This window comes from Sus scrofa, chromosome 13, assembly GCF_000003025.6.
Source record: "Sus scrofa isolate TJ Tabasco breed Duroc chromosome 13, Sscrofa11.1, whole genome shotgun sequence".
In the NCBI taxonomy this organism is placed as follows: domain Eukaryota; kingdom Metazoa; phylum Chordata; class Mammalia; order Artiodactyla; family Suidae; genus Sus; species Sus scrofa.
In genome coordinates this window covers 3,312,044-3,376,990 of record NC_010455.5, presented here as the reverse complement: position 1 = coordinate 3,376,990, position 64,947 = coordinate 3,312,044, and the positions used below count along the sequence as shown (strand labels likewise).

The 64,947-nt window shown below is 46.8% G+C and overlaps 1 protein-coding gene across 3 annotated transcripts; it reads right to left on the bottom strand.

Annotated features, from left to right (window-relative positions):
• On the bottom strand, positions 5,897 to 47,167 carry GALNT15 (polypeptide N-acetylgalactosaminyltransferase 15). Of its 3 annotated transcripts, none has more exons than XM_021068276.1 (10): positions 45,857 to 47,152; positions 35,190 to 35,356; positions 33,570 to 33,774; positions 25,173 to 25,340; positions 19,350 to 19,467; positions 17,603 to 17,797; positions 16,535 to 16,666; positions 16,056 to 16,160; positions 11,692 to 11,835; positions 5,897 to 8,399 (listed from the first exon to the last, which is right to left on the bottom strand). In XM_021068276.1, the coding sequence occupies exons 3-10, from the start codon at positions 33,677 to 33,679 to the stop codon at positions 8,253 to 8,255; spliced, it is 1,119 nt and encodes a 372-aa protein (XP_020923935.1). In that variant the 5' UTR covers positions 33,680 to 33,774; positions 35,190 to 35,356; positions 45,857 to 47,152; the 3' UTR covers positions 5,897 to 8,252.

The following is a 64,947-nucleotide window of genomic DNA, read 5'->3' as shown; positions in this document are numbered from 1 at the left end:
TAAGCAAAGCTGAGTGAAAAGAATTATAAAACCCATTTTTAAAATCAATTCGTTTCAAACTGACTTATGGGGTAATGATCATTGTGTGGTATTTCAAAAGCGTGGAGAGTAAAGTGATGCAAAATAGAGATGGAGTCGGACAGCTCTGAACTGTCCATGAGTGTGTGGGGCGGGTACATTGGGCTGTTTGTTTTATTAGGAGCCAGTCTTGGATGTGCCAACCCTGACACTCAAGGGGCATGATAGACTGGGCAGCCCTGAACATAGATGATAGAATGGGTAAACAGCAAGAGCACAGAGAACTATGTTCAATATCCTGTGATCAACCGTAGTGGAAAATAACATGAAAAAGAATACATATATGTACATATATGTACAACTGAATCACTTTGCTGTACAGCAGAAATTAACACAACACTATGAATCAACTATACTTCAATAAAATAAAAACATATACACCCTATTATACATAAGACAAACAACAGGGTCCTACTGTATAGCGCAGGGAACAATGTTTAATATCCTGTGACAAACCATAATGGAAAAGAATATAAAAAAGGATATACGCGTGTGTGTGCGTATAACTGAGTCAGAGTTAATTTATAGCAGAAATTAACACCACTTTGTCAATCAACTATACTTCAATAAAATTAAAAGAAAAAATATACACACTACTACATATAAGACAGATAAATAACAAGGACCTACTCTATAGCATAGAGAATGAGAGTCAATATCTTATAAGCAACCATAATGGAAAATAATCTGAAAAAGAATCCATTTATGTATATACATGTAATTGAGTCACTTTGCTGTACAGCAGAAATTAACACCACATTGTAAATCAATTATACTTTAATTTAAAAAAATGTCTGACGGGCCTGTGTTGGCTTAGGAGCACAGAGAGTAAGGTTCATTGGCCTTGCATAGCTCTGCCTGGCCTCCAGCGCTTATGCTGGGAATGCCTTTACTTTGCTGGACCCCTCCTGTTTGTGTCTTGTTATTTTCCAGTTTGTGTCATTTTCCAGTAACTGGTACATGCGAGTATTAGAGGATGTTAGTTAGGAGTGGAGAGCAGGAGAGCTCTCCAGAAAAAAGTGAGAGAGGTTTAGATATGAAGTGGATATTGGGAAGGAGATGAGCCAAACAATATGGCGAAGATCCAAAGAGCAAGATGGTCAAAAAAAAAAAATTCTTAGAGGGGGTAGGAAGGGTTGCCAGAGGGGTTTTCAGACTTTGGTGTCTAGTCCTCAATCTAAAGTCCTTTGCCTTACTTCCATCACCCTAAACTTTCAGCCAAGCCTTCCATACTGACTGCATCCTGTGTTGGAGGACGGGAATCAAGGGACTGAGCTGAGCTTGATGTCTGGGACAGAGTAAGGAGAGAGCAGCCTTTGTCGGTCAGGTGGATCCGGTAAGACTGGGCCCTCAGGAAGAGGGTGACATTGGTATAGATAAAGTGGACACCCATTCTAGCCATTCCCCACCATATAGTGCCAATTAGAGAAATTCACTTAGATCATATAGTATTTTAAATTATATTTGAAGGAGTTCCCTGGTGGTTCAGCAGGGTTAAGGGTCCATTGTTGCCCCTGCTGTGTCATGGGTTTGATCCCTGGCCAGAGAATTTCTGCATGCCATCAGTGTGGCCAAGAAAAATTATATTTGACTGTGAACTAGAGCAGGGGTCAGCAAACTTCTATAAGGGGCTAGATAGCAAATATTTTATGGGGTTTTTTGGCCCCGTTGTCTCTGTTGCAGCTGTACAAATGTTGCCACTATAAAGGGACCGAGCCACGGCAGTCGGATTCTTAAGCCACTGTGCCACGTGGGAACTCCATAAAGGGCCTTTTTTTTTTTCTTTTTAATGCTGCACCTGCAGCATATGGAAGTTCCCAGCCACACCAGGTCTGAGCTGCGTCTACAACTTATGCCACCATAGCAACACTGGATCCTTAACCCACTGAGCTAGGCCAGGGATTAAACCCATATCCTCATGGACACTATGTTGGGTCCTTAACCAGCTGAGCCACAATGGGAACTCCTAAAGTGGCCTTCTTTATCTTTGGGAAAAACTCTCAAAGAAATGCTGCTGTTTACCTTTGAAAGTTCTTCAGAAACTCCTGCAGCTGTAAGACCAGCAGGAGGTGGGGTGGGCTGGATCACTCTGTGTCATCAGTACAGACTCTGGTGTTGGAGGGTGAATTTGTCATCTCTATCTTAGTTAATGGTGTTCTAACTTTACCCACAGGACTCAAGAATTGAGAGAATCAATCTTTTTTTTCTGTTTTATTTTATTTTCCATTTATTATTAGTATTAAAGTATAGTTCATTTACAATGTTTCATCAAGGAGTTCCCGTCGTGGCGCAGTGGTTAACGAATCCGACTAGGAACCATGAGGTTGCGGGTTCCGTCCCTGGTCTTGCTCAGTGGGTTAACGATCCGGCGTTGCCATGAGCTGTGGTGTCGGTTGCAGACGCGGCTCGGATCCCGCGTTGCTGTGGCTCTGGTGTAGGCTGGTGGCTACAGCTCCGATTGGACCCCTAGCCTGGGAACCTCCATATGCCTCGGGAGCGGCCCAAGAAATAGCAAAAAGACAAAAAAAAAAAAAAAAACAACAAAAACAAACAAAAAAAACCCCACAGTTTCCTCAAGTTCTGTTTTACAACAAAGTGACCCAATCACACACATTTCCCTGTGTTGTACAGTAGGATCCCATTGCCTATTCAGTTTACATCCCCCAAACTCCCAAAATGTCCATCCCTCTCACTCCCTCCCCTCCCTCCACCCCCCCAACCCCAAGTCTACTCCTCTTGGCCATACTCTGTTTCTATTGTTCGTTTGTTTGTTTGTTTGATAGAGAATCAATCTTACTTTGGCAGGATTGAGTCTCATGTTTGGCTGTTAGATGTGGCTATTTTCAGAGGCCATAGGTCCCGGACCGTCTTCTGAGGGTCCTTATAAAGCCTCTACATAGGTCCTCTCTATCGGGCTGCTTGCCTTCCCGGGCCTCAGCTTCCTCCTCAAGACAAGGTCTGTATACCCACTACTACCAGCAGCACCTCTGGTAGCCTATCATCCTATGTCCGTTGTGAATGGTATTTCTGTGCCTTTATACTATAGGTTCTTCCAGGAGAAAAGGCTGAGAATAGCTGAAAATTTGAGCAATTAATTGATTTGTTCGGTGTTCATAAATTCTTACATTATCTCTTAAGTCTCTGCTAGAGACACTAACTTCTTAGTCTCAGTAGCAAAATTATGGGTGAATGTGCTGATTGATCCAATTAGTCAAGTGTCCTCCCTAGAACAAATCAGGGGATGGAATGAAGGAATCCTGAGGAAGGAACAGGAGGTGCCCTTGGGGTCACATGGCCAGAGCTAAAGAATTGAGCTGGATGGACAATCCAATAGTTACCCATCTCCCATGCAACAGATACTCCATCTTCTGAACAGGGTCGCCACTGGTGCATCTGGACAGGTCAGGACTTTAAAAACAGATTCTCGGGCTCTCCTAGATCTTATTTAATTAAAACATTAAGTAATGCCAGCCTTGGTCTGTTTCTAAAGGAGAGGGGTCAGCAGTGCCTTCTGAGGGTCTCTCAATGAAGTAAAGATGGCCTACCCTCTGGTCACGTTTTGCTGTAAAGTTGGGAGGCTTTTGTAAGACTGAACTGCTGCTGAACCGGCTGTGTCCTCTTCTTGCAGCATTTGTCGTGGGTTCTGGACTATCAGTTGACTGTGCGTTAGCTGTACAGTTTAGGAATTCTTGGAAAACTTTAATTTTTGTTCCTTCTTTCTCTCTCTCTTTTTTTTTTTTTTTTGGTCTTTTTAGGGCCGCACTCACGACATATGGAGGTTCCCAGGGTAAGAGTCCAATGGGAGCTGCAGCCGCTGGCCTATGCCACAGCCACAGCAACGTGGGATCCAGTCACATCTGCAATCTACACCATAGCTCATGACAACACCAGATCCTTAACCCAGTGAGTGAGGCCAGGGATCAAACCCACATCCTCATGGATACTAGTCAGGTTTGTTAACCGCTGAACCATGACAGGAACTTGAAGAAACTTTAATTTTCAAACATGAATCTGATCTGTTTGGGCTGAGTTTGCCAACTCTAACCCTCAGAGAGAAATGACCATGGTGACTCTGTTTGAGAGCCAAGTCAGGCAGGCTGCTTATGTCATGATGGCACAGTGCATTGCTATGTAGAGACTTTATTAGTGATGAGAAAATATTGACATTCCAGTCCTGTGGAAAGAACTAAACCAGCAAAGATCCTTACAATATTAAGAAAAAAAAAGCCTTAGGACACACTTCCATACTTAAAAAGCACATTTCACAGAATAAGAGGTTGAAACTGCAAAGATATTGGAGACAGGAGGGACTGTTACTAGAAATAGCAGAGGAGGGAGTTCCCATTGTGGCACAACAGAAATGAATGCAACTAGTAACCATGAGATTTCAGGTTCGATCCCTGGCCTCGCCCAGTGGGTTAATTATTTGGCATTGCCATGAGCTGTGGTGTAGTTTGCAGATGCAGCTGGAATCCTGCGTGGCTGTGGCTGTGGCATAGGCCAGCAGCTGTAGCTCTGATTTGACCCTTAGCCTGGGAACCTCCATATGCCACAGGTGCGGCCCTAAAACGCAAAAAAAAAAAAAAAAAAAGGAAAGAAATAGCAGAGGATTCTCAAATCCTGAAAACATCACCTCTTTGGCTATTGCACTTAATATAATCATTTGGAATATGCCCAGGTCAATGTGTTTGAATAATTTGGGCAGGACTTAGGTGATTTGGGCTTTGGCCAGACAAGTTGCATTTAAATTTTTTTAGAATTTTAATACAATATTAAAGGTTACTTTCCATTTGTAGTTGTTACCAAGTATTGGCTCTATTCCCCATGTGTGCAATACATCCTTGAGCCTCTCTTACACCCGGTAGTCATTGTATTTTTTGGACTTCACATGTAAGCACCATCATACACTACTTATGTTTGTCTGACTTATTTCACTTAGCATGATGCCCTCCAAGTCATATTGCTGTAAATGGCAAAGTCCAAACAAGCTGCATTTTTAACAGAGCTAAAGAATAAGCATAAGCAATGGACATAATGTATGAAGTTGGGTCCATTAAGGCAATCCATGTCAACGTCCAGATCTGGTGACGCTTTTTCATGCCTCTCAGTGGAAAATGGAAGGCTCCCTTTGGGGTGGGTGCATGACCTGTAATGATGTCAGTTTCTTGCACAGTCATGCACCATCATTGTAGACCCAGGGGGGCCTTACTGATCTGTAGGAGCTGGGATTCTACGTTGGCCAGTGGGATCTATGGCATTGAGACCCAAGAGGAAATAGACCAGGGTCCCTCCAAGGATGACATCTGCTTTCATTGTGAAATAGCACAGACAGTGTTGGGCTCTTGACTGTGGGCTGAATACCTCTCTCTATCCAATCAGTGGGATACTTGATAATGATGGCGAAATTGGAGGCAATGATAGATTCAGTCCTAAACCCCAAAGGATAAAGGCCAATCATAAAACACAGGTGTACAAGTGAAACTCTTTATCTTCCAGCTGCCAGTTTTCTCTACTTTTTAAGTGATCGCTGTGGATAAAATCAGAACTGAACCCATAGAGAAGAGAATTTGAACACTCTGTTACTCTATGAGGAAGAGAAGCTTGGATTTCTTTTAGAACTAAATGGAGGCATCTGTTTAGCTTAAATTAAGGGTCTTTAAGTACCAGCCAGGGACTGAGTTGACAGCCATTTCTGTAATAAAGTAATAAATCATGGGGATGCTTAAGGAAGCAAGAAACACCACATTCTCGCTTTGTACAACCAATTAAGCAATAAGCCATCTGGGTCCTTTTGTTAATTACTGTCAAACACAACTTATACAATTGAATTCAGCCTTTTATTTAATTATATTAATTTATTCCAGCAACTTCAAATACAAACAATGCCAATAACAAAGTTCATTTGAAAAATAGAGGTCTTGGAGTTCCTGTCGTGGCTCAGTGGTTAGTGAACCTGACTAGCATCCATGAGGACACAGGTTCGATTCCTGGTCTCGCTCAGTGGGTTAAGGATCTGGCATTGCCCTGAGCTGTGGTGTAGGTCGCAGACTTGGCTCGAATCCCATTGCTGCTGTGGCTCTGGCACAGGCCAGTGGGTACAATTCCGATTGGACGCCTAGCCTGGGAATCTCCATATGCCTTGGGTGCAGCCCTAAAAAGACAAAAAGACCCCCCAAAAAAGAAAAGAAAAATAGAGGTCTTGTTTAATGTTTATTTTTCAACCATTAATACCCTTTACACGGTTGCCATCTGAGAACTTTTAGCTCTGTCTCAGCCTCAGGATGTTAGGGGAGTTCGTGTTTAATATAGACAAGTCTGAAGGAAGAAGACTGTGGTTGGATCTCTTCTCTCAATGGGGTGATAAATCTCTAGATCAGTGCTATCCAGGCAGCCTGTCCACACTGATGGAATGTTCTGTCATCTGTGCTGGCCAACACAGTGACTATTGAGTCCTTGAAATGTGACCATTACGACTGAGGAGCTGAATCTAAACTTTCTTTAATTTTAATGAATTTACGCATAGATAGCCCTGTGTGGCCAGGGCCCCTAGCCCAGGTCCAGAGTGTGTTCTGAGGAAGGAGAAATGCAGTTGGCCATTGACTTCAGCAGGTAGAGAAGGGATGCACAGTGATGACGTGTATTGTTTGGAAACCCTCACTTCCTACGCAGTGTTTCTTATTTGAGACAGCCAGAGGAGAGCAACGTCTTTGAGGAGAGAGTTCTAAGTTGACCATGTGGAGAGGGAGCTCCATTTGGAAGAGACATGGACAATGTCTTTTTTTTTTTTCCTTTTTACAGCCACACCCGCGGCATATGGAAGTTCCTAGGCCAGGGGTCTAATTGGAGCTGCAGCTGCCGGCCTACACCACAGCCACAGCAACACCAGATCTGAGCTACATCTGTGACTTATGCTGCAGCCTGCAGCGATGCCAGATCCTTAACCCACTGAGCGAGGCCAGGGATCAAACCTCCATCCTCATAGACACTATATTGTGTTCTTAATCCACTGAGCCACAGTGGGCACTCCAACAATGTCTTCTTAATTGCAGAACCAACCCCCAACTCTTATGGCCGAACCAGGTGGGCTGTAAGAGAGGCTTCCAGCTTTCACAAGCGTGGGCTCTGTATCTGCCATGGCTGAATGTTCAGAGGTGGGCATATCTGGGGGTCCCAGACATCTGGGACTCAGAGACAGCCCTGTCAGTTCTCATGGACATTAACACCCAACTCTAGTTCCCTCTCATAACAGTTCTGGCCCAGACGCTGGCATTTTGCTTTCAGTGAGGTTTGCCTCTTTGCAAAGGTGTCTCGTTCTGATCCAGTCAATGCAAAACCTGTTACAGGGCATCCGAAGAGTTTCTCAACTGTACACCCTTCTGGTAGTGGGAGTGTTCAGTCTAAGCTGACCCAACACCGATGACTAAAGAGAAGCATATTGCATGAAACCTGATTGTGGTTAATTAAGCTAGAGAGCGGCCAGGGCAGGGTGAATGGAGGTAGAAATTTCCAAGGAAGTTCTCATAAACAGGAAAACCTCTATTCCAGGTCTGCTGACTCTTTTCAGCTGCTAGGCTGAGCTAAAGAAGTGGGCCAATTCTCCCTCCCACCCTACTTTTCTCTTGGCAGCTTGTTTCCCTTCTCTCCTCTGAGCTATGGCTCAACCAATGTACATGTAATCTGACTCATAAGCCTGATCCAAAGGTTTTTGGATGTCAGGCCTTTGCACTCTCTTCACACTTTAATTTTCATGGTCAGCTACCCAGACAATTCAAGGTAAGACCATTTGAAATAAATTGAGGGATTGGAATTGTGTATCCTGAAGGTATCAACAGGCCTCTTTCCTTCATCAGAGAAAAAAGCAATTTTTAGTGCTCAATGGAAAAACAAAAAGCAATACAAGAATCTTCTGTACTATGCATTGGGCATCTCCTAGTGATGAAGACAATGAGACAACGGGTCCATGGTTTTGTTTTGTTTTGTCTTCCTCAACAGCCAGGGGTCCATGAAATAAGGGGCCAGAAGGAAAGACTTTCTATATTCATTTGAGGAGCTTTGGTCTCTGTTCTCACCACTGCACAGACACCATGGTCTGCTCCATGAAAGGCACAGGCTGCTGTGGTTCGCTGGGGTGGAACTGCAGCGGCCCCACTTCTCTCTCCCTTCTGACATGGCACTCATCGTTCATCCACAGTGCTGACGTTGTCAAAGTGCCACAGCTGGCTGGCCTTTCCATCGCACTCGCGCAAGTACAGGTCTTTATTGTTCTCCTGACCCACAGCTTCCATGCATCTCCCAGAAAGAATGTGAACAATCATTCCATTCTGAAAAGAGAGGGAAAAAATAAAGAAGAAAGAAAACTGGTCAGTCCCCTGCAGTCAGCAAACACCCATTTGTGCTAATCAATCATTAAGAGAATAGTTGAGGTGGTATGAACTGGTCTGGTAAGGGACTACCGTATTTTAGTTAATATATAATAGCTTAGGAGGCCCTAAAATTTAGAGATCATTCAGAGCCTTTGGGTCATTAATTCTATTATTACCGTGGTTGGGTAATTATGCTATTTCTTAGAGAGCTCTGGCTAGCAAAATGCCATTGTAAAGATCATGTTCAGTCTTTTTTTTTTTTTTTTTTTTTTTTTTTTTGAGATTTCTTGGGCCGCTCCCGCGGCATATGGAGGTTCCCAGGCTAGGGGTCGAATCGGAGCTGTAGCCTCCAGCCTACGCCAGAACCACAGCAACGCGGGATCCGAGCCGCGTCTGCAACCTACACCACAGCTCACGGCAACGCCGGATGGTTAACCCACTGAGCAAGGGCAGGGATCGAACCCGCAACCTCATGGTTCCTAGTCGGATTCGTTAACCACTGCGCCACGACGGGAACTCCATGTTCAGTCTTTATACTGTATTGTTGACCATGAAAATTAAAGTGTGAAGACAGTGCAAAGGCCTGATATCCAGAACACTATGGATCAAGAGATTGCATTGTTATCACTGTACTTGTACATTTATGCTTTCGAAAGGATTTAATTTCATCTCTACTGTTTGTTAATCTCCACAATTTAACAAGATTAAATTACAGTTGAGAGTAAGACTTTAAGGATACACCGAAGGCCTGTGGACAATTACAGCTGCTTCCTGCTCAAAATCTACCAAATTTAATACTGAATCTAGCCACCCCCTTTCAAGAAAAAAATCAGTTTCTTTATAAAAAATTAACCTTAACCAACAATGCTGATAATGTCTGTTTGTTTATTTATATATATAATTCACATGCCATAATAGTCACTCTTCTAAAGTATGCAACTCAGTGGATTTTTAGTATATTCACGAAATATTTGTGGCCATCACCACTTTCTAATTGCAAAACATCTCATCACTGTAAAAGGAAACTCATTATCCATTAGCAGTCACCTCCAATTCTTCCCTCCTTCTAACCCCTGGAAATCACTCATTTACTTTTTTTATTTATGGATTTGTCTCTTCTTGACATTTCATATAAATGAAATCATATAATATGTGGACTTCTGTGACTAGCTTCTTTCATTGGGCATAATATTTTCATCCATGTTGCAGCACAAAAGAATCTGATCTTTCTTTCTTTCTCTCTCTATTTTTTCCTTTCTTTATTTCTTCCTTTCTTTCTTTTTGTAGTGGTACAAATATACAACATAAAACTTTCCATCTTAACCATTTTTAAGTGTGAAATGTAGTACTGCTAAGTAGATTCACTTGCTGTGAAACAGATCTCCAGAACGGTTTCTTTCAAAACTGAAACTCTATCCCCATGAAACAACTTTCCTTCCCCTCCTACCCGTTGTACATGGTAACCACCATTCTATTTTTCATTTGTCTGAATCTATTTTGAATACATCAAGTAAGTGGAATCACATAGTATTTGTCTTTTTGTGACTAGCTTACTTCACTTAGCATCATGTCCTCAAGGTTTATACATGTTGAAGCAAATGACAGGATTTCCTTCTTTTTAAAGGCAAAATAATATTCCATGGTATGTATATAGCTTATTCTGTTTATTCATTCATCAATCATTGAACCCTTGGGTTGCTTCCACCTTTTGGCTATCGTGAATAGGGCTGCTATGAACAGCACCTCATTCCTTTTTATGGCTGAATGGGAATGCTTTTTTAAAGTCTTGTTTTTTATGCCTGAAAGATGCTGGGTATATCTTAGTCACTCATTTTTTACGCATTATTTTAAAATGCTGTTTCTAAACCTATTGTCCAGAGGACTTGCTTAGAATGATTCTTTATGATCATTCCTAAAGGGCCTTAACTTGGTTTCTAAGACTCCTGTGAGCATATGTGGGTGCCCTGGGTCCTGGGTTCACTTGTCACCAAAGCCCCCGAGAGTTTTGTTCTCAATTGTTAATTGTGAGTTCAGCTGAAGTTTTACATTGTATGATTTTCCTCTTTTAAGAGTACCAATACATGGGAGTCCCCATTGTGGCTCAGCGGGTTAAGAACCCAACTAGTATCCATGAAGATGCAAGTTTGATCCCTGGCCTTGCTCAGTGAGTTAAGTATCTGGTGTGGCCATGAACTGTGGTGTAGGTTGCAGGCATGGCTTGGATTCTGCACAACTGTGGCTGTGGCTGTGGCTGTGGCACAGGCCAGCAGCTGCAGCATCAATTCGACCCCTAGCCTGGGAACTTCCATATGCCTCACATGCTGCCCTAAAAAGCAAAAAAAAAAAAAAAAAAAAAAAAAAGGGAATACTGGTGCATGGAGTTCTGCTTAGTCATTTAATCCTTCCTTATTCTCAAGCAAAAGCTGAAAAAGAAAAGATATTTTTAAAAGACGTGTGTCTTTGTTTGTATAATTACACCCCAATTCATTTCAGAAGGGATTTGGAGTGAAGGAAAAATTAGGTATGGACACTTAGTGTTGATACTGTCACCTTCCAATCCTGCTCACTCTTCCTAAATACTTGCACTCCTCTTATTGATGCACAATCTCTGTAAAGGATCTAGAGCTTCTCTCTGGGGCAATGGGAATCCAAGTCTTACTAGAATAGTGAAATGCTCCGAGTAGATTTTGCAAAGGAAGAAAGTACCATCTGCATCCTCATCTGTTGGGTTGTGGAATCAGAGTGGGCCTTCCCATTGCTCCTAAAATCACACCACCAACAGGGTTGCCTACTCCTGTTAACATGCTCACACGATCCTACTTGTGAGATGAGCTGATAAACTTTATAAAGGGACTGTCTTGGGAGTTCCCTAGTGGCTCAGTGGGTTAAGGATTTGGTGTTGTCACTGCTGTGGTGTGGGTTTGGTGCCTGGCCTGAGAACTTCCAAATGCTGTGGGCATTGCAAAAAAAAAAAAAAAAAAAAAAAAAAAAAAAAAAGGAAGAAAGAAAGAAAAAGAAAAACGTCCCTTCTATGCCATGATCAAGATCAGAGCTATAGAGAAACCTGGCGAATTAGTACATTTCAAGATACCAGTGGATAACTTTGCTGCAAGATTGGTTTACCTACTCCTGAGGCCTTAGTGCCAAGTCATAAGTTCAACAACAGAAACACAGGTTTGTACAGTAATACTTGACTTCTTGGAAGTGCCAGGCAGGGGCACTGCCAAGCCCTTCCAGATGGATTCCTTACCTCCTGGTAGTCCCAGTGTTGCTGGTGGATGGCAGGGCCTTCCTTGGTGCAGTTCTGAAGAATCACCTGCTCCCGCCTGACATCAAAGCACAGGTGCTGCGGACTGCCATAGCGGATCTCCTTCCTGCCTGGGTGCTCCAGGTGCTGGGACAGAGGGAACAGCCATGAGCACAGCTAGGAGGAGACAGTCTCCAAAGCTGGAGAGGAGGGAAGGGGAGCTCACTGCAATAGGGGGCAATCTTCAGATTCTTCTGGGGTCTGCTTGACCCTGTAGCATAGTCAATCCACAAATACGATGCTGGATTAGCCCTGGCCTCTGAAATCTCCTCCTTCCAGCTACTTTAACATTCGTATGTACACATTCTGGCAAGATCCTCCATTATTACTGGGTCATAGCTGAGGCCGTAAAGGAATCCGTGTGTTTTGTGAAGGTACAGCCAGAAGGGCAGATGAGGAAACTGCTGAGGCCCAAGTTGATCTCTTTCTGGGGACATCTGGCTGGACCCTGCAAGTAACTTTCCTGCTTTCTGCTGTTTCTGCTGACTCTCACTCATGGTTTGTATTTTCTCCCCGGTTCCGTAGGAGTGGATCGTGCATGCTTTTGTAGATGGGCTTTAACTGTAGGAAGCCTGTGGGGCCTGATTGGAAACATATCCTGATAAAACCGTTTTTCCGTTTGCTCCTGCCAAGTACAGCCTGAACTAATTTTTACATTACTTTGTGGCTGAGGGATGCGGTTGGCTTCATGATCATGTGACCTGTGCAATGGCAGGGGGCCTCATGCTTACAAGGGTTTAATATTCTTGGTTTAATATACTCGGTTTAATACTGTTTGTGTCTTGAAATTCTCTCTCTCTCTTTTTTTTTCTTTTTAAGGCTGCACCTGCAGCATAGGGAAGTTCTTAGGCTAGGGACTGAATCAGAGCTGCAGTTGCCAGCATATACCACAGCCACAGCAATGCCAGATTTGAGCCACATCTGTGACTTATGCCGCAGCTTGTGGCAACACCAGATCCTTAACCCACTCAGCAAGGCCAGGGATTGAACCCACATAGGCTTAGCTAGTTCTCAATTTTGCTGGATGTGGAAGTCCCTACTCATCACCTCCTCCCTACCAAGGATCAAAAAAATGATAATAATAATAATCCGAAAGCCAATATTCTGTTTGCATAAGCAAGATTATTAGTCCTAGTTTCAGATGAGGAAACCAAGACTCAGAGAGGTTAAGAGGCCTGCCCGATGTCTCACAGCTAGAAGGCGAGCTGTTTCCACCATCACACTGCCTACTCACCTAGCACTTTCCACCCTCCTCCTGTGCAGATGTGAGTGCCTACAGGTATGTTCTGGAACACTGGTAAAAGGGCAAAACTGAAAGGGGACAAATAGATCCTGAGCAGCTGCTTCCCCCCAGGGTTCCAGGACCTCCCCAGTCCTGCCTGCAAGGCTGGACTCCAGACCCTCCAAGACATGCTTTGCCTTTCACCCCAGGCTCGCAGGGCTTCACCTGGCTTGTTTGATCAGTATCTCCAGGAATTTACACTTTGTTATTGGTTTTGTTTGTTTGTTTGGCCACACTCATGGCATGTGGAAATTCCCAGGCCAGGGATAGAACCCACACTATAGCAGCAACACAAGCCGCTGCAGTGACAATGCCAGGTCTTTAACCCACTGTGCCACAAGGGGACTCCTGTTGTTTGTTTTTATTCTATTTTATTTTTTTCACTTTTTAGACCTGCTCCCATGGCATGTGGAAGTTCCCAGGCTAGGGGATGAATGGGAACTGCAGCTACTGACCTACTACACTACAGCCACAGCAACACGGGATCTGAGCAACGTCTGTAACCTGTACCACAACTCACGGCAATGCTAGATCCCCAACCCACTGAGTGAGGCCAGGGACTGAACCTGCATTCTCATAGATAGTAGTTGGATTCGTTTCCACTGCACCACAAGGGGAAATCCCCTGTTGTTGGTTTTCAGTAAGGACTTTGGGATAGGATAATTTAACACAAAGGCCCCATCACAGGCTGAAAGGAAAGAGATTTGGGGACAGGTTAGACTTTCTGGGTTATCATCCAAGTTGTATAAAGAAGTGAACCCACCGACTCTCAGCCAATGTCACAGGGGCTTCTCACTACCTGGGCAGTTATTCCTGTGATGAAAATTTTGAAGAGAAGAAATACCCTAAGGTACAAGGAGACCTTTCTGATCACCAAGGGGCCTTCATGATGCTGGAAGGACCCTCTGCCTCTAGGTTGTTCCCCGGACTCAGCATTGATTTACTTGTCTCTCCAATCTGGCCATATATACCCATAAGCAGGACTTCTGGCTCAAAGATGGATACTCCCTGTAGGCAGAGGGCCTGTCAATCATGTTCAGTGTCTCTCTTTGGCTTCCCTTTGGGTCATAAGCTTTTGCTGTCATGGGGCAGCCCCTCCCTTCCTGGGTACTGAGGACTCCAGCCACACTGCAGAGCAGGGCCCCTGGGAATCCCTGAGCTGATCTCCAGTGCACCCCAGGGGAGCTCAAGTGCTATTCCCCTCCCTTCCCCCAGGGCATCTGTACCCTCTGCTTCCTTCTGACCATGGAACGAAGGCCTTTCTCCCTGAGGAAGGAGTGACACAAACCACATTGCTCTGTGCGTGGGAAACATTCTGAGTGAGGCCACAGCTCTGAGACCTGGAGCCATGACTCCTCCCTCTGTGTTTAAGTCCCCCTCTGGCAAGTGGGGCCATGAGGCTTGTCTGTTCAAATCCTGTCCCCTCTCCCCACTTCACACACACACACACACACACACACACACACACACACACACACACACACACACACACACACACACACACACCAGGCTCCCATGATGCCCTAAAGTCCCTCCTCTGGCCTATGTATTGGTCCCCATACATAGATCCCCATGTGTTGTGCCTGAAAGACACAACACATCTACAAGGGGCAGGACTCAGCAACAGGGCACTTAATCTTTTTTTTTTTTTTCTTTTTAGGGCCACATGTGTGGCATATGGAGGTTTCCAAGCTAAGGGTCGAATAGGAGCTACAGCTGTCTGCCTACACCACAGCCACAGCAATGCCAGATCCGAGCCATGTCTGCAAACTATACCACAGCTCATGGCAACGCCAGATGCTTAACCTACTGAGCAAGGCCAGGGATCGAACCCTCAACCTCATGGTTACTAGTTGGGTTCATTACCGCTGAGTCACAACGGGAACTCCAGGGCACTTGATTCTTAAGAATACAGTCACGAGTTCCGAGTTTGAGGCAGCACTTTATTTGGGGGACCCTCTCATTTTCTCAGTGCTCCCTCTTAGTGATCCACTTTTCCCGGTCTCTGGTCCTAGTTAGCTAAAGATCCACTGAGCTGGTCCAGGTGTTTCAAAAAGATGCCCTGGTGGAAATGTGCCTTCACACAGATTTTCTGTGACCTCTGATTATAGAATTTTAATTTAAACAGAAAGCTCTTCTGTTTTGTAAATAAGTTCACTTGCATCAGTTTTTTAAGATTCCACATATAAGTGACATCATATGATATCTGTCTCTCTCTGTCTGACTTACTTCATTGAGTACATTTACAAGACAGAAACAGAATCACAGACATAGTAAACAAACTTAGGGTCACCAAAGTGGGAAATGGGGGCAGGGAAAATCAGGAGTTTGGGATTAGGAGATACACCCTACCATATACGAACTACATAATGCACAAGGACCTACTGTATAGCACAGGGAGCTATATTCAATATCTTGTAATAAAGTATAATGGAAAAGAATCTGGAAAAGAATATACGTATGCATGTATGTATATGTATAACTGAATCACTCTGTCCACCTGAAACTAACACAACATTGTAAATCAGCCATACTTCAATCAAAAAAAAAAAGAAAATATAGGGATCTTTTCCATAAACTCTGGATTTCCAGTGTCTTTTAAATTTTTGGATGACCTCATAATACTGGTAGCTTTCATACAAAACAAAAGACATGGAGTCTGGCGCCGGCACAGCTGTCCTTTCAGATGGTGCTCCCCCCAGCTCACTGACCTCATTCCCTTCACCAGCCTGGACCCTGGAGACATCTGAGCTTGTGGCTCCTGGGCTAGTCACTCTCGAAGCCTCAGTTTCCTTATCTGTCAGATGAAAGCATTGGCTAAACAGCCTGGCCCTTTCCCTCAAGCTCAGATGCTCATATTCTCAGGGCTTGGGGCTGACAACAGGATGGGGATGGATCATCAGGGGCAGGTAGCAGGGGGGGGACCATGCACCTGGGTCAAGGGACACGGGATTGCTAAAAGGAGGGAAAGGGCACGGCCTCCCAGCAAAGACCCTCTGCAGGTCTGAGGCTGCTGGCCACCCACCTGCTGCGGCTGGCTGTCACTGCAAGGAGCCAGCATCATGGCACAGCCCAGGACGTCACCTTCCGCCAGGCAGTCCGCACAGAAGCCGAGTCCGGTGTTGTGGAGCTGCAAGGGGACATCCACACAGAAGTGAATCCCGCCCTCTGCTGCAAAGATGCCCCCTGGTGGCAGCATTTCTTTCCTCCGGTCTCTGCAGTACAGCTCAAGGTCCCATGTTCAGCCACAGAAATGAGTGAGGTGAAGCTGAAGCCACTGACTCTAGGGCCCCAGCCTCCTGAAAGAGGCTGCAGCACCTGTCCTGGTTAAGGGCCCTGGGACGGGTTATGAGGTAGCCCAGCCACCCCTCGCAGGGAGGCCTACTGAGCTGAGACTGGTTGGCCGGCATCACGGAAGAACATCTGAACTTCAGATCCTATCTCAGAAAGCTAACCAGCCCCTCCACTTCCCCTTTCTCTGCCCTTTGTCTTGATCATTCTTGCCTTTCCAGAGAACCTGGGCCTGCGTTCGGATGGATACAGTTCAGGATAGATGTTGGCCAGAAACCAGTGGAAGGTCCGACAGCCCAGCCTCCTCTGCAGCTGTTGGCGTTCTGTGCAGTCCGGCTTCCCAGCCTGGGGAGGACAGAAACACAGGCAGCAAGACGGAGGAAGTGGCTTCATATCAGAGTTCATGTGTTGGGAGAGAGCCAGAGGTGTATGGGAGGAAGCCTGAAGGATGGGGCCAGCAAACATCACTGTGAATCATGTCCCACCTTAAATAGCATTTGTGTGTCACACTGTCAGACCTGAGCTGAGGAGTAGCTGACCAGTTGAAAATGCACTGTTTGTAGGCATTTAATTAAATGTTTAAAATGTCTGTTTTTCTGGAGTTCCCGCTGTGGCTCAGTGGAAACAAATCCAAATAGTAGCCAAGAGGATGCAGGTTCAATCCCTGGCCTCGCTCAGTGGGTTAAGGATCTGGCGTTGCCATGAACTGTGGTGTAGGTCGCAGACATGGCTTGGATCCCACACGGCTGTGGCTCTGGAGTAGGCGGGCAGCTATAGCCCCGATTTGACCCCTAGCCTGGGACCTTTCATATGCTGTGAGTGAGGCCCTAAAAAAGACAAAAAAAAAAAAAGTGTATTTTTCTGTGCCTTTTTCTGGGGGGTGTCCTTTATGTTTATTTTTATACTTTCACTTGTTTCATGTCTTGGGTAATTTCACAGCCTTGAACCCGTTGTCCAGAATGACCTATTTCAGTGCTTACTTCCCCCCATCCCCTGCGGGTCTCTCCTCTGGCCACATGATGAAGGGCCACACTTCTTAGGTGCCTCCCACAGACATCAGGGGGTTCCGGGCTGAGACCAGCTGGGATGCCCCCTGGGAGATGCTGGGAGAGAGAGGACAACCCCACCAGGTAAAGGAGCCACTTGACAGGGCCCATTCACAGAAGCACAAGCCAGAAGGTTCTATTTTTCCTTCCAGGTGGGAGGGGAGGTGCCCCTGGCCCAGCCTCCACCCAGTGGCCCTGGTTAGGCACAGAAGCCCCTGCCCGGCTCTCCCCTTACCTTGCTCAAGGACAAGGCCTCTGGGTTGTGTCTGTAGAAGGTTTCCTTGAAGGCGCCCAGCCAGGTCTCAGCGATGCGGACCTTGCTCTGCAGAGCGGCCTCCTGCTCGAGGGGTGAGTGGGCATCCTGAGGTCCGTAGATGTGTCCCACCCGGGAGCAGGGAAGGATTTCAACGGAGCCTCCACAGAGCCAGGCCTGCCATGAAAGGACAAAATAAACCCTGCTGTGCTTCTGTCCGAGAGCCTGGGAAGCAAGGGGCCTGTGAGGGGCTGGCAAAATGCTCAGGGACTCCGGAACGAAAACTAGAAAGATGGTTCTGGTTCTCAGGGTGGAGTGGAGTTTTGAGATCTGAGAGCTCTGAGCAAGGGGGTGACAAGGCAGGGAGAATGAGGGCTGTTGTCCTGGAGCAGAACCTGCAGAGCGAGGGGCTACACCCGTGCAACTACCTGAACACGCCCTGCCCTGCCCCCACCTTGAAACACAAGCCCAGATGCAGCGCTTAGAGATGTGGTCAAGCTGTGGGCACCTGGATTCTCCCAAGGTGCTTCCTCAGGGAAGTGGGTGTTCTGGGCCGTCTGGCTTCCCTGCGCAGAACTGGGTGCAGGGAAAGGTATCCCTCATGGCCAGGGAGTTTCTAAAAACCTGTGAAGCCTCCTGCTGCCAAGGCACCAGAAGCCACTTGTGTGGAGAGCAAAGCAAAATTTCCTTAAGCAGAAGCCTTTTACACCACACTTGAGGATAAGGAGGAAAGTGAAAACATGTCTAGGATAGGCACCACAGGAACCAAAAAACACCAAGAACCAGAAAGACTGGAGGCCCAAACTGAGTGCCACAGTACCCGAAGGTGCCACAGCAAATTCAAAAGCACATGTGGGATATTTTCAGTGTTCAGAGAAACAGTAATATCTGTTGGGTGTTCTGCAGACTCTAAGCTCAGGGTAATACACGGTTTCTGCCCTGGAGGGCTGCCCTTTTCGTGATGTCTATCTTTGCTGGGTTGGGTTTCAGTGGTTGCTGTGATAAAAAAGCAGGTATCAGGCAAAAAATCAAGGTGGAAAGGAAATGAGGGTGCTGGGCCCCATCTGATGCCAAGGCTTGAGAAATTGTATGGCACCCAATAGGTGCCAAGCTCTTAGGACAAATTACTTATTATGCTGTTTGGACCAAACTGGTCAACCCACAGAACTGCTCGGTGTCTGTTTTGGCCCATGCGTGCTGTGAGATTATCAAGGTGCTACGGGGGCTGGTGTGGAGAATGCATGGGATGTTCTGTGCTCAGGTGGAGACAGCTAACTGATAACAGGCCCTTTCTTATAGGCAGGTCTGACAGATGAGTTCAGGAAGGAAGCCGAGGTGAAGTCAAGAGAGATGAAAAAGCAGGGAGGGTATTCCCGTCATGGCACAGTGGAAACGATTCCGACTAGGAACCATGAGGTTGCAGGTTTGATCCCTGGCCTCACTCAGTGGGTTAAGGATCAGGAATGGCTGTGACCTGTGGTGTAGGTCACAGATGTGGCTTGGATCCCGAGTTGGCTGTGGCTGTGGTGTAGACCAGCAGCTGTAACTCCAATTGGACCCCTAACCTGGGAACCTCCATATGCTGCAGGTGTGGCAAAAAAAAAAAAAAAAAAAAAAAGGCAGGGAGAAAGGAGGATTTGACACACCACATTTAATAACCTTGCAATTTGCCTTCCGCCTGACCTCCAAGCCATGACCGTACACTTGGCCCACCTGGCCCGGGACGTACCTTGAGAGACAGTTCGAGGTTTTCGCCACCCTGCAGTGACATGAGAGGATCATAGGCTCCAGTGTTTTGGAAGTAATGTCTGTCCATGGCCACAACCCCGCCGGGCACCACAGGGGTCCTGGGGAGAGAAGGGGGAACACTCTGCAGTTCAGAACCTGGAGCACCTCTGGAGTGGGGGCAGGGGGATAATGGCTGTGGGGGACAGGGGCTCCAGTAGCCCAGAGAGTGGACTCTGGAATCAGACAGATCTCAATGCTTTTAATTGCAAGACTGGAGCTAAGCAAGCCTGTCAGAAATCACAGGATTTCATGAAAAGAGAGCACGGGTTGCCTGGGCCTTTTATACTCCATCCTTGGGTACTGTTCCTTTAGAGGGGGCCTCTGCAAAGACCTTTGGGAAGAAGACCTTGGTTAAAATAAGATGCCTTAAGGCTGGCAGCCCCAGGCCTGGGCAGAGGGAACCTGTGGGCCTCTTCCCTCCCTCACCCCTGGCCTCACTTCTTATCTGCTTTATGAACATTCACCCCCTCCCCAACTCTAAGATGAGTCCACCAGGGACGCCGGAAGTAGACAGGACCTAACCTGCTCTGGGGGAAATGCACATAACTTAAAAACACGGAAAGCAGGAATCCCCAAGGGATGGAATTAAGATGACTTCATCCCCCAGAAGGGTTTAACAAGGGAGGGTAGAGCCCGAGGCTTGGATCAAGGAGCTCTTTACTCAGAAGCCAAAAAAAATTGGAGTTCCCCAGTGGCTGAACAGGTTAAGGGTCCAGTGTTGTCATTGCTGTGGCTTGAGTTACTGCTGTGGAGAGGGTTTAATCCCTGGCCCCAGAAATTCCAAGCTGTGTGTTTGGCCAAATAAATAAATAAATAAATAAGGAGAAAATATTTGAATGCAGTCAAACTCTGAGTATGCCTCAAGGAATATTTTTAATTAACATTTTTAATTAATAATTTTAATTACTAAGAAAACAGTTTTACCTTAGCAAAACTGCTGACCTTTAGGTGATTAAAAATACTAAGTTATACCACAATATTAAAAACAAGTATTGTAATTATTACTTCCTTGACACAACTTCTCATTCTGCCACTTACAATAGATAAGATCTCGAGTGAGAAAGATAACCTCTCTGGGCTCAGTTTCCTTACCTCTAATCAGGACAGTAACAGTGTTTCATAATGGGGTTGTGTGGGAACTAAAAGAAATGTCATATAAAGTACATGTGCCTGCCAAAATCCAAAGATCTCTGAAAACCAAATCCTTTTTCATGAGGCATTGGCAGCAAATGCTGCTGTGAACTGACATGGGTGTCTGCATAGTCTTTATGAATCTGTGGATGACAGACTGTGAGCTCATATTTGAAACACAGCAGAGCAGAGCAGTGAAGATCTTTGTGTCAGGAGGCTGGCCAATCAGGTTTTAATCCTCGATCTACCTTTAACAACTTTACGAAGCTGAGCAACCTCTGGGGTTTTAATCTGTAATTTAATCTCTATGTATTTCAGTTCTCACAAGTGGAAAATGGGATTGATAACAGGAATTACTAACAGTAACTGCTTCACACAATTATGGTAAGGGTTGAGCTAACACGGCACATATGTTCAATCATATTACTTAATACTAACATTTGCAAATGTACAAATGATGCTATCCTTTCTGGAATTTTCCTAGCATCTGTATATAGCCTGTACCCAACCTTGTCCTATTTCCTGCTCTCTCACCAGACAGATGAGAGAGGACATGAAGTCAGAGTATCTGGGGTGAGGGGAGACATGGGTAGAACCGTATGAACATATGTGAGGAAGGATCTGGGCCCTGGACGAGAGCCTGAGGCCTCCATGGTCACCCAGGGAGCAGCTGGGTCTCAGGGAAGGACCTGGGCCAGCACAAAGCTGGCCCAGCTCTCTCTGGCTAGAACAGGACAGGTGTTGACTTTGGCCAAACCAGGTAGGTCAACGTGACCTATAGTGACTTTGGGCATCAGAGAAGCCCTGAGGCCTAGAGGAAGTTCCCAGAGAAAGCTGATGCTTGGGGTCAGGGTGCCTTTGCCTCAGGCTGGTCAAAGGCCTCTGAGAAGTCTCTTCTCTTGAATAGAATCCCTTTGCTTCAGCCGGAGCAGAATAAATAGTTCCCTCCAGCGGGCACCTCTCTTAGCTTCCTGTGGACAAGTGTTGACTCGTTTATCACTTTCCCCACACCATTAGGGAGGTCTAGGAAACTCCCTTTCAATTCTTTGTGTCAGAGTGTCTGGCACTTAGCAGATGCTCAAAAGATGCTGATGGGCCAGTAAAAGAATGACAGAGCATCCAAACAAAGCTCTCTGTGCTTTCAGGAATACATACCTATGATGGAAGGAGGTGGCAGACATCCAGCTCTGCACCGCCCCCCTCATATCTGCATCTCAACACCATGAACCTTCCCTGCTCGGAATATGAGGCCCCAGGCTGATGTTGCCTGTTGCAGACTGAGTATTTCTGTTCCTCCGAAACTCACAGGTCAAAGTCCTAACCCCCAGTGTATTGTGTTTAGAGATGGGGCCTCTAAGGGAATAATTATGGATAAATGAGGTCATAGGGTGACCCCATAGACCTGGTGCCCTTAGAAGAAGGGCCTCATGTCTGGCTTTACACCTTCAGAGTTAATTCCTGGAGGAGGTGGATCCTATGCTTGTCTGGGGATCTGAGTGCAGAGGGTACTTTGCCCGCCTCCAGTCTGGCTGCCTTGAGAGCTCAGGAACCCCTACTGCCCTCAGCCCCAGGAGATCCAGTCCAGGCAGCATCCTGGGGATCCAGGCAGAAGGTGACGGGTGCCACTCCATGGAGGCCCCCAAACCATCAGCACACCAGCGCGAGCTGTGCCATGGGGCCAGGAGAGAATGTGACACTTTGGCAGATGCAATGTGGAGGCTTCTGGCACCCCGACAGACAACACCGCTGGCGAAGACGCATCATGGCAAATATGACACAGGACAGCTGAAGCCCGAGGCGCAGCACTCCCTCTCCACCCAGCTCCCCCACTAAAGTCTGGAGCCCAAAGTCAACCCCAGGGTGACGGGAGGGTGGACATGTGCTCAGATGACAGATTTAAAGATGAGATTTTTTTTTTTTTTTCGATTTTTAGGGCCACACCCGCAGCATATGGAGGTTCCCAGGCTAGGGGTCCAATCAGAGCTACAGCTACTGGCCTACACCACAGTCCCAGCAATGCAGGATCCGAGCCACATCAGTGACAGCCCATGGCAACACCAGATCCTTAATCCATTAAGCATGGCCAGGGATCCAACCTGTGTCCTAATGGATGCTAGTCAGATTCGTTAACTGCTGAGCCATGACGGGAACTTCTAAAGATGAGATGATTAAGCTATCAATGAATTTGTCTCATTTGTCTGGAAGTTTTCTGCCATTAGGAAATGGAGGTCAGGATAGAAATTACCTAAATCCAGTTATTAGGAAATAAAGAGAAATAAAAAGGATATTAAAATAAGAATATATATATATATATATATATCACTTTGCTATAGAGCAGAAATTAACACAACATTGGCAATCAACTATACTTCAATTTTAAAAAAAGGAAAGAAAGAGAAATAGTTTTTGCATAGCTAAGCTTGTGGCTTATCATGCCCCAGCTGTTAGGGTTCAATGCCCTCGGACAGACCCTTGGAAGGCCTGTTTGTGCCTAATGCCTTCACTTTGTGTCCCTGGACTAGGCTCTCAGAAACCACTTGCGTAATTGCTTGGTTTTGAGTAAGTTGATTGGCTGAAGGTGGACACCCACAGACCCCTTGTCCCATAGGCTTTCTTACAATGTGACATTAACATTGCTCCTTCTGAGAGGCAGGGTCCATGTCTCCTTCCCTTGAACCTGGGTGGGCTGCAACTATAGTGAGAGTGACCCCAGGTGACTTCTGAGACTTGGTTATCGAAGGGAATACATACTGTTCTAAAACATTTTTCTAAGTGAAAGAAGCCAGAACCAAAAGTCATGCCTTGTACAATTTCATTGATATGAACTATCCAGAATGGATAAATCCACAGAGACAGACAATAGATTGGGGGTTGCCAGGGGCAACTAGAGATACTAAGTAAAGGATTTTACACTGGAATAATAGAAATGTTTTGCAACTGACACAGGAGGTGGTGGCACAATATCGTGAATGTACTAACTGCTACTGAAGTGTTTACTTTTTCTGTGTTTTAACTTCTTTTTGGCGGTGTCTTGCAGCATGGAGAAGTTCCTCAGCCAGGGATTGAATCTGTGCCACAGCAGTGACAACGCCAGATCCTTAGTCCACTGAGCATACCAGGAGACTCCTGAATTATTCATTTTAAATGGTTCCTTTTATGCTATATGAATTTCACCTCAACAATTTTGTTTTTTTTTAAAAAAAGCAGAGAGGGGGATGGAGCTTGCTTTGCCTGGCTTTCTTGGAATACTTGCTCTTGGAACCCAGTGTGCCACAGTGTAACAAGCCCCAACTAGCCCGTGTGCAGTGACTTCACGGAGAGAAGGGGGAAGAAGCCCCCACTAGGTCCCAGAGACAGCCAGCATCAAACTCCAGGGGATTCCTGTGCCAGCTGTTGAGTCACTTCCAGCCAGTCTAGTCTAGTAAAGGACAGTCCTTCTGAGGCCCAGACACCATGGAGCAGAGACAGCCAATGCCAATGTGCCCTTTCAGAATTCATGACCCACAGTCCATGGTCTTGAGAAACAGTTATTTTATGCCATTAAGTTTGGATGGTTTTTATATATATATAAAACTGAGTCACTTTGCTATACAGTGGAAATTGACAGAACACTGTAAATCAACTATAATGGAAAAAATTTTTAAAATTCTTTAAAAAACCCCACAAAAACAAAAATAGCACAGGGAACTATATCTAGTCACTTGTGATGGAACATGATGGAGGCTAATGTGAGAAGAAGAATATATATATATGTGTATATATATATATCTCCAGCACTTTGTTGTACAGTAGAAATTGACAGAACACTGTCAATCAACTATAATGGAAAAAAAAATTTAATTCTTTAAAAAAAGTTTGGATGGTTTGATGACATCTATAGTTAGCATTGCTATAAGGTGTATTTGAAAGTTGCTAAGAGAGTAAATGCTACAAGTTCTTATTACAAGGAAAAAAACTTAACTATATGAGGGGATGCATATTAACTAAACTTATTGTGATAATTATTTTGCAACATATGAATGTCAATATATGTATACTATACACCTTAAACTACACAGTGTTGTATGTCAATGATATTTCAATAAAACTGAAAAAAATGATTTATTTCTGCCATTAAAAAAAGTTTGGATGGTTTGTTATGTAGCAAAAGAGATCTAGAACGTTGACTTAAATAGAGTACTTATCTAAAAACCAAACATGTGAGAAGAAAATCATAAAACTGGACTATTCTGAGATTTACAGTGTCTCAGCACTCACCTGGCTGAATTCTTCCTCACCTACCGAGAAAACATCTGAGACCAGGAAAATTCCAGTGTTACCTGGCGAGACAGAGCTGGGAGGAGATCCCAGGTCAGGTGCATTCACTTTCCACTTGCACCGTCTGGAAGTTTCTCTGGACTCTATTCATTTAACAGTGTAACAATAATAATGCCTATAGCTGAGTGCCTGGCATTCTCTACATGCTTTTCCTATACTGACTCAATCAATCTTCACAACAACCCTAGAAGGTAAGTACCATTATTACCTCCCCAGTTTACTGATTGAGTCACTTGCCAGGGGAAGCCCAGACAATCTGGCACTGAGTCCACCTGAAGGAAGCAAAGGCAAAGCAGGCTGAGTGTAGAAGCCTCACCTGATGGGGCTGATGGGGGATGGGAGGGCCTTCCTCTCGTGCTCTGGCAAAGGCTCCCAGTGGAAATCCAGCTTCCAGTCCAATACCCCACGCTGCAGGTCCTTGGAGGGGTAATACTGGAAAGTCTTCCAGTCAATCACGTCTAGGACTGGAGACACCACTCTGCTCCTGGAAAGAACCACAGAATCAAATAAGGGATCCCCCTACTGTCCAGCACAGGGAACTACATCCAGTCTCTTGGGATAGACCATGATGGAAGATAATATAAGAAAGGGAGTATATCTACGTACGAATGGGTCACTTTGCTATACAGCAGAAATTGGCACAACGTTGTAAATCGACTATACTCTAATAAAAATTAAGTTTAAAAAAGAAAATGTGGTACATATCTACAATGGAATACAACTCAGCCTTTAATAAAGAATGAAATGATGCCATTTGCAGCGATTGGACTTAGAGATTGTCACACTAAGTGAAGTAAGTCAGAAAGAGAAAGACAAATACCATATGATATCACTTACATGTGGAATCTAAAAATATGGCACAGATGAACCTATTACCAGAACAGAAACAGACTCACAGACATGGAGTCCAGATTTGTGGTTGCCAAGGGGGAGGGGGAATGGACTGGGATGGACTGGGAGTTCGGGGTTGGTAGATGCAAACTATTACATTTAGAATGGATAAGCCATGAGGTCCTACTGTCCAGCACAGGGAACAACATCCAGTCTCTTGGGATAGAACATGACGGAAGATAATATAAGAAAGGGAATGTATACATGACTTTGCTGTACAGCAGAAATTGGCACAACATTGCAAATCAACTATACTGTAATAAAACATTTTTAGAAAAGCAAAAAACAAGTAAGCTATCAACACCTTTCACTTGCTAGGGCACGGAAACACAATCCAGACACACTGCCCAATAGAGCAGCCACATGGCTACTGGGGACCTACTATACTATCTGTCCAAACTGAGATGAGGCATAAAATATGTGCTGGACTTAGAAAATTTAGTATGAAAACAAGATGTAAAAACCTTAGTAATTCTCATACTGATTACATGTTGAAATGATATTTTGGGCATATTGGGTTTTGTTTTGTTAAAATTAATTTCATCTGCTTCTTTTTGTTTTGTAATATGACTATTAGACCTGTTTAAGTTATATCTGGGGCTCATGTTCTGTTTCTACCGAACAGCATTGTTCTAGAAAATACGTTTTTTTCCCCCACAAAGAATGAGGGGCCTGTTTGGTTAAGAGCATGCCTACCTCTTTCTTTCTTTCAAGACTTCTCTGGACCCTTGCATCCCTGGGATAAATCCCACTTGATCATGACGTACAATCCTTTTAATGTATTGTTGGATGCAGTTTGCTAGTATTTTGTTGAGGATTTTTGCATCGATGTTCATCAGTGAAATTGGCCTATAATTTTCTTTTGCTTGTTCAATAAGTGGTGCTGGGAAAACTGGACAGCCACATGGCAAGAATGAAATTAGAACACTCCCTAACACCATACACAAAAAGAAACTCAAAATGGATGAAAGACCTAGATATAAGACCAGACACTAATCAAACTCCTAGAGGAAAACATAGGCCAAACACTCTCTGACATAAACAACAGCAACATCTTCTCAGATCCACCTCTTAGAGTATTGACAATAAAAACAAAAATAAACAAATGGGATCTAATCAAACTTCAAAGTTTCTGCACAGCAAAGGAAACCCTAAACAACACAAAAAGACAACCCACAGAATGGGAGAAAATCTTTGCAAGTGAATCGACTGACAAGGGATTAATCTCCAAAATTTATAAACAACTTCTGCAGCTCCATATCAAAAAAAACAAACAAGCCTATCAAAAAATGGGCAGAAGATCTAAACAGACAATTCTCCAAAGAAGACATACAGATGGCCAAGAAACACATGAAAAGATGTTTAATGTCATTCATTATTAGAGAGATGCAAATCAAAACCACTATGAGGTACACCTTACACCAGCCAGAATGGCCATCATCCAAAAGTCTACAAACAAGAAGTGCTAGAGAGGTTGTGAAGAAAAAGGAACCCTAGTACACTGTTGGTGGGATTGTAAATTGGTGCAACCACTGTGGAAAGCAGTATGGAGATTCCTCAGAAAACTAGACATAGAACTACCATTTGATCCAGCAATCCCACTCCTGGGCATCTACCCAGAGGAAACCACGACTTGCAAAGACACATGTACTCCAATGTTCATTGCAGCACTATTTACAACAGCTAAGATATGGAAACAACCTAAATGTCCATCGACAGAGGAGTGGATCCAGAAGATGTGGTACATATACACAATGGAATACTACTCAGCCATTAAAAAGAATGAAATACTGGCATTTTTAGCAATATGGATGGACCTAGAAACTATCATGCTGAGTGAAGTCAGCCATACAATGAGACACCAACATCAAATGCTTTCACTGACATGTGGAATCTGAGAAAAGGACAGACGGAACTTCTTTGCAGAACAGATGCTGACTCACAGACATTGAAAAACTTATGGTCTCTGGAGGAGACAGTTTGAGGGGTGGGGGGATGTGCTTGGGCTGTGGGATGGAAATCCTGTGAAATCAGATTGTTATGATCATTATACAACTACAGATGTGATAAATTAATTTGAGTAATAAAAAAAATGAAAAAAAAAAGACTTCTCTGGACAAAGCTAAGAGACAGGAGAATGGGGTCTTAGGCTCAGCTCTGACATTAATGCACTGTGTGACCTTGAAATGGCTGTTGCACCCCTCCGGGCTTTGGTTTCCTCATTTGTAAAAGGAGAGGTTGAACTACTTCCCACAAAGGTACAGAAAGCTCATCTGTAAAGACTGACTCTTGACTTCTTTGGGGGTCTTTAATCCCTTTAAGAATCAGGGGAAAACTATGGATGCTTCCTCAAAACATAACCATATGCACATTTACAAAATATTATGCACAATGGCAGAGGGTTCGTGAACCCTTGCTCTAGGGTCTAGTTCTTGTTCCTCCCTGCATCATACAACTTTTTTTTTTTTTTTTGTCTTTTTGCTATTTCTTGGACCGCTGCCGCAGCATATGGAGGTTCCCAGGCTAGTGGTCGAATCGGAGCTCTAGCCACCGGCCCACACCAGAGCCACAGCAACACGGGATCCGAGCCGCGTCTGCAACCTACACCACAGCTCACAGCAATGCTGGATCGTTAACCCACTGAGCAAGGGCAGGGACCGAACCCGAAACCTCATGGTTCCTAGTCAGATTCGTTAACCACTGCGCCACGACGGGAACTCCAGCATCATACAACTTGATTGGCTTGAGGAATCAGGATTGTCAAGCCCAGGAAAGGTCCTTGATGCTAAAGCATGTATATATAAGCACATGGTGTCTCCCAGCAAATCAAAGTCCTGAGTCTATGCTTTTTTGTTCATTTACTGTTGCTGTTGGTGATTGTATTTTATCCCAATTTGGGGGCACAGCTTGGGACTACGTGACCTCAGAGAGGGTGATGGGAAAATGGTACAAGTTGGAAACAGGTAACAAGCCATTCAGGTATCCCAGGAGCTGTAGGTGACCTGGTCAATATCTAAATCATATTTTTTTCCTGCCATCTCATGATAGTTCCTTTTAAAATCTGTACCACAAGGATTGAGGGGCCTATTTGGTTAAAGAGCATTGGATCAATCAGGCCTGAGCTCAGGGGTGATTGGAAGTTACCAGTCTAAGTAAGATTCCTGGAAAACAGATGTCAGCCATGCTGTTTACATTCCCATCAAGTTCCATCCATCTGGGAGACAGCCAAGGCTGGCAGCAGCCCAGCCCATGTGCAGAGGGCCAGGGTGGTCCTGGGACTCAATTATCTGCTTAAATCTGTGGCTTTAAGTGACTGGTCTTGGTGTAAAGAGTCATGGGAGTTATATTTAGAGCAAGGATCTTGATGTGCTTTTCCTGCCCTTTTCACGTTGTTCCCTCTGGAAGGTAAGAGGAACTTAATCCCTCTGGTGTCTGCCATTTTGGGGCACCTTGCATTGGCCTAAGAAAACTGAGAAGCAAAGGCAAGGAAGAAAGAAGGGCACTCTCCGAAGTCTCCACTTCCTGTAGGATGAGCTGAGCAGATAGGATTGATTTGGCTACTGGCAAAGCATTTTGTGGAATTTCAGCCTCAAGAGCCAAGGAAGCTGTGGGGTGGAAGTCTGAAGAACCCCATCAAGTCTTTACCACCTCCAGAATGGGAATAGGACCAGAATGGAGACCTAATTTGTCCCAGACCTTTGAGCTGTGTCCCTTCTTGGTAAAGGTGTATATTCTTTTTCATCAGAAAATGAGCACCCTAAAATTCACCAAATTTCTTTTGGCTCTGTCTTGCTGGAATTTCAGAGTCATAAGTAAAGCTCACTTCCTTACTTTTTTTTTTTTTCCCCTGTCGTGCGAAGCAGCTCGAATGGGATCTCAGTTCCCAGATCAGGGATTGAATCCGGGCTGCAGCAGCGAAAGTGCCGAGTCCCAACCACTAAAGCACCAGAGAACTCCTTGTAAAACTCACTTCTAATAACTGCATTACCCCTGATTTCCAACACTATCTTTTCCCTTCTGAAACCTCCTTTTCCTTCTCTTTTATCCAGATACATAAGTGATTCATCATAAGCCTCTTTGAGTACATTTTGGGTAGAGGTGAGGAATAAAATGTCAGTGAATGAAGTAAAAGATGTTTTCTGTTTTGGTTTTTATTCCCAAGGACCATAGTGGCTCCCTAACCAGGGCTGAATTAGGGAGTAACTACATTCTAGCGGCCCAAAGAAGGATGATTTAAAAGCGAAACAAACAACAACCAAAAAAACTGTCTTATATTCAGCTTTGTGTTTCAATCTACAGATGTATCTGTCATTCTTGGAATTCACTTTAAGCAAAATACCAAAGCTTCCCTGTCTGACTTGAAAGGAGCTAGGAGAGTGTTCACTCCATCATCCTGTCGCTGGTTAACTGAGACTTAACTCTCAGGTAGACATGAGGTCAATCCTCCCCTAAGCCTTTCTAAGCTCCAGGAGATCAGGTGTTTGGATTTCAATGGAGCTATCAACAAACACAGGCTAACTGAAATATGTGAGGTCAACTAAGGGACCACTGTCCAGAGAGCCAAAAGCTAACTGCAGCTCAAACTTATCAGCCAAACATTTTACCCTAAGGAAGAATCTACCCTAGTTTATTTCACCCCTCTTGATTTTTCCCGGGCTTGGTTGTTCCTCCAGGTCTACGATGTATACAGTCATTTTGGAAGTTAATGCAAATTCTTGGTGTTGGTGGGAAGCATCTTATACTGAGAAGGAAAAAGGTCTGACTTCTCTCTTCCCAGAGCTACTGCTGCTCACGTGCGACCCCCAAACTAGCTCTGGCCTTTCTAAGACTCTGCCATGCCAAGGGGTGTGGCATAGGATAGGGTCCTCTTGAGCCAAGAACACCCTTAAGAGAGTTTGGCCCTTTCCCCTTGGAAATTTTCCTTTTTCTCTGGCCATGACTCTTACTTCTTGGTTTGGGTACTAGATCTGGCAGCTGGGACAACAGCTACCCTTTATCTTCATCTTTGTTACTTTATGTAGAAACCAGTCACCAATCAGTACTGCCCTAAAAATAACCACTCTTGAAGAAATTTGGGGGCTGCTGTGTACAGTTGTGTGTGTTGTGCACTGCCCAATCCTAGAGAATGCCTCAAATATCAAAGACACTGTAAATGTGCACATTTATTTCTAAATGTTCTGGCAATTAGCATTAAAGTGCCCTGTTCTAACAAAATGAGTGTGTGATGACACATTTTCTGAGGGATGGGAGTAAAGGTCATGAGGGAGGGACTCCTTTGCCAGATTCATAAAAGTTGCCATATGGTTCTTGGCAGACCTGTTTCGTGGGCAGGGACAGGGAACTGGGGCCAGAAACCAAGACCAGAATTCTCTGACCAGGGCTTTGAAGAAGTTGTAACTCTTTGCAATAGTTGCTTTATCGTCTATTACACTGTTTACTCATTATTCCTCCTCTACCTTTTAAATGAAAGACCTTCAAGACCTCCTCTGTTCTGGGGGCAATGGGTCCTCACCTGGTAACTTAATGTGTCTTTCTTAAGGCTCAGAAGCACCTGGGTCCTTTCCTCTCTCAAAGAGCAGCAACTATAAGAAGCTGCACCCTTGGAATTTTTGTGGTGTCTCAGCAGTAGCGAACCTGACTGGTATCCATGAGAACTCAGGTTCAATCCCTGGCCTCACTCAGTGGGTTAGGGATCCGGTGTTTCCATGAGCTGTGGTGTAGGTCACAGACATGACTCGGATGCCACATTGCCATGGCTGTGGCATAGGCTGGTGGCTACAGCTCCAATTCCACTCCTAGCCTGGGAACTTCCATATGCTGTGGGTGCAGCCCTAAAAAGCAAAAAAAAAAAAAAAAAAAAAAAAAAAAAAAAAAAAAAAAAAGCTGGGCCCAGTGGTTTCTACAGCTTTGCTTTACATGAAGTGAGTTGCCACAAAAGTCACCAGGATTGGAGGTGAGGGTAGAGCAAACCGTGACAGGACCACTCCCCCAGGCCACAGCTTCAGAGCCTCACCACGTGAAGTTCAGGGAGATGGGGCCCCAGACCTGGGAGAGACCCTCCCTGCCAAGGCCTGTAAGCCCAGCGCTGGGGCCCAGAGCCAAGAGGTGCACAGGGAGTTGTGGGTGAGGTGTGAGGTCACAGAAAGACGGTCACATCACGGAGGGGGGGACATGAAGAAGAGGCCAAGCCATGATGGGTCTGGGACAGAGGCTGTGTGTGTGTGAGAGAGAGAGAGAGAGAGAGGGGGGGAGTGTATGTGGAGAAAGTCTGGTAAAGAGGGGAGGGGAAGAGCCCAGAAGTTCCAGGACTCCCCATCTCTCAACCTTAGAAAACTTCCCAGGGGCCTCCTTTCATCACAGCTGAGGACGCTGGAGTATTGCCATGGCTTTGTCCCCAGTCTGGAGTGAGAGAGAGCTCTAGATCTTGAAAATGGTGCCAGTGTGAGAATCAGACATGAAGGGCTCATTTTAATCAATGCTGATCTTAAAGGCCCCTCTGAGAGCCCCCCGTCTGTGACACCAGGAGGGGAATTAGATGGGGAAGAGGCGGGACCTGCCTTGGGTCCCACTCTGAAGCTGCACAGTCACTGTGAGTTGAGAACAGAATCTAAGATGGCCATGGGGTTTGTGAATTTGCCCATCCTAGTTCTTCTGCCAATTTATATAAGCTACTTCTTTTATGAAATGTGAACCAGGAGTGGGTGTGTGTCATCAAACTGGACAAAATTAATCCTTCTTGATTTCACTTGAGCCTTATTTCCTCTCTTTATCAAAAACAATCACCGGACTATTAACAGTCCCCTTTGTGTTGCTTGAAAACTCTTCCATCTGGGGAACGCAACCTGCTCTATCATATTTTCCTTATATGTGGTCATCCCCAGCTCCAAGTGAGACTGTCAACATCATTTACTGTGGGTAGGAGGGCGAATCAAAGTCATAAGCTTTGTTCTGGCGTCAGGCCTACCTGGATGGACATCAGTGAAAACTATCACTCACTGAGCTCCTACTGTGCGACAGGCCTGCAGGAGCCCCCAAGGCTGTGTTGGTTTTCCCAAGTGGGATATTCCAACTGAGGGGAAATGGTTGGCAAAACATGTTTAGAAACTGTTGAATGAATGGAACGACCCTGACAGCAAGATGGGGCACAGACAGAGAAATGGTCATAATTTTAAATCTTTAGCTACAGGGTGTGTCATGCCTTCACATTCCCCAGAGCTGGCCTGGGTTGGAAAACTAGAGACCCCTTATGTTGACCAAAAAACCTAAGAATGTTAGTTCTCGATGGAACTTGAACCATCCCAAAGGCTCATGCTTTCTTTTAAGGGTGATTCATCTATGGCCCAGCAAAGTTGACTTTCTCCAAGATTATGTTACAAACTGGATTAAAACTGTTGCTCTTCATCAAAAATAGTGATAAGCATAGTGAAGTTCCCAGCACATCTGCAACTTAACAGAAGCTACTCTCCAGGCTTTGGTTTCTGTATCTATAAAACAAGGTAGATGGATCGGAGAATCCTTACCTCTCTTCTAACTCTACCTCCCTACACTGTCCCCCCACCCCGCCCCTTTTTGGCTGCATCCATGGCATGTGGAAGTTCCCAGGCCAAGGATTTGAACCCGCACCACAGCAGTGACAATGCCGGATCCATAACCCGCTGAGCCTTCCTTACACGTCTTAGAGGGTTCAAACATCTGAAAGACCCAAAGGAACACATCACTCGGATTGTGGACGCTCAGGTGTTTTTCACTGGAGGGTGGGTGTCCTGTGAGTGGCCAAGGCTGTGGATGACCGTATCGTCCTCAGTCCCCGGGGATGAGTTACCTGTCGCCAGCTATTCTGCCCAAAAGGGGCTCTAGCCAGCCCGGGTGGCACTCGCAGTGGGCGTCCATGAAGACCAGCACATCCCCGGTGGCCCTGGCAGCCCCCAGCATCCGGGCCCGGGCGGTGCCCAGCCTCCTGTTGCTCCTGAGCAATTTCACCCTCTCCAGCCGGGCCACATATTCGCCGAGCGCTGACTTGAGTTGTCCTGGAATCACAGGGTTGCAGTCAGTGGGGTCCCAGTGGCCACAACCCGCGAGCTGAAATGACCATCACGAGAATCACTGCCAACAGGGCTCTTGCGAGCCGTGGGGAGCCCCAGGACCCCAAGCATCATATACAGTACAGTGTGGTTGTTGCTAAGATGTGAGTTGCTTCCTTAGTTTCCATGGGTCAGGATTCTCTCCAGTTAAAAAGAGGAGAAATGGCGTCATGAAACCAGGAGAGGGTAGAACTCGCTCACATTCTCTAAACACAGCAGCGAGGTTGAAGCAGCTACCGCTCATGCCCTACTCAGATACCCTGGCATCACTTTTACTGGGCTGGTTTGGTTTGTATGTGCCCAGCTGCTGTGGGTTCGCTTCTCACTGCAGTCTGCATCCTTCTGCGGAGATGTGCCCTTGGGTGTTGGAACCGCCCCTCCTGCAAGCAGCAGAGTGTCATGCAGAATGTCCACCCCCACCCCAGGTGCCCAGAGTCAGCGACTGACTATTGCTGGGGTACCAAGCCCGCTCCCTTGCTTCAAGGCAAGACAGATTCTGAGGTATGGTTTACACTGTAGAGATCTCCCTGGGATCAGGCTGTGGCTGAACTTCATCTAATAGATCTTTGCTCAGCTGTTTTCCCCACTCTCCTACCATGTTCCCCTGAGGGCACCCCCACACCACACTCCCCTACAATGTTCCACTGAGGGCACCACCCCCAAACACAGGCATATGAATCCCATTCTCAGGCTTTGCTTCCAGGGTACCCAACCTAGGACACAGTGGTCAAGGAAATCAAAGACAGAGGGTCCCTTATATGTGGCCACCAGTAGGTCATTAGTGGCACTGGCCAAAGTGGTCTCCTTGCATGGGTGGGAGTAGGTGGGCAAGGCAGTAAGTTGAAGAGAGAAAGGGAGGTGGAAAATTGAGACCAAGAGTCTAACCATTCTTCTAGGAAGGATAGTCCTATAGAGGATACAGGATGAGAGAGGGTCATTAGGTTTCATATTCAAGAGCAGAAAAGTTGGCTGTATGCACATGTGTGCATGCACCCAGGTGAGCAAACTATCGGAGATGGGAAGAACCATGTACAGTTGATCCTCAGTATCAGGGTGAGGGGATTGGTTCCAGGACCCATTCGCAAATGCAAAAATCTGCAGATGCTCCAGTCCCCTGTATAAAAGAGCAGTGCAGTCAGCAGGTTCCGCATCTGTGGATTCAACCAGCATCTGTTGGTTTTCACAGCAAAGCAGTGCCCTCCTGGGGCTCTTCCCTAATGAGTTACCTGTGCCTGAATCCCCATCTGCAGCTCTACCTCAGAGGACCTTGCCCACACAGGTCCCAAACCCCAGTCTTTTCATGGGAAACCCACCCCCAGTCCAGGCCCAACCACCAGAGCCTGAAGAAAACCCAGGGCCACCTTGCTGGCTGAGGTCGTCCACCAGGATGATCTCCTTCAGGAAGGCCCTGGACGCTGTGTCCAGGATGCTGTGCACGGTTCTCAGGAGGGTGGACCAGGCCTCGTCATGGAAACAGAGGATGACGCTGGCTGTGGGCAGGCTGTCCTCAGGATGCTGCTGCAGACACCTGTTGCAGAAGAGAAGCAGGGTGCCGTGGGGAAGAGAAGGCCCTGGCTGAGGCCACTCCAGCCCATGGCTCTCTTTCCAACTCAATGGCTCTCTCTGGGTTTCCTCAGAATTTCCACGCAGAAAGAGAACCCAATACATCCTCACAATCGTGCTGTCCGCTATCTCCCAGGCCTCAAATCCCAAGAGCTTCTTTACAAGGTTTAACCCAGGCCTCTCTCATAGCAGTTGAGAGATGTTACCTCCATTTTCAGCAGACAACTGTCCTAATCTATAAAATGGAAATGAATGACCGTATTATCAACTCCTTAGAGATGCCGTGAGGCTTAAATATTTAGGACAAGGTGCATAGTAGTTTCCCCCAATAAAACATAATTCGCAACTTTTAGGTTATGCATTTTTCTTTAGTTAAGTAGAAAACCAACATTTGGAGAAAGAAAATACCTATACAGGTGAAAAAGGCCTTGCTATTTCCAGAGAGAATTTAAAATTTGACTCTGAGCTTCATAGTAGCCAAAGTAGAATGGGAGGTTTATTCTGGAACAGAATTATCAAACCATTAGAAAAGTTACATACCAGATATTTTAAGGAAGCAACATTCTTCCCAGTCCTTTTTTTTTATGATTTATAACTTTAATTTGAAATCTTTTGACTCATAAGAAGTTGCAAAAATAGCACAGAGAGTTCCTGTGTTATCTTTACCCAGCTTCACTTAGTGATAATACCTTAAGCATCCACAATGATCAAAACCAGAAATTTGACATCATTCAATACTATTAACTCAAATACAGACCTTATTTAGATTTTACCAGTTTTTGTACCTAACAAGAACTTCTAAAAGAAATTTCTATAGATTTTAGAAAGAAATCCTTAATTAGGATGACTGGGTCCTTAGAAGCATCCCTGAGATGAATACAGTAATGAACTTTACATGAACTTTTACAGCTTGATTGCAGGGCTGTTCAAATCACACATCCGAAGTTCCCCTGAAATTTAAGGAAGGTAACTGAGAGTCCCCAGTGCATGCGACAGCCTCAGCTCAGTTCTCTGATTGCCTTTATCCTCCCCTACCCCACGCAAACCCCCTCTTCTCTCCTCGGGCCTCGGAAGCTCCTGCAAATCCACCCAACTTTGAGAACCTCCACTCTGCCCTCAGATTTGCTCACAAACGAGTTCAAAATTTCCTTGTGTTTTCTCCATTTCTTTTGTGGTCACAAGTGTTGGCAAATCCGGGAGTCTTAGAACCGAGGCTTCCAGTGGCTGTGAAAAGAAATCTTGCCTCAGTGAACTCAGCGGGTGCAGAAAAGCCTGCAAATACTACTTGGGAACTTGTTTTATTTCCAGTCAGATAGGAGAGGAGTTTGGGGACAGAGAAGCCTGCATAAGCCATAAGGGATTCCCTTGGTGCGGTTTTATAGGGACTGAAGTTCATCCCCTCAGGGCATGACACTGCCCTGCTTTCCCGAGGAACTGGCCTCTTTCTGTTACAGGCTCTGTAACACCGTGGGGGGGTTGTCTCCTCCACCAATTTCTGTCCTCTCAATGCATCTGGAGGGAAATTCCTGTCAGACAGTGGTACTACGAACGCTTCTCTTCCTCTGAGGACCTAATATGTGTCCTTTTTTTGAACAACAAGGATCACAATATTTATCATGTTTCCCTTTTCACTTTGGTTGCCAGGAAGTTCAAAGTAAGGAAATAGGCTATTTAGTCACGGATTGCCTATTTTCATTTTCATTTTCTCTTTGATCCTGGCCTTCCATCTGTCCACCCGGTCATTAAACTGACTGCCTGAAGCCTGCTGTGCGTCAGGACCGGAAGATGAATTAGTGAAAAACCCTTGAAGCAGAATCTGTGATGCTCCTGCCCATAGCCCCGTGGGGGATACTATATAATACAGCACAGCCTGACTTCCAGCTGTCCGAGGGTTTTCTCTGACTGCTGATGGTCTTCCTAAGCACCAGTAGCTGAAGAGCTGGGGAGTAAAATCCCACCTATCCCAGTGAGCTGCCCTAAGCCAGTGACTGAAAAGAGCTGGTGAATTAACATTCAGCAACGGACTTTCAATGACATGCTTGCTCCACCCCGTCTCCCAGAACCCTCCGCAGGAGACGTGTGCTCCACCCAGAATCGCTTAGTGCTGAACTCCCTCTCCTCTCAGAGGTAACTGCCTGAAAACACGCCTTTCATTGGCTATCTCCTACCCCCTGCCCACCCTCCCAGCCCCTTAGCAGGGCTCCCTGGCATCACCTACAAAACAGATCCTCATCTCAGAGTCTGCTTTGGGGGAACCCAAATTCAGATAGTCTCTGATGCCCTGGAGATATAACCCATTAAACAGAAAACCTAGGAATAATTCAACAACGGAAACCGGGACCGATGGTGGGTGGAACACAGTCAGAGAAGGTGTGTGGGTGCGGAACAGTGTTCCTGGCTGGTGTCACAGGCTCTGCTGGGACTTGGAGGTGGGAAGGGGCTTGGTGTGTTCCAGGAACAGAAGGAAAGGTATTCTCAAGTACACCTCCCTTTATCTTGACAATACATGATATTAATAGCAATTTTCTGTTTCATGGTGTATCTTCAAATCATTTGGGGGAATAAAGAAAGCAAACAAGAGAGCCAAAGCTCAGCAGCTCACACAGGGGCTCTTCTTCCTGCTCTGTCTGTACTAGGGCTTTGCTGGGGGGGTGGATGAGGCAGGGCAGAGAAAGGGCTCTTGGTTGTTGTGAAGCAGTGCCCAAATATGACCAAGCATTCCAAAAAGGATCCCTGTGAAGAAATCACGTTGTGGTTGTTATTTTTCGGGGGGTGGGTGGAGGGGTGCACACCTGCAGCATATGAAAGTTCCTGGGCTAGGGGTGGAATCAGAGCTGCCACAGCCAGACCAGATCTGAGCTGCATCTGCGACATATACCATAGCTTGTAGGCTGGATCCTTAACCCACTGAGCAAGGCCAAGGATCAAACCTGCATCCTCATGGATACTAGTCGGGTTTTTAACCCACTGAGCCACAAGAAGAACTCCAAAGTCACTTTTTTATTATTAAATAAGGGGCCACTTTCTTTGTCCTTCAACTATATATTGTCAGTTTGTACACATCACACAGGTTTGTAAAAGCCCACCCCAATCTCATTTATCCATCTTCTGTGCGGCACGAAGGGGAAAGGAAGGACCAAGGACTTTGGAATCAAATCAACGTGGCTTCGCATCCTGGCTCTGCTATTAATATCCCCTGACTGGCCAACACTGGCCAGTACTCGGAGACTGAGCCCTTTCTCCAGCCCAGGGGTGCTGCCTGGATGAAGACGGCTCCTTCTGGCCCAAGAGAAAAACTCAATGAATGTGAAATTTTTGTCTTCACGGTCCCACATCAGGAGAGCCTGGGTCTGTGTTTACACACAGATGCCCGCCCTCACTTCGTGCAGCTCCAGGGTCACCCATGACCTCAGACTACACCTTTGGAGGATGATCCTGAGGAAGATGAGTCACAGCCGTTCACCAGATGGCCTGGCTGTGACGCCAACCTTCCCCTGCCCTTCCTGTGCCTGGCCAGAGTGGAAAGGTTTCTGCCAGGTTTTCTAAAGCTGTTTGGGAGTTACTGCCCCCTGTTCCTACCAATCCGCAGGGGTTCCCCGCTGAGGTGGGCTTCCCTGTCTCAGCCCTGAGCCCACTGATGCTGGTTGCCAGTCTGGAGCTCCTTCGGGGTGGGGCTGGGAATTACTCCACTTTCTCACCTTTCATAGTTGCTAAGCAGGGAGTTCCCATTGTGGTGCAGCAGAAATGAATCCAACTAGTATCTATGAGGATGTGAATTTTGATTCCTGGAGTTGCTCCGTGGGTCAGGGATCTGGCGTTGCTGTGAGCAGCAGTGTAGGCTGCATGGCTTGGATCCTGAGTTGCTGTGGCTGTGGCGTAGGCTGGCAGCTGTAGCTCCAATTTGACTGCTAGCCTGAGAACTTACATATGCCACAGGTGCATCCAAAAGCAAAAAAAAAAAAAAAAAAAAAAAAAAAAAAAAAAAAAATTGCTAAGCAAATATTTATTCAGTGAACGATGGTACACACTGTTCTTGCTCTCAAAAGGTGTCTGGCTGGTTGTCTGTAGAAACAGGAGAATAATACCAACCTCTTGCATTCTGTAAAAATCCCCAATGTCCAGCCCATCTCGCATGTAATTGGTGGGGCTCATCTTGGGGACCTCAATTTCCAGGCCAGGCCTAGGGTAATGCCTTAGAAGGATGGACAAAGAACTTATGAATGAAAGCGAAGTATGGAAGGGACGGAGCCTACAGATGAGGCTGAGGCTGCCAGCCTGTCCTTCCCCAGAGTGTAGACAAGTCATGCAAGGTACATGCAGTCCCTTTCGCTTTGTGGGGGTCCTCAGGAGTCTCCCAGCCTCCTTCTGAGGGGCTCCAGGAGTCCTTGGCTTTGCTCTGATCCTGGCTTCCTAGCCCTGGACAAAAGATGGGTATCAACTGGGAGTTGCTGGTCTGAACACTGACCTGGGCCTGTGAAGCCTCTTGGTGTAATAGCTCTCCTAACAGGGACAGCCTCCCCCAGACTGTGGCCAGGTGATTCTTCCAGGTCAACTATCTCACAGTGCTATTCAGACACACAGTGAGAGTATAGCAGCTGGTAGCAGGTCACAGAACGGACAATAAGGTAGAAGAAGCCTAGTGCTTTTCAGGTATTAACATGCACCCACATCACCCGGCATCTCCCCAAATGCAGATTTGGACCCAGAAGGTCTGGCGTGGGAGCTAAGAATCTTTGTCTCTGGTGAGTGAGCTCCCAGTGATGCTGATGCCACTGGTCCCTGGACGACAGCTTAAGGAGAGGACAGTGGTAGTTGGTGGGAGGACATCGGAAGGTAAATTAAACAAGAGCGGGTGCCAGGACCCCTGCTGCTGGAGGCTGTCAGGAAGGCACAGTCCCAGGAGCACAATGGCTTGTGAGTCCCCTTCCCATCACCCTCCTGCACCTCCTGCATCTTCTCTGCTCCTTGCTTCCTGGGCAGACTTGCAGTAACCCTGCCACCTGCAGTCACACGAGCATCTGTTCTTTTCCCCCTAAGAGGCTCTAGTTCCTGTCCTGCTTGCATATGAGAATCACTCAGGGTTGAATGTACTTGGTTGGTCTGTGGGGAGAAGCTTGGGTATGAGGAGTTTTAAAACCTTGGAGTTGACTCTTGGGTGCAGGGCTGTGACCCTGAGACCTCATCAGTGTTACTCAAACTTTAACACGAATGTAAATTGTCTGGGAATTTTGTTACAAATAGAGATTTTTCAAGCAGTAGTGCTGAGTGGGCCTGAGACTCTGCCTTTCTGATGTGGCAGGTGTGAGACCCACACCTTGAGTGCCACTAGGGTAAGTAACACTGGTGATTTAAAAAGATATGATGAGAGTTCCCGTCGTGGCGCAGTGGTTAACGAATCTGACTAGGAACCATGAGGTTGCGGGTTCGGTCCCTGCCCTTGCTCAGTGGGTTAACGATCTGGCGTTGCTGTGAGCTGTGGTGTAGGTTGCAGACGCGGCTCAGATCCCGAGCTGCTGTGGCTCTGGCGTAGGCTGGTGGCTACAGCTCCGATTGGACCCCTAGCCTGGGAACCTCCATATGCCGCAGGAGCGGCCCGAGAAATGGCAAAAAGACAAAAAAGAAATAAATAAATAAATAAAAATAAAAGTACTTGAAAAATGTAAAATTTCTAAAAAAACAAAAAACAAACAAAACAAACAAAAAAAAGATATGATGCAGGTGAACAACCTGTGTCTAATCCCTGAGGCTAGCCCAGAGCACAAGGCAAGAACTCTCCCCACTGAGCGCCATAAGCCCATTCTATCTCAGGGTCACATTAAGCACAGTCTCCACCACAGCCACACTGTGGGGGCCGGATCCAGGTTGGAGTCCAGAGGAGGCACTGTCCCCAGCCATGGTGATGCTGGACTTGAGGGCTGAAAGCTTGGTGTTATGGGTCCCCTTTGTTACCCGGCCAGCCAGGCCCCAGACATACTGTGTGGCTTTCCCTCTCTGCCCCAGGCTATTCCTGCCCCTGCTCTCTCCCCTTCCTAACCTCCAGCCCCACCCCAGGGGTGAGCCCGCTGGCTTAGATTTATTGATGCTGTTTCAGCTGCCTCTTTGTTCTTTTCAGCCCAGGTGCCAAAGCCATCCTGAGGGGCTGATACCTGGCAGGAACTGACCTGACCATGTGGACTATAACATACCCTCCTCCTTGACAACAAAGCTGCTCCCACAGTGGCCTCTGGGGCAAGGAGTGGAGGAAGCAAAGAAGAAGATGGGGAAAGGAAACGGGGAAACGCCTGGTACCTTGCAGCCCTGGATCTCAGCCTCAGCTGCCTGGTTCTTAGCCCCAGCTGCCCATTGGAACTACCCAGGGACACTCAGGCCTCAGTCCAGACCAACTAAATAAGAATCCCTACCAGGAGAACCCCAATAGGAGTTGTTTTTAAGACTTCCAGATAATTCCAATGTGCCTCCTAGTTTGTGATGCTTGAGCAGCCCGAGGGGGCAGGAAACAACTCATGGATCAGAGAAAGGACAATGACGTCATGTGCACTGCCCACCTCAACCTTCCTCTCTCTTTCCAACTCACCCTCAGGTCCTATACTCGAGAACACGTTAAGAGCATCTTCTGTTTGGATTTGAACACTGGGGGGATCGGCAGACATTTCGTCTTCTTTTATCTGCAGCTTTCTGCAAAGGTGTTATCGTTGCCATTTTACAGTTGGGGAAACTGAGGCTCAGTGAGGTTGAGTGATTGCACAAGATCACACAGGAAGGGGTGGAGTCAGAATTCAACTCGGGGTCCACTGCTCTACGGGTATATGATTTAGTCATAGTTGCAGGCATACAAACCAGGGAAACACAGGTCAAACAGGAAATACAAGTTGGCACAAGCAGGGAGCATACAGCCAGCTATGGCTTCACTGACATTTGTGCTTAAGTACAAAACCCTGCGCCATGAAGGGACTATGTTCCTTTCTGCCTCTATTTTTCAATCCCAGAACTACCTCCTCCATGGAAACTTCCAGAGCCCCACTACCTCTCCACTCACCATCTCTACCAGTTGTTCCCCAAATTGTTTAGCTTCAGCTTTTAAAAAGTCAGATTGCTGGGCTCCAATTCAGAACTACAGAGTATCTAGTGATGGGGTCGGAAACAAGCACATGCAGGAATCTGATATGCACATACTTTGAGGAAACAGTGATGTAGCCCCTTGTTGCTCAAACATGAGGTCTGTGGACCAGCAGTGCTGGTACCAGCTGGGAGCCTGATAGAAATGTGGCATCTTGGGCTGCACCCCTGGCTAACTACATCATACTCTGCATTTTCACAAGATGCCTAGCAGATTTGCATTCACGATGAAATTTGAGAAGCATGCTCTCTGCAAACAGGCATAGAGAGTGTCTTCAGACCAGCACTATCAGCATCACCCAGAAACTTGGAGAAATCAATCCTTGGGCCCCACCCAAGACCTTCTGAGTCAGAAAGGAGAGGAGTGGAGACCAGGACTCCGCGTTTTAATGAGAGCTCTAGGCGTAGTGATGCACACTCAAGCCTGAGAGTCACTGCTGGGATGGACAGACAGACAGACATAGAGATCACAAAGCACTTTCTCAATCGGAAGCCTCTTTGCTCCTAGCCCTCCGTCTCCCTACACCATATGCCAGGATGATGGAGAGATGGCCAGGAAGAGCACCGAAAGCTGCCAATGACACTAGAGGCTGAATGGGCAAGGCTTGTTCCTCTCCACACTCCTTTTTGACAGCAGCTTTGAAGGGCTGAGTCAATCCTAGTCCTCGGCTCTATCCTGCTCTTCTCTTTAATCCATCTACATGTTTATCCCCTCCACTCAGCACCACCAGAAATGTCCTGACACCCTGGAAGGAGGGCTGGGGGTGTTTTTGCATTACTTTTCACAGAATCTCTTGTGCATCCTGGAGCAGTGCCAGGAAAGGGCAATGCTGGTGCCTGCTGCGTTCTTGGAAGGGGGTTCCTGGGGTCCAGGGCTGGGCAACACAGGATGCAGTGACAGACTTTGGCCAGCAGAGGGAGCCGCATACCTCCATACAGAGCCAAGCTGGGGGCGGGGAGACCAACTGGCCCCGTTTACCTGGACCAAGGGGTTTCCAGCCAGGAACTGAGCTGAGTTGGTCACCCCGGCTGGGAGAGGCACCTACCAATGTGGTGCGCACATACACACACCTGCACACGTGCACATCACACACACAACAAATATACCCACATATGCGCTTCGTGCCACAAGCATAACACAGCATACTTGTAAATGTACTCATATACCACAACACACATGCAGCACACTCACACGATGCACGTGTGCAACGCACACCAAATACATGTGCACATGGGTCGCACAAACATGCCAAAGAAGCTGTACATCACAACACACACACATGCACACAAGCACAGTATGGGGTGCACATCACACCACGTGCACAACGCACATAATACACCCATGCACTTCACACCACTCACAAAATGCATGGATAAGACACCATACACACAAGCACATATACACATGCAGCACAGTCGCAGTCTGCATGCACACATGTGCCACCAAAAAAAAAACAAAAACAAAAGCAGGCAACCCAGGCACCACATCACAACACACAGGCATTATGCCACGTACACAACACATACGATACATGCACAAGCCATGCAATCTCAATGCACACATACATGAATATTAACACATCGAGGACACACATGCACATGTGACAACACACCACACAACCAGCACCACAGCATACCTAGGCACCAGGCACACTAATACACTACACACAACACATATGCACAGCATCCACTGAATACAAGCACAATACAAAGCACCCATGGCTTATGCAATTCACACACATGCATGCATACACACATACATTCACAGCTTTGGGAGCCAGAGACTTTCTGATGGAGGCAGTGTTTCCAATTGGCAAGACATTCTTGCTCTAGGCCAATGAAAAGATGTATCAAAAGAATTGGAAAATGATCTATTCATTCATTCAGCAATCATTTTTTTACCGCCAGTTGAGATGATGGGTTCACTGTAGGTCAAGGGAAGCAGGCACAGAATAAACCAACACAACAATGACCATTTAGCCTCAGTCGTAGTGAGTATTATGAATTAAGGCTGTGGAGAGCACAAAACTGCAATGGGGTGGGCCTGGCTGGCTCTGGGAGTTTCCTGAAAAGAGCTGTTTCAGCCAAGACCTGGAGTTGGAACAGCAGGGCTGTGACCACAGTACACAGTCTAAGGAGGCTACCCCTTCCTGTGACTGCCTCTCCATATCCCTGACAAAGAGGGGCTGAGTGACTAGGCTCAGAGGGACCCCACCAGGGACCTGAGGGATATGTGGTCCTGCTCCCAACTGCTGTTCTAGCCTGATCCTCCCACCCAGAGGGGTGGAGGGTGGGTTTGCTTTCCAGGAACTCTTTGGCTCTGGGAAGAGCAGTGCTTTTAAGGGAGGGACCTAGACCACCCAACTATCTGGCTGCCTTGTCCCTGGAGGCTGGTGCCTAGACCTCTCTTCTGGGCCAGCCATGGTGATGATGGGGAAGGCAGGGGGTTTCCAGGATGAGCCCACCATTTTCCTGGGCACAGCCTGCAGGTCATCATACTTCCCAGCTTGCCTTCTGGGGGTAGGGCCACTCTGCCAGGTCAGGCTGCATCAGCTCGGTATTCTAGCTCCTGGGTCCTGGAACAGTCCCCTTAGTCTAGTGGAGGTCATAGAGGGGGTCATAAAGGAGGGGGTTCAGGCAGATTGGAGTGAATGCTTACTTCGGTACCTACTAGCTGTGTGACTATGGGCAAGTCACTTGGCCTCTCTGTGCCTTATTTTCATACCTATAAGATAGGCATAATGATAGTGCTAGCACCATCCTGCAGAGCTGTAAGGACTTATGAGTTAATACATGAAAAGTTCTTTGATTAAAGCCAGGTACACGGCAAGAGCCACATAACTGTTAGCTGTGACTATTCTTTTCATCCGAAAACAAAAACAAACAAACAAACAAACAAAAAAAAGCACAACCTTCAAAAGATCAACATATGCTGGAGTCAGTATTACAACTAGAAGTGTCTTGGAGAACATCCCCTCCCAGCCCCCTCTACATTACAGAGATAAAGCAATTTGACGTGACAATCCAGAGACAGAAGGACTAGAACCCAGGACGGGTAAGAGAGGGGACAAGGAGGGGCTCCTCCTTTCTGTCTCTGGGACAGTGGTTTTCATCAATCAGCAGGGCTGGTTAGAGACAGATCGCTGGACCCCACCCAGGATTTCTGCCTCAGCATCTCTAACAAGTCCCCAAGCGATGCCGCGGCTGCTGGTCCAGGGACCACACCTGGGGAAGCGCTGCCCTGAGACAATGGAGTCAGAGTTCTGCAAGGCTTCAGCCGGACTTTGCCGGCTGCTCTCCAGCACCGAAAAAGAGGAAGCAAGGGCCTTACTTACAGCGGATGCCGTACCTCAGGCAGCGCCCTCTGCAGGGGGATGCGGGCACTGAGCGCCTCCTCCAGGCCTCGTAGGGTCAGCTCCTCTTCAGATGCCTCCCCATCCTCCTCCTCAGCCCCCCAGTCCCTCTCCCGGACCTCCTCGTCCTGCCTCCTGCTCGGCTGCTTGATGAGCCTGTAGCTGCCACCTCTCCTGCCCTGGCTCTGGTTCCTTCTGGCCCTGTGCGAGGCCACGGCCACCAAGAGCTGATCCTCCCTCAGGGAGATAAAGGGTGGCAGGCCCTCCAGGGGGCCGTACTCTTGGTCCTCATCCTCGGACTCCAGCACCCACTCCTGAGATTCCCCAAAGTTCAGGCGGTACCCGGCTTCGGGGCTGCGTTCGGCGACCTGGGCCGTGACAACCGGGGGCCGGGCGTGCGGGGGAGGGTGCAGCACCTCCAGCATCAGCAGCGTGCATCCCAGCATCAGGAGGAGCAGCAGGAACTGCAGTCTGCAGGGTCCGTGCCTGCCTCGCTTCCTTACGAACATGTTGCTGGAACTTGCCAAATGCAACAAGTCATGTTCAAGTTCACTTTCGCCTCCTGCTCCAGGTTCCTTCAAGCTGGCAGCAGAACCTGGCTTCCTGGGTCTACCTGGAAGTTTGTTTGTTTGTTTTTGCCAGTCACTTAATCTGCTCCTTCTCCCGTCCCGACTGACATCTGCCGGCAGCGTAAGACCGGCTTCCACTTACAACCAGAAAGCCGAGAAAGCCGCGGACTCAATCCCACCACAAATGCTCTCTGAGCAAATGTCAATTGCCTTCCGAAAGACCATTCACAGGGACTTCAAATTGAACTGTTTGCCCCCCTTTGATGCCCCTTTCCTTTTGGGGGGAAAAATAATGATTTCATTTTGCTCAGGGGTCTAGTCCCACGTGTTTCGTTTTCCCCCTTGTATGCGTGGTCAGGTGGCTATAAGATGTATGAGGGGAGCTGATGGGTCCTCAGTCCCGCAGAGCTGACAGCTGTCCTCCTTTGGACCCTTCAAGTCAGGTCGGTTCAACAGATGTGGAGCCGGCAAGTAGCGCCTGATTTCCTTTCACACAGAGCTCCTCATACAGCCGGCTGCGAGGCTCTGCCAGACGCGGGCGGGCGTGCGCTCGCCTCGCTCCCGGTCCTAATGCCCTCCCTGTTCCTAGGCTTTGCGCAACCCCAGGAAGGCGACTACGGGGAAAACAAACGCCGTCACTGCTAGGACCAAACCCAACAGGAGCATCCGAGGAGTTCTGATTTGAATCTATTCCACAGCGAGGCTTCTTTCCCCACCCAAAAGGGCAGGAAAGAGTATCCCCTCCTGATTTCAGAAAGGCAGTACGGGTAGTGGAAATTCAGGTAGCTGGTTGGCTCTTTGCATGCTCAGCCTCCCAAGCTGCTGGCTGGGGTTCCCCTTTCTTCCCTCCCCACCCCCCACCCCGGTCCTCACCCTTCTGAAAAGGAGGGGTGCTTGGGGAAACGCTCTTGCAACAAGCCCCTCCTACCCACAGGAGCATCCGAATGCCAGCTCTGTACCGGCCTCTGAGCCAATGGGGGGAGGGGCGGGGGACGACAGAAGAGGAGGGGCCCTCTCCTTCGACTGTAAACTTCCTTCATTCAACCGAGAAATATTAATGCGCGGCCGCTATGTGTTAAATCTATCCTGGGCAGGGGGAGTTCCCGGCGTGGCGTAGGGAAACAAATCTGACTAGGAACCACGAGGTTACGGGTTCGATCCCTGGCCTCGCGGGTGGGTTGAGGATCTGGAGTTGCCGTGAGCTGTGGTGTGGGTCAAAGACGCAGCTCAGCTGGGATCCTGTGTTGCTGTGCCTGTGGTGTAGGCCATCGGCTACAGCTCCGATTGGACCCCTAGCCTGGGAACTTCCACATGCCATAGATGTGGTCCTAAAAAGCAAAAAGAAAGAAAAGAAAGAAATTATAAAAATAAATAAATAAAATATACAGTGGGGACAGATGGTGATAAAAGCTAAGGAGGAAAATAAAGCAGGGAAGGAAGCTGGGGAGCTTGGGTTAGGGGTTGACAGTTGACACTGTGAGCAAGTGTTCCCAGAAGCATTTGTGTAAGGAAGACAAGCAGTACAGTATGGAGAGAACTGGGGACAGAGAGGACAGCAAGTACAAATGTCCTGAGGTGAGATTTTTGCCTGGCCTTTTGCGGGCCTGCAGAGGGCCAGTGTGGCTGGAACAGAGTGGGAACAGTAGGAGTGAAACAAGAACAGTAAGAGGGGGGAGTGACGGGGGACCTTGCAGGGCATTTTAGGGATTCTGGCTTTTCCTCTGAGTCAGGTGGAAGCCCTTGGAGTGTTGTAAGCACACAACAGACACAATCGACTTGGATTTTAACTGGATCACTCTGGCTTCTGTGTTGAGATTAGACCGTGGGGGAGAACAGGGCAGAAGCAGGGAGGCCCATGGGGCGGGTGAGACATGGTAAGGACATCATGGGAGGTGGGCAGGAGCACTCAGCCTCTGATGGATTTTAAGGAAGAACCTATAGGATTTGTTAGGAATTGACACCCAGAGTGAGAGAGAGATGAGTCAAGGAAGATTACAAGGTTGTGGTCTAAGCAGTAGGAAGAGCTGAGCTGCCAGCAACGAAGATGGGGAAAGCAGGGAGCAGGGGCAAAACAGAAGCTCAGTCGGGGCATGCCCTGTTGGAGATGGCGTTTGGGCAGCCAAGGGGAAGGGAAGGGTGGGCAGCTGGACATACGGATACATGGGGGTATATGATAGCTGGGGGTCAGGGGTAGGTCTGGCCTGAAGATGTAAAGTCGGATGCAGTGGCACATAGATAGTGTTTGAAGATCCCAGAGGGAGTGATGTGGACAGGAGAAGGGAAGGGAGCCAGCTTGCTCAGAGTCCTCTGGCGCCTAGTGGATCAGGTTGATGAAGGGGGGTGGCGAGCTTCACCGTGAGACATGACTCTTCTGATGGCTGTAGTGCAGCCAGGCCATCAGGAAGCTGTGGGGTGGGGAGGGCTGCCACTGCACTTGAAATCAATTGATGTTGTTTCTGATTTGATGTTGATTTTATTTATTTCTTTTTTCAATTTAGCAAGACTTTTTTAATGATTTTTATTTTTTCTGTTATAGTTGGTTTACAGTATTCTGTCAATTTTTTGCTGTACAGCAAAGTGACCCAGTCACACATACATTTATACATTCTTTTTCTCACATTATCCTCCATCACGCTCCATCATAAGTGACTAGATGTAGTTCCCAGTGCTATACAGAAGAATTTCATTGCTTATCCATTCCAAAGGCAATAGTTCACATTGATGTTGATTTTAGATTGTGAGCCTAAACATCTGGAAAATAACAAAAACAGTTTTTCCTTTGGACTCAGTTGTTGCTTCCAGAGTGTGTGTTCGTGTGTGTGTGTGTGTGTGTGTGTCTGCACTTGTCCTTGTGTGCATTCACAACTGTTTTCCTTGAAGCCACTTAGATTCAGAGGTGAAAAAGTGCATCCTAAGAGACCATTCTCCACAGCCCAGCCCAGTGCCGAACAGACAGCACAAAGGAACTGCCGGATTGGACCGCATTTTCCAAATCTTACCTCAGAGTGTCCTGGGGGTGGGGGTTGGGTGACTTCTAGATTCAAGAGACAGGCATTCCAGGAGATGCAGTTTAGAATGTAGGGGCATCTGGAATTCCCATCGTGGCTCAGTGGTAATGAACCTGGCTAGTATCCATGAGGACACAGGTTCAATCCCTGGCCTCACTCAGAGGGTTAAGGATCTGGCATTGCTTTCAGCTGTGGTGTAAGTCACAGACATGGCTTGGATCCTGCATTGCTGTGGCCGTGGTGTAGGCCAGCAGCTGCAGCCTGGTTCAACCCTCAGCCTGGGTATTTCCATATGTCATTGTTTCAGCCCTAAAAAAACAACAATAAAAAAAAGAAGGTAGGGGCATCTGGAGGTTAATGACACTGATGGGGTAGAAATTCTTATTCCAGGAGACTTTCAGAGAACTAAGGGGGCACCTTCTTTATCTTCTCCAGTAACTTTGGCCTCAAACTCGCCAGCCTTCCCACTTCGGGGCGTTTACCTGGCCTCCCCTCCACTTCTCTCTCCCCAGAAACCCAGCCTTGTGGCTCATCTCTCCACTTTGATGTTGACTCCAGTGTTGCCTATTCAGTGAGGCCTCCCTGACCTACCTTTTTCCTGTTGGAAGCCCCTCCATCCAGTTGTGGCATTTTCTGTTCTCTTCCCCTGCTTCCTCTGTGGCTCTAGGCTCTTCTCAACCCTTGATGAGTAAGATACTCATCTGTGTCACTTTTTTTTTTTCTTTAGGGCCACACCCTCAGCATGTGGAGGTTCCCAGGCTGGGGGTTGAATCAGACCTGCAACTGCTGGCCTTTGCCACAGCCACAGCCACACCGGATCCAAGCTGCATCCTCAGCCTACACCACAGCTCACAGCAATGCCAGATCCTTAACCCGCTGATCTAGAAAGGGATCAAACCCCCACACTCATGGATACTAGTCAGGTTCCTAACCAGCTGAACCACAATGGAAACTCCCCATCTGTTTCACTTCTCGATCTGTTTCTATTCATGTTTCTCCTCATCATGGGTCCTGTTTTACTGGCTATTTACATGGCTAGTCATTTTTAGTTTGATGCTAGATGTTGCGAATTTTATCTTTTTGGATATTGGGTATTTTTATATTTCTATAAATATTGTTGAGCTCTTTTTTGGAAGGTAGTTCACTTTGAAACAGCTCCATCTTTAAGTAGTCTTTAGCTAAGGGTCCTATTTCCCCCCAACTACGGAAGCAAGAACCTTCTGCACCCTGGGTCTGATGCCCCTTGATGGATGAGGTTTTCCACTCTGGCTGGTGAGAGTAGGACTCTTCCCCGTGCTGTGTGAGCTCGGAGAATTCTCCCCTCTGCTCCTTTTAAGTGGTTCTTTCCCTGGCCTCCGGTTGTCTCTGCACAAGCATGTTCTGATCCAAACTCCTCTGGAGGCCCGGGATCCTTGCAAATCTCTGGAGCTCTCTGTGCAGCTTTCCGCTCCCCAGAGCTCTGCCTTGCACACTCTGATCAACTTGGCCTCCTCCTCAGTCTCCCAGCTCCACCTCTTCAAGTCAGGGCCACCCCCAGCTCCACCTTGGATCTCCTGCCTGCAGTGCAGCCTGGAAACAGTCTCCAGGTAACACACTGGGGAAATCTCAGGGCTCACCTCATTCGCTTCCCCTCTCTTGGGGGTCACCCTCCCTGCTACCTGACACCCTCATTCGCTTCCCCTCTCTTGGGGGTCACCCTCCCTGCTACCTGACACCCTCATTCGCTTCCCTTCTCTTGGGGGTCACCCTCCCTGCTACCTGACACCCTCATTCGCTTCCCCTCTCTTGGGGGTCACCCTCCCTGCTACCTGACAGCAACCCCTGAAAACTATTGTTTTCTATTTCTTCCAGGGTCTTTAGTTGCCCCCGAATTACTTGAGGAAGAGAGCACTTCTGTGATGTTGTCTTCACATGCGGTCCCCCTAGAAGCAAGCTCCAGGGTACAGTGGGTTTTGTCTGTGTGAATGTGCCTACTTGCTGCAATTTAATGATAACTTCAGAATGAACACCTGTGCCATTTTCAGTTTTTTGTGGACGTATGTGGAGTGGCCAAAATGTTGAGTTATGTGAAGTGATGTGTACATCCCCAGCTGAGGCCAAACCAGGTGACACTAACTTCTTTCTTCAGCTCTCATATTATAAGCAAATGTCCTTTCTGTGTTCTTTTTAGTGCCATGTTTGCGCACTTGTGTGCTTTGTCTTGGTGATTTTGCTGTTCAAAATGCCCCCCAAGGACTGGAGTGCTGGCTATGGTGAACCTTACAGGAAAAAATGCATGTTTCACAAGCCTCCTTCAGGCGTGGCAAGTTCTAATGCTGTTGGCCATGGAGCTCAGTGTTCATGAATCCAAGATATATATTCAATAACGTGTCTTTGAACATAAACATGGAAAACAATGTTATGTTTTGATTGGTAGACTACGAATCTAAGCCTGTATTTCCATCCAACCCTCTGCCCTGACCCACCACCACCCCACCCCTAGGAGCTGTGGGTCAGGATTCACTAACTCCATATTCATGGCAACTTGTGGCACATCTATTGTCTTGTTAGTACAATAAACCGAACAAGTAGGTTTTTTTTTGTGTTTTTTTTTTTTTTTCCAGGGAGGGGAGAGGGAAAGAGAGATGGGGAAGGGAAAGTAGCCTTTGAAGGGCATGTCATCGGGCGGGTACCCAGAGCTTATCGTTGGGAATGTCTGGGAGTCAGGGGAGAGCATGCCTCAGAGTGATGGCACCCAAGGGTGAGGGAGCTGGGGTGTTTATGCCCCAACCCCAATCAGCTGAGGACTGTGGGGGAGGGGCACTCATGGTCTCTGGGGAGCAGACAGAGGCACAGGCTGCCAAAGGATAATCCTCAGGCAAAGAGGTGCAGGCACTGGTGGTTGATGTCCAGCCTGGGTTTCTACTCCAGTGGGAGAGGATCTGAGTGTCTGCTACTGAAGGGATGGCCAGGCCTTGTAAACTCAGATGCCTTCAGAAGCCGGGTAGATAACATAAGCAAGAGCAGGGGGCTGGATGGGGCTGCAGGAGTCGAGTTTTCCTCCCTGTCTGATAAGGACAGCTGTTACTCAGCTACGGGCAATTTTTGCCAAGCAGGAAAATAGGCCAAGACCTGCCAAATCTCCTGATCTCTCCAGATTTCTTCAAGAAAAGTAGGAAATTCCACCTTTTCTCAAATGGGAAACCCCAAATTTGTAAAAGTTGGCCATAAACTTTCAAACTTAAAAATAAATACAAACATACATACATACATACATACACTGGTAAGGCCAAACCAAACATAGCAGCGGGACACCTTCAGCCCGCTGACCGTCAATCTGTCACCCCTCTGATGGAAGGTGTATGAAACCCCACCTTCGAGAGCCCAGAGAAGATGTATCTTCACCTCCTGTGCACGCTGAGCCTTCTGGGGTGCCAAGGGATGCCTAGAAGCCTTCCCTGACACCCACATGGTGGGGTGCCCCTGTGTCTGTTCATTGAGCTCACCTCACCCTCCTGCTTGGGGTTTATTAACTGTCCAAGGACCACCCTACCTCCTGGCTGATGGAATTCTCCAGCCATTTCTTATCACTGTTTTGGCATTTTTCCTCTTGTGAGAAATTAGCTGAGCCTCCTGGGCTCTTCGACTGGCATCTGCTTGTCTGCACAGCCGGTCAGCCCCCTCCCCAGCTGAGAACAGGGCTGCCTGCCCAGGCTTCCACCTGCACAGAGATGAAAGATTGTCAGAGGAGCTTGCAAGTGGAGTGGCGGTGTGTGTGGAAACAGAACCCAGAAAATTGGCAACCATCTGGCATTTTCTGCAACACAGAGGGAGGGAGAAGCCAATGGCTATGCTCCCAGGGAATGGCAGAGCACCTGTCAGCCAGGGGTTAGGAGTCAGCCAGAGAAGCAGAACCACTAAGATATATATATGTGTGTGTGTGTGTGTGTGTGTGTATGTATGTATGTATATATATATATATATATATATATAGACTTGTTCCAGAGATTTGGCCTCAGCAAGACTGTTTTCATCTCATCTGACGCTAAAGCTTAAAGTCCATAGGACAGGCAGCTTTGAAGGAAAACTAGATACATAGTGGGGGAAAAACTTCCTTCCTTCCTTCCTTCTTTCTATGCATCTCCCTATCCATCTATATTTTATGAATGCAATTAGTCAACCAACTGATTACCTATTATATTACCTATACCTATAATAGGTATATTGACTACCTATTATATGCCAGATGCTGTGTTGGGTTCTGAAATCCCAGCCCAGAAGCTGGGGCAGTTGGGGTTTGACCACCTGCTATGCACTGGGCACTGCTTGAGATACTAGAGATTGGAACATAGAACAGAAGACAGTCTGGGATGGGTGTTGAGATTCCTGCATTCTAAGCCATGACTCTTAAGTGGACCTCCCGATATGTGGATCTCAGCCTGGTTGGTCCTACCAGCCATGATTTCTTGACCCATAGTAACCCACAGGATTTCTGTAGCCACTTTGATTGCTTTCATTTGGCTGGGTCCAGGAGGGCTGGGATCTTCTGGGCTGTGACCTCATTGTTTATTCTCATTTTTCAAAGCTTCTGCCTCCCTTCTGTAGTCTGGATCCAAGCCGGAGGCAGCAGGCTGTGTGAAACGAACTCCAGCCACCGTTGCTGTCATCTTGAACACCCAAACAATGGGTCACACGCCTACAGCTCGTGACCTCTTGGCAGCTTGGCTGAGCCTGAGCGCTTCCATTTTTATCGCCATTTGATGGGAAGGCACTGGAAACAGCTGATCTGTGAATGTTTATGGTGTAAAATCCATGTGGATAGAGAGGAGGTGAATATGTGAGCAGTTCAATCTTAGCCCTCAGAAAAAGCTTTTAGCCTGATAGTTAAAGATCTGACATGATCCGTGGAGTTCCCTGCTGGCCTAGTAGTTAAGGGTTGGGTGTTGCTCTGGTGGCTCAGGTCATTGTTGTGGCAAGGGTCCAATCCCTGGCCTGGGAATTTCTGAGTGCCATGGGTGTGGCCAAAAGAAAAAGACCTGATAGGATATGATCCAGATGCTGTCCATTTAGCACCCAACACTCCCCAAACACTGTGCAGCACCTGGCAGGGAAGGCTGGCACCCTATTGGAAGTGTGGGTGTAGGAAGGCCATGAGGACCACGGTTCCCAGGATGTGGCTGGACTTTACCCCTTGGGTGTGGCTTGCTCTCTGTCCTGGTTTACAAGGGTAGGACTGTCTCTCAAGGAAGCTTTGAAAACCTTGTGTTATTTCTTTGCAAACATGAGACGAGCCCTGAGAGAGTGTGTGTACAAAGCTGGAGATGGCTCTTGCAAAAGGTGTTTTGTTATGAAGCAAGAGTGGGGCAGGCTGAAATGTGGGCCTCCACTGGCTATGGATGGGAGGCAGGACTGGATTCCTGAGAACTCTGGTTGCCTGTAGAACCTTCCATTAGGACCCGTGTTCAGCTATGTGTTCAGTGGTTTGGAGCAGAGAAGCCCCAGACAACTCTGCAATGCTTGGAGGAGGGATGTCATGACGTGGGAATGAATGTACTAAGTAGGTTGGAAGTAGGGCTTGGAGTCTGTCCTAGGAAGTTAGAACTGAATTAATGCACCTGATTCTGGTTCCAGATGTGACGGAGATTGGATCCCAGTCCAAATTCTGCAACTTATTCTCTGGGTGAACTTGGACAAATCCCTCTTTATTCATGGAAGGAAAGGGCTGAATTAGATGTTCTCCACAGATTTTTCAGTACTAAGATTCTCTGATGGAAAGTGGACATATATTATAAAGTGGGGATTGTGCCTGAGCCATTTATACAGAATCTTTCAATCATCATGCCACTGGAGGAAAGTGAAGAAATCTTGACTATCCTAATGGCCTCCCTGATTTTTTTTTTTTTAGGTTCACACCCATGACACATGGATGTTCCCAGGCTAGGGGTTGAATTGGAGCCATAGCTACCAGTCTATACCACAGCCCCTGCAACTTGGGATCTGAGCTGTGTCTGTAATCTACACCACAGCTCATGGCAATACCAGATCCTTAACCCACTGAGCAAGGCCAGGGATCGAACCCACATCCTCATGGTTACTAATTGGGTTCATTACTGCTGAGCCACAATGGGAACTCCCCTCCCTGATTTCTAAGCAAAAGTGTTCTTGGAATAACCAAGTTTCTTTACTCTACGAATATAACTCCACAGTCACGAACCACAAAAAGTTTAACTTCAGGTACTTAAGACTACCCTGTATCACTGTTAAAAAAGGCCCATGCTCTTGGCTCAAAATTTTGATGTAAGTTTTAAATGACATTTGCATATGGATTTCAAAAAGCCCCCTCAGAAAATCTGTAAATAAATTAATTAGAACAACTGACTCTGGTAGCACTCCAACCCAGCAATGAACTCACCCCCAGGAGCACAGAGATGAGCTTGTAAACCAATCAAGATAATGGTGCCCTTGATTGGGGAGGATAAGTATGCTCTAGAAAGCACTTGTCTGCTCCTCACCTGGGACCTGTGGAGAGACAAGAAGACAGTTTCAGAGAGAAGGCCAAAGGGAATTACCTGGGTTGGGTATCTGGGCATTAATAATTTTTTTGCATAAGGTGACAGGGAGGTGGGTGTTGGGCAAAAAGCATGCATCCAAGATTGGAAACCCCACATCATAAGAGTCAGCATGATCTGCTTTGTAGGGTTTCCAATATTTTCTGTGCTCTGCCTCTTCCTAATAATAGCAACTACGATTTGCATTTTTGGTCAAAGGGAAATTAAGCTTAGGGAGCAAGATGAAACCAGAATTAAAATTAGCACACAAAACGTCTAAGCAATTGTGAAAGTAAGCCACTCTGAGCTTCCCAGCGGCCAGTGTAAAGAAGGGAATATGATTAGTCATCAGATACACGGTACCTTTAGAACAAGAATGTTCCTATCAGATAATCAAAGGATCCTCCTGATCATTGTTCATGAAACCTGGAGTTCAGGATTTTCATCTTTAAATGGCGAGTACCAGGAGGTAAAATGTCTATGGTGATCAGTAAGGGCCATGCCAAATGCTTTGCCAGTCCAGAAAATGTAGGCATTTCCTACATCAATTAAGAATTCGATGCTGTCACTGCTGTGGCCCAGGCTCAGTCCCTGGCCTGGGAACTTCCGCGTGCTGCAGGTGTGGCCGAAAAAAAAAAAAAAAAAAAAAAAAAGGAAGAAAATGTAATATATGGCTAATATACTTTGGGGTTTAAAAAATTGCTTAAACTAAGACTTATGCCTGAGTGGGGGCATACAGCTGCAGAAAGGTGAGCTGAAGAAGACCTTGGGCAATGCCAAGATTTTCCTAAAAGATTTGTTTTGGACAGAGGGGTACTCAACGTGCCTAGTGCTCTAGGTCCTTGAGCTGTGGGTCTTTAACCTTGGCTGTGGGTAAGAATGACCTTGGAGCTTTGAACACCACTGAAGTCCAGTCCCTCAGGGGATTCTAATGTGTCACCAGAGATGGGGACCACTGCCCAGAGCATGAGGTTATTTGAGGTGGAAAAACCCAAAGCAGCTACTAACAATCTCTGGCCACAGCCCCAGTTAGTAAGCTGGCCTTGCTGGATCTGATTGGGAGTGACAGAAGATTCTGGTGAACATGGAGGAAAAATAGTGAAGCCGTTGACGTGCTACCTCAGATTCTGGAACCTGAGCCAGTTATTCTTGGAGGACATCTGCCCACAAGACGTGAGCCCTTGCATACGGGTCATAGGATTTTCGTTGCTAAAACTACAAAAATCGCAGGCAAACTAGTATGAGTCAGTCACTCAAATAGTTTGATCTCTTATGGGATCAGAGAGTGGAAAAGGGTGACTTGACCTGAGGTGCTGGGGACTGACTCTGAGGCAGAGTAGGATTTGAACCTCTGTGCATGCTTCTCAGCGACTTCCTTTCTTTCTTTTTGCCTTTTTAGGGCCACATCCGAGGCATATGGAAGTTCCCAGGCTAGGGGTCACATTGGAGTTGTAGCTCCCAGCCTATGCCACAGCCACAGCAATGCAGGATCTGAGCCTTACAGCTCACAGCAATGCCAGATCCTTAACCCACTGAGCGAGGCCAGGAATCGAACCTGAGTCCTCTTGGTTAGTAGGGTTGGTTACCACTTAGCCACCATGGGGAACTCCCAGTGGCTTCCTTTCTAGCTGGGCTGCCAGATTCGAAGTTCTCTCCCCTCATCTCTGTTCCTATCTCCTTTCTGTGTCCGTTCTGGTTTCCATGTGGAGCCCAGCCCGGGCTCTGGAGCCTCTGTGGCCTGGGAAGAAGTGGAACTTTCCCAGACTCTGAGGATGCGCTCTGTCAACCCTCTAGGACCACAGCTCTCCTCCATGGAGTCCCCACTGTAGCAGAGCAGATTAAGATCCAGCATTGTCTCTGTGCCAGTGCAGGTTCGATCCCCAGCCAAGCACAGTGGTTTATGGATCCTGTGTTGCCACAACTGTGGCATAGATCAGAGCTGTGGCTCAGATTCAGTTCCTAGCCTAGGAACTTCCATATGATGCGAGTGCAGGCAAGGGAAAAAAAAAAAAAAGAAGAAGACACAGAGCTTTGAGACTTGCTGCATTTTGCCTGGAGCCTTTGTCCTTGAAAGTCAGGTGGGTAGCCCCTAGGGAGAAAATAATTAGATGTCACAGGATCCCCTTAGGCAAACGTTGCCCTGCTACCAGGGCACCTGCTTGGAAGGGTCCAAGCTGGGTTTAATGTTCTGTGTCATCACCTTGAAATCCTTAATAACTTTTGAACTAGAGGCCCTGCATTTTCTTCTTACGCTGCACCCTGCAAATTCCATGGCCAGTCCTACCTGCCACCCAGCCCAGAGGCAACCCCTCCACCTTCATTCCACCCCAACAAATGGGCTTCCACTGTCTTTGCCATTATGGAAAAACCAAGAATAAAATGGGAAATTGCACCTGAGTGACTCACAACCTGGCCAAAAAGTTCCAGAACCTCTCAATTGAATTTCCCAGGGGCCCCACACCGGAATCTGCATTTTACAAAGTGGTACCTGGGTGATTGTGATACAGGGTAAAGGTTGCGCTCCAGCATTTTAGAGAAGAGGTGGATTATTTTTCCCTTTTTTAGGGCTGCATCTGCAGCATATGGAGGTTCCCAGGCTAGAGGTCGAATCTGAGCAGCAGCCACACCACAGCCGCAGCCACACCAGATCCTTAACCCACTGAGCGAGACCAAGGATCAAACCTGCATCCTCATGGATACTAGTCATGTTTTCAACCCACTGAGCCACAGTGAGAACTCCCAGGCGTGTATTTTAAGTGAAAAATAATAAGGAAGGGGAAAAAAGAAGCAGCTGTGAGAGAATTTGCTGGATTACTATGATGGTGACATTTCAAGCTACTAATTATCTATCAACACAGAGTTGGGAAGAGAGATACAGTAGCACACCATCGTGTAGTATTTCCAGATACTGGATTTGTAAATAACTTCAGGTGCATAGACAATAGTAAAATGTAGTAAGAAAATTAGGAAGGGATGGATTTTAAGGATCGGTTACATTTTTTCTTTTTCTTTTTCAGGCCACACATGTGGCATATGGAGGTTCCCAGGCTAGAGGCTGAATCCGAAGTGCAGCTGCCAGCCTACACCACAGCCATAGCCATGCAGGATCTGAGCCGCATCTGCAACCTAAACCACGGCTCAAGGCAATGCTGGATCCTTAACCCACTGAGCAAGGCCAGGGATGGAACCAGTGTCCTCATGGTTACTAGTTGGATTCATTTCCATCACACAACAGGAACTCCCTACCTTTTCTTTTAATACAATTAAGTTTACATTTATATCATTTAATTTGTAACAATGAATATGTTTAACAACCAGCTAGCAAGATTCCTGAAATTTAACAGTTGGCACTCATGAGCTGGCACTGGCCTGTTCCAGTTCATTTCTTTTTTTTTTTTTTTTTTTTTTTTTGGTCTTTTTAGTTATTTCTTGGGCCACTCCCGCGGCATATGGAGGTTCCCAGGCTAGGGGTCTAATCGGAGCTGTAGCCACCGGCCTACGCCAGAGCCACAGCAACGCGGGATCCGAGCCGCGTCTGCGACCTACACCACAGCTCACAGCAACGCCGGATCCTTAACACACTGAGCAAGGGCAGGGACGGAACCCGCAACCTCATGGTTCCTAGTCGGATTCGTTAACCACTGCGCCACGACGGGAACTCCTCCAGTTCATTTCTGACTCTAGAACTGGGCTCACTGACGAATAGTGGCTGTGATCAACTAACAACATTGGCTAAGGACTCATATGTTTACCTTTTCTAGAATGTCAGTGATATTACAAAAACAACTTTTGTTTTTTTAATTGCAAAGAGCCTGGTATCACCAAGTGAAATGGCCCATTTCTCCCTGGAAGAAACATGTAGATTTTTGCCCCTGTTTACAATGCTTCTGCAGTGGGTCTAACTGCATCTCGTCGGCATTGTCAAAGTCAAGAAAAAAGGAGGTCGAGCCACCCAGGGAGGAATTTCTCATTTCTCCCTCAAGGTGCTAACCGCTCTATTAATACCACACACCATGTAAAAGCCAACTGCTGGAATGTGGGCGTAGATTGTTTTTCAGCTTCTTTTGCTTGAGTAGAGGGAGTCTTTAAGGTCAGAACTGCACAATTTAGTATCTCATTAAGACTTGCTGCACCAGCTTTCCTGTTTCCCTTTTGTTTTTCCTGGTTGTATTTGCCAGCAGCTGAGCACATCTTGGGGCTGGCTGGTTGTCGAAGGCAACAGCTGCGTCCGTGGAATCATGAGTGCTAACACAGCTTCTGGGTGTCAAGAAGTCTCTTAATGAATGATTAGCATTCAGTTGAATTTGGCTCAAAGGCTGTGGCTTGAGGACTTCCACATACTGATTTTGGAGCTGGAAAATTCTCCCTGAGAGCTAGGGACCCTGGTTGCTTCCCCCACCCCCTTTTGCAACACCCATGATTAGTGCAAGTACACAGCAGGTGTTTGTCAAAGCTTCATCCTGAGTTGAGCAGTTGGAGGGCCTGAGTCACAATGAGATCATCATTCTCACCAATAGATTTATTTTTCAGTTCTTTATTGAGTTACATGCGATAAAATACACACCTCTGAAGTGTAAAGCTTGATACTCTGTGCATGTACCCAGGTAAATATCCATGTGGCCACCACCCCAGTGAGACCTAGGACATGTCCTTCAGCCTAGAAGTTTCCCTCTGTCCTTTTCCAGTCAAGGCCACCTCCCTCAGAGGCAACGATTTTTCTTGTCCTAGTTTGGACTGCCAGAGTAAAATCCCATAGACTGGGTGGCATCAATAACAGAAAAGCATTTTCCCATGGTTCTGGAAGCTGGGAGTCCAAGAAGAAGGTTCTAGCTGATTCATACAGCTGCCTTCTAACTGTGTCTTTCCACAACCTCGTCTTTGTACCTTCAGATAGGGAGTGAGCCCTCCTGTGTCTCTTCTTAGTAGGACACTAATCTTGTAGGATCAGGGCCCCTCCTTGAAATGTAATGACTTTCTTAGAGGGTCCATCTCCAAATATAGCCGCACTGACAGTTAGGGATTCAACATAGGAATGGGGGAGAGCGGGGAGACAAGCACTCAGTCCACACAGACCAGCACTGTCAGTTCTAGAGCTTCGTAGAGACCGAATCTTACCATAATGCTCCTTTGTGTCTGGCTGCTTTGGCTCAGCTTAACGCTTTTGAGAGTCATCCTTGTCACTGTATGTGTCAACGGTTCTTTCCTTTTCATTGTTAGGTGGTATTCTACTGTGCGAATAGGCCATAATTTGTTTATCCACTCTCATTTTTTTTTCTTTTTAGGGCCACAACCATGGCATATGGAAGTTCCCAGGCTAGGGGTTAAATCGGAGCTGCAGCTGCTGGCTTACACCTCAGCCACAGACACGCCAGATCCGAGCTGCATCTGAGACCTACTCCATAGCTTGCAGCAGCACCAGATGCTTAACCCACTGAGTGCTTACACAGACACCATGTTGGGGGTTCTTAACCCGCTGAGTTACAGCAGGAACTCCACCACTCTCTTATTGATGGACTTTTGGATTGTTTCCAAGTTGCCAGTAGATATTGATTCTGTGTAGGGCATTATGTTTGCTGATAGGCTAGTTTAAAATGTTAAAATATGTCCCCACCCATCAGGAGCTTATGCTTGAGCTCTGTGCTTGAAAAATAGCTAGGAATATACTGACCTATCAAAACATGACTCTCTGACTCACCAAACAGAGACTGAGTCATGAACTCAGGAGGGAGGAATTTAAGGAACATCGGTAGAGTTTGTTTGTAAATACATCCACTCAGAAGGTGAGCCCGCTGAAAACATCAGCAGCCAGAAATGAAAGCAGCTCCAAGTGAGGTCGGAGCTGGCAGGTTGCTGTGCTGGCTGCAGAGGTACCTCTGGGAAGCCTCAAAATGCTTCAGTGCCTGTATTACGAGCCAAAGAGCTGCATGGAGTGGGAGCAGGGTGAAAACATTGCACTTGGAACAAAGCTGGCTCCTGCTTTGTTTTTGTGGTTTCCTCCGAGAGGGTGGGAGGGAGAGGTCTGTGCCCAGAGGACAGTTAGGTACCACATCCAAGATCAGGAAGGGCTCTCGTGGCTAGGTGTGGATGCTCCAAGTGGCAGGGAGGCAGGGTGGGCCAAGGGGTACAGGGCCTGGGTCCCAGGTTGGGGTCTAGAGGGAACACATGCAACTGCTCTGGCCTGAAGGTGGATTTGGATAGGCTGGCAGAGGGTTTGGCAGCAGTGACAATGTCACAATGGTAGGGGTGGGTGACTGAAACTGGAAGGCTTTTCTGGGGTCTGTGGGCAGAGCTGCTGATGTCCATGAGTCTGAGAGTTGAGGTCTTGTGTGTCACCATAGACCTTTGGGAGGCCCCCAAGTCCTCCCCCACCAAGCTTCACCTGTGACCCGGGTCTTGCCTTTCCTTGCCCGGTCATACAGCAGATGGAATTAAGTGACCTCAGAGCTCCTAAGCATTCAGAGATGAAGGGGTGACTGAATGAGTTAAGTGTGGCAGATTTCAGGAGAGTTATTCAATGAAATCTCCCAGCCACCGTTTTACAACCATGTTGGTGATAATTATCCATTTCATATTAATATCTTATTGTATTCATGTTCTGCTTGCTTGGGCTTTAAACTATTTTTTTTACACTTTTTTTTCATTGAGAGGACAAAAACCACGTTAAATAAAATTTGGGAAAAAAACAAGAATGCTTCCCATCCCCACAGATATTTACATTCTGGTTCACATTTTATATAACATCTTTTCACAAATTTGCTGTAGCATTGCTGTGAGGCTGCGATAGATTTGACAATGATTACACTTAATACCTGTTTGGTGCTGATGTACCCTACTTTTCTGTGGTGGATATCTTAGCGTCCGGATATTACTATCATCTGTAACTCTTCAATTGAATCATTCCTTTGAAAAGAGTTTTTACCTAAAAGGTAAAAACACATGGTGTCTGTGTAAGCACTCAGTGGGTTAAGCATCTGGTGCTGCTGCAAGCTATGGAGTAGGTCTCAGATGCAGCTCGGATCTGGCGTGTCTGTGGCTGAGGTGTAGGCCAGCAGCTGCAGCTCCGATTTAACCCCTAGCCTGGGAACTTCCTTATGCCATGGTTGTGGCCCTAAAAAGAAAAAAAAATGAGAGTGGATAAACAAATTATGGCCTATTCGCACAGTAGAGTACCACCTAACAATGTTACAGCCCTGAGTGAGGCCCAGGGGGTTATCGGTGTTCCAAGGACAGAAAAGATGAAGAGGATTTTTGACTTAGAATTACATCTTTGTGAGTCCAAAGGGAATCAGAAACAGAGGTGTGGTGGAAGGAACTTTGGAAAGTATAATGCTTAAAATGTTAAAAGGGAAGAAAAATGTATAAAGGCAAAAGTTTAAAAGGCAAAAGAAAGTATAATTCTCTTAGAAATACCTAATGAGAATACAGGTCAAAGTTTAACTCATTCATGAGAGAACCAGTTGCCTAAGAGGGCCTGATACACAGTTACTAAAAGAAAAAAATGAGGAATAAGATCACTCAGTTAAATACAAAACTGTTATTTTTTAAGGCACTAAAACTATGATCTTTAGTATTTATCTTCACTATAAACAGAAAGTCATTTTTATCTCTACAGGAAAAAAATCATTTGCACCGTGATTGAATAAAAGCCATCTGTATCTTAATGGTTTCCAACAAATTAATAGCTAGCTGTAGAGAGTTGTCAAATACTGAATTAAAGAGTTTCTGTTGTGGCATAGCAGAAACAAATCCAACTAGTATCCATGAGTATATGGGTTCAGTTCCTGGCCTCTCTCACTGGGTGGGGGATCCGGGGAGTGAGCTGTGGTGTAGGTGGCAAACAAGTCTTGGATACCACGTTGTTGTGACTGTGATGTGGGCTGGCAGTTGTAGCTCTGATTCAACCCCTAGCCTGGGAACTTCCATATGCTTCAGGTGCATCTCTAAAAAGCAAAAAATAAAATAAAATTGAAAAAAATAGAAAGATTGAATCAAAAGTGAAAGGTAAGTCAAAGAAAGTCCAGTGCCTCTGAGGCAGATATTCCTTTTTTCATCCTTTTTCTATATTTCTGACTTCTGGATATTGCCTTCCTGTCTGTCTGTCTGTCTGTCTGTCTGTCTGTCTTTCTTTCTTTCTTTCTTTCCTTCTTTCCTTCCTTCCTTCCTTCCTTCCTTTCTTTATTTCCTTTCTTTATTTCTTTCCTTCTTTCTCTTTCTAGCTATGCCCACGGCACATAGAAGTTCCCAAACCAGGGATCAAACCCATGTCACAGCAGCGACCTGAGCCACAGCAGTGACAACACTGGATCTTTAAATCACTGTACCACAAGGGGGCTTCGGGATATCGTTTTCTTGATTAGAGAAGTGTCCTGGAGAGAGGAGTCCGTGGTGATGTTAACCATCCCCTCCAGGTATTTCAGAGCAGAGCAGCACTTCTGTGTTCTCTTGGGTTGAAGCAGCAAACTGGTTGAATGGCCGGTGAGGACAAAAATGGAAGGTTAAATAATTAATGCCCTACCACTGGGGGTGGGCAGAGAGGAGGGTGCAGAGCCTTTGAGAGAGACATGAGTGGAGCACCAGGATTTGGCTAGAGGCCAGTCCACCCTTAAGCCCAAGATTCTTCTGGAAGACTACCTGGAGGGGACCTTAAAAGCTCAGCTTAACCTGTTCACCTACAGGTTAAGTGGTCCCTTCTTTTTGGGGGGAGTTCTGCCTCTGTCCTTTTGATCCATTGACAGACAGCATTGTTCACCATCACCCCTGCTACTTTCTTATTCCAAACATCTCTTAGTCCCCGAACCTAGAAGCCTAAGTGACTTGCAGTTCCTCTGGTTTTATTTTTCCTTGCTCCCACACCACCAAACCACACCCCTGCCAGGCCCTATCACTGCCAGCATTGCTTCCTCCTGTTCCAGAGAAGAACCTGGCTCTTCCCAGGAAAGAGAAGAGGAAGACGACTCCAGTTCAGGTGATGAATTCATCCGGG

What these genes read in the sequence shown, in the direction of transcription:
- GALNT15 (XM_013981389.2), bottom strand. Translation starts at nt 46,369, where the DNA reads ATGTTCGTAAGGAAGCGAGGCAGGCACGGACCCTGCAGACTGCAGTTC. An exon ending in CCTGAGGTACGGCATCCGCT is followed by an intron (nt 35,357 to 45,842) that starts GTAAGTAAGGCC and finishes CTTCTGCAACAG; the next exon opens with GTGTCTGCAGCAGCATCCTG. An exon ending in TCCCCCATCAGCCCCATCAG is followed by an intron (nt 19,468 to 25,172) that starts GTGAGGCTTCTA and finishes TTCTCTCCCCAG; the next exon opens with GACCCCTGTGGTGCCCGGCG.